Below are 71,502 nucleotides of genomic sequence, written 5' to 3' on the forward strand. Positions count from 1 at the left end.
CTGGTCCCCGAGTCCCTTGTACTTTGGAGTGCCTGTGCTTCCCAGGGAACCCAGTGCTGTTCCCAGAGCTGCGGGGAATTTCCCTCGTATTGCCTGGGCTCTTGGGGGTGTTTCCCATCATTGTGGGGGCAGCCAGGGCCCCTGCAGGGCTGTGTGAGGTCCCCAGACTGCTTCTGGATTTGCTTTCATCACTCCCCAGTGTCCCTTGTGGGTCTGGGGCCAGGGCCTGCGTGCCAGGAGTAGGGAGATAGAGTTTCCATGGGGATGGGGGGAGCCCGCAGGCACCATCCTGTCAGCTGCACTGAGCCCTGTGACATGCCTTATGACCCCTCTGGTGTGCACTAAGGCCCTTCATTTGTATTTTGCTTTGCCTCAGAGCCCTGCATTTGCCCTCTGATGCCCTCAGGACCCCTCAATTCACATTTTGTGCCCCCAAGGCCTCTGCGTGCCTTTTGGTGGGCCCTGTGGTTGTTTTGCAGCATGCCGCAAAGTTCTCTGTTTAGCTTTCTCTCCTGTCCCAGAGTTTTCTGGGTGCTTCTTGGTGGTGCCCCCAGAGTCACTCTGTTTGTCATTGCCTTTTTCTACTTTTGTTGCACCCAGAGCTCTCCATTTGTTCTCTTGTCCTCTGCATACTCCCCTTTCCTCTCTCTACACCCCAGGGCTCTCCCTTCAGCTTTCAGCAAGCTGCTCTCAGGAGTGGGGGTGCCTCTGCTGCCCTGGTAGCCCCACCTGTCCCTGATGGGGCTGATGGCCATTCCCTCTCCCCAGTTCCTGCAGGGCTGCAGCTGTGGACCCTGGGGCTGGGCTGAATGCCAGGTGGAGCTGGGTGACAGGACAGGCCCCAGGTGGGGCCCTGTGGCTGGGACAGGTGGGACAAGCCCCAGGTGGGGCTGATTGCAAGGGTGGGCACACACCAGGGCCGGGGCTGCATTTGGAGGAAGCTTGTCCTGGGGCTGGTTCCAGATGATGGAGCTGCTGCTGAGCACTGCTGGCTGGGACCGGCACGGCAGCTGCCCCGTGGAGAAGGTGAGTGGGGCCAGGGGAGGCGTGCTCCAAGCTGTGGGTCCCACGTGTGCTGGGGGTCTGGGTGGATGGGAGCATCCCAGGCAGCGCAATGCAACCGGGGTGCACCGGGGCCAGGGATGGTGGTGTACTGGGGCTGTGGGGGCCGAGGACGTGGTGGGGAAGAGGGGTACACTGGGACCATGGAGGCGGGGGGAGGTGGTGGTGGCATGGGCGGGGGGGGAAGTAAGGGGGTGCGTTGGGGTTTGGGTGGGGAGGAAGGAGGTGCAGTGGATCTGCAGTGGTGCTGGGGGGGAAGAAGGAGGGTGCGCCAGGACGGGGGAGGGGGGAAGGCAGGCGGTCCACTGGGGCTGTGGTGTGGTTTATTGCGCGGTCGGAGGAGCGCGGGGGGGTGTCCTATGTCTGCTCGGGACGTGTTGGGGAGGGGAAGGAGGGATCCCAGGGGAAGCCCCAAGGAGCGTCGTGGGGTGGCAGGGGCAACGTCAGAGTTGACCCGGAGCCGGCCGCGGCGGTGTCGGGGGAGCCCCGGGCCGGTGCTGGGGATCGCGGGGTCGCGCTCGGGGCTCTGCGGTGGTTTCCAGGGAGACAGGGCGGGAAGGGGAACGGGGGCGGGACGGAAAGGAACGGAATCTCCAGAGGGTCAAACCTCACCTAGCGCTGCGGGCGGGGGGGGGCGCCGCTGGCATGCCGGGAGCGGTAGTCTTCCGGCACTGGACTTCCGAGCGGCCATTTTTGTTTGCACGGCATGCCAGGAGATGTAGTTTTCCCGTATTGGGCTTCTGGGAGACTATGCTGTGCCTCTCGAGGTGGCCGGAGGGGCAGTTCTCTGCCAGCGGGGTTCCCACCAGCCAGCCGCGTCGTGCTCTATGGCAGGCCAGGAGCTGTAGTTCCAGATGCTGGTGCCTTCTCAGCCCTGCAGCAGTGGCCTGCTGTGTCTGTTCCTTACTGCGTATGTGCTGCTCACACAAGAGTCCCCATAGGTCACTGGGGATAGTGGAATTTCCCTGGTACAGGGCAGGAAGCATTTTCCATCTCTGGTGTGACCAGGCAGGCTTGTCCCCAGGGGCTGGGGCTGTCCCTCTTGGAAATGGGGAGGGCAGGGAGAGTAGGAGGGGCAGTGCGGGCTCCTGGGAGTTGTAGCTTTGCTCAGGATTGGGGCCAATTAGGCAGCAGCTATGAGGAGCAGCAGTGCTGGGAGGGCACGGTGCAGAGCTGTCCTGCTGTGCAGCACAAGGGAAAGTCCTCAGGGAAATGTGAACAGCACTGTTTCTGTCCAAGGATCCTAAAACAGCCTGAGAGACCCTGGAACAGCCACCCCACAGCAGTACCGGGGACACCATGCCTCCTAAAGGCACTGCATTCAGCTGCCTTTAACTGTGTGGAAAGAGCCTGCAGGAGACCTGGCCACAGGTACAGAGAATCCCCAGTTGCCTGGATCTATATCTCTTTTCTTTACAAAGATGCCATCTCTTTGATGCCTTGCTGCTGCTTCCATCTTGCTTGGTGCCCAAGCCTACTATGTTCAGATCCACCTTTCTTGCTGCCCTCTGCTCTGTCTGAGCTGCTTGCCAGATCAAAAGGTGTGTGCAGCAAAGAACTAGGCCAAGGTCTCTGCTGCTGCTTGCTATAGGACAAATGGGGATGAATTGGCAACAGGACAGGAAAGTACGTGTGGATGAGAAACAGCTGCTTTAGAGGTCTAAGATGCAGGGGCAACTGAGAGGAGTGAAAGGAGCAGGGGAAAATGGTGATGAGGAAGGTGTGCTGTTAGGGGCAGTACAGTGCAGAAGAGGGAAAAAATTGCTCCTACCATGAAATAAAAACTGACCTTAAGAGAGATTTGGTTTTTGCTCTTCAGGTTATGAGTATGCGTGACTTCCTGAGAACTGTTCTGAGCATGCAGTGTTGCAGGTCATGACTGCCTGGGCAGCAATCCTCAGCTTGTCTGCCAAGGCTACACAACAGCTGACAGCCGCCTGTGCAATGAAAGCAAAGGCCAGCTTCTCAGAGGGAAGAGGCAGGCTCCAAGCAGGAAGATTATGGCAGGTGAGCTAATGCCCCAGAACCTTCAGTTTTCCCCTGTGTCCCCTCAGGACTCCCCCCAGGACTCCCCCATTTGCTCCCTAGTTCCCTCAGGACCAATCCATTTGCTTTTAGGTGTGCTCCAAGGCACTCCATTTGTTCCCTTGTCCCTTCAAAATTCTTTGCTTCTTTCTAGTTCCTGTGAGATTACTCTGCCGTTTGGTGTCTGTAGGCCCTCTGGTAGCATCAAGACTCCTGTGTTTGTCCTCTTGTCCTATTAAGTCCCCCCTCTTTTCCCTCTAGTCTCCTCAAAACCTCTCTGTTTCCTATTGGTGCATCTCAGAGCCTTTGCTTTTCCCTCTAGTCCTCTCAGGATGCCTGTTTGCCCTCTGAGCCCGTTAAGGTCCATCCCACTGCCCTTTAGCCCCATCAGAACCCCTCTGAGTGCCACACACTCCCCTCAGGATGACTTGGGGGTACCCCAGAATCTGATACATTCATTGCACCCTTTCAGTGTGCCCTACAGCCCTTCTTTTCCATTGGTTGCACTGTAAAATCCTCTCTCTGCCCTATCCCTACGACCATTCCATGTGCCCTCTATCCCATCAGATCCCCTTTCCTTCCGCTCCCCTTTCCTTCTAGTCCCCTCAAGACTCCTCTATCTTCCTTTTGTTGTGCCTCGCATACCTCCATGTGTCCTCTAGTTGGCTCAAAATCGATTCCCTTCTGCCCCTCAGAGCACCTCCCAAGGTCTTCCTTGTTACCCAGGTCTTGTATTTTGGCCATCTAGGCCCCTTAGAAGCCCTCTGCTCTGCTCAGAACCCACCCTGTGGTGCTTGTACTGCCCCAGAGCTGGCCTCTGGCCCCTCAGCCCCCTTAGGGAACAGCTAGTCTCCTCAGAAACCTTCCAGATTGCTTCCTGGTTGGCCATAGTCAGGTTTCTGGCCATCTAGTACCCTTCGGACTCCTGGCCTGCTCAGAACAACTCTTCTGGGGTGCTTGCTGTGCCTCAGAGCTCTCTTCTGGCCCCCCGGACCCCTTAGGCACCATCTAGTCTCCTTGCAACCCCTCCAGATTTCTTCCTGCTTCCCCAGAGCCATTTCTTGACCATGCAGACACGTTAGCACCCCTCTAGTGCACTCTGGACCACTCTTTTCCACAGAATTGGGCCACCCAGCTCTCTTCTGCCTGCCCCCCCCCAGTCCCTTAGACACCCTCTGGTCTTCTCGCAATCCCTCCAGATTTCCTCCTGCTTCCCTAGAGGCATTTCTTGACCGTGTAGACGCCTTAGCACCCCTCTAGTGTGCTCTGGACCCCTCTTTCCCACAGAATGGGCCCCCCCAGCTGTCTTCTGCCCCCCCCAGACCCCTTAGACACCCTCTAGTCTCCTTGGAACCCCTCATTTCTTCCTTGTTCCCCAGAGTGTTATTTTGCCCACACAAACCACTCAGAAGCCCTCTGGTGTGCTCTGGACTACTTTTTCAGCTTTCCTTCTTTCCCAGAGCTGTCTTCTATCCCCGTTAGGAATCGTCTGGTTTCTTTGCAACTTCTCCAAATTTCTTTCTTTCCCAGAGTCATTTGTTGGCCTCGTAGACCCCTTAGCAGCCCTCTAGTGCACTCTGGAGTACTCTATCAGCCTTCTTTGTGCCCCAGAGCTGTGTTTTGGACATCTAGACCCCTTTAGGACCCTGGTAGAAGCCTCAGAATCCCTCTGGAGCCTTTCTTCATACTGTGGTGCCCTGTTTTGGCCCTGTACCACATTTAGCAGCCCTCTATTCTGCTTTGGCCTAATCTTTTGACCTTTTATTTTCCCCGCTACAGAGCTCTCTTGGCCCTCTAGACCACTCATCACCCCTCTAGTCCCCTCAGCACCCTTCTAAAAGCCTTTGTCGTGCTCCAAAGCTGTCTTTTGGATCTCGAGTTCCCTTAGGACACCTCTAGTGTACTCAGAACCCCTCTGGAGGCCTTCGTTGTGCCCAGAGTCCTCTTTTGGCCATCTGCATACCATAGGAGCCTTCCTGTCCCCTCAGAGCACCTCCTGAGGTCAGTCATGTTAGCCAGTTTTGGTTTTTTTGCCATTTAGTCCCCTTAGGAGCCCTCTGGTCTGCTCAGAACCTCTCCTGGGGTGGGGTGCTTGTTGTGCCCCAGAGCTGTCCTCTGGTTCCACAGCCCCCTTCAGAACCCTCTGGTCTCCTCAGAAGCCCTCCAGATTTCTTCCTTGTTCCCCAGAGTCATTCCTTGGCCATGCAGGCCCCTCAGCACCCCTCTAGTGCACTCTGGACCACTCTTTGGGCTTTCCTTGTTCCCTAGAGCTGTCTTTTGGCTCTCTAGCTCCTTTAGAACTTCTGCAGCATTCTCGGAACTCTTCCTGAGCCCTCTCTTATGCCCTGGAGTGCTCTTTTCATCGTTCAGCTGCCTGAGTACCCCTGTTTTCCTCTGAACCCCTTCGGAGGCTTTGCTTGTTCTCTTCTGGCTTCTTTTAGTTGCTCTCTAGTCTCTGTAAGAGATGTCTAATCTGCTCTGGGTTCCTCTTTAGAGCTTTGTTGTGCTGCATAGACCTCTGTTGGTCCTGTAGAGCCCTGAGGAACCCCTTTATTTTACTCTGGACTACTCTGTCAGCCTTCCTTGTTGTGCCCCCAGAGCCCTGCGTAGGTTCTCCAGCCCTCTTAGCATCCCTCTTCCCTCCTTGTGCCAGTCCTCCATTTAGAAATACAGAGCTAGTACTCCCCTGGGGAACTACCCATTCCACCTACTGACCCCTTTTTCTGAGCACTCTAGGTACTATACAGGAAGTACACCTCTTCAGAAGTACTCACATTACAGAAGCAGCCTTGTTCCAGGAGTTTATTCTGATATCTTGGTTTGCCCTAGAGGAAATGCTGTCCTGCTACAACAGCTGTATTATATGCAGGTCTGAACCAATTAGAGCACTGTGGTGTAGTGTTCCCTTAACAGGTTATGTTGAATCTTGTAGCTTTCTTTCTAAGCATAAGCAGAACTGATTTTTAGTTTTTAGTGCAAAGGCTAGTGCTAGTTTGGGTAAAAAAAGCTTAATAACATACCTCCTGATATTATGGATACAGTATATGAAGTCTTAGTAACAAAGAAGATGGTCCATTTTATCACAGGTCTGTTTAGCCTTTCTGTGCTCTGTTGCCCAGCTACTGAGTGGAAGCAAAAGCCTTGCTCTTACCTAGCCCTATGTATTTATGGCTGCCAGTGGTTTGCCCCTCCCCTTCCAAGGGCTTGTGGGTAGGGCAGTGGGTGAGGCTAGGGTTACATAAACCCAGGGCATTCATACAGTCTCTGCTCTCTTTGGGGGTAGTGCTCTGGAATTGCCTTGGGAAATAACAGCATTTGTTGGAAGTGAAACTATCCAGAAAGACTTACTGCTGCATTTAGAGAAGCAAAGGCCATTCCTTAATGTTAGAGCAATGAGATGGCTGAAGGTGGAGTTGTGAGCATGCCAGAAAATTGCTTATAGCAGGCAGTTTTGGTTTTGTGTTGGTATCTTGGTGTGAGGTGTTTAGAGGTGGATGAGGGTTTCTGAGTGTGCAGTTGTATCCTCTGTTAATTGTCAGTATTGCTTTCTGGTGTTTGTGTGTTGTGGAAGGGGCCTAACTTCATCACTGGGCTCTTTGAGCATGCTGATGCTTGAGGCATTGTTTGTGCCTCTGCTGGACTGCAGACAAGAGAAGAGAGCAGGGGTCCTGGGAAAACATTTCCTTCTACACTTACACCCTAGGTGGTGGCTGTGTGTTTTATCTCCAGTAAGGTGGATCTGTGTGAGGTATTGCTCTCATCAGCTAGTCTGGTTTCTAGCTTGCTGGATGTTTTGCTGCTCCTCAGAAATACTGTCAGCCCTGTTCAGGGAGAAACTGTGGGGTTTTTCTGTAGTATGCAGACTTGTAGAAGAGTCTAGATTTTGTATGAAGAGGGAAGGAAGCCTTCTCCCTTCCTGTAACTGCAGTAGGATGAGAAAGGAAGTCACCTCGTCGGAAAGCAAAGCGGACTGTGAGTAAGCCCATGTGCCTGAAGAGCTCAAAAACCAACCTCCCCTCAGCTAATGAACTCACCTCTCTTCTTGGCTAAGCCTCAGTGCTGAGAGAGAAGAAACGGTTGTACTTCTCGGAACCACCAGGAACCAATTTGCAGTCTTGCCTGGCAGCTCCTTTCTTATATCCATGCCTGTGAACCTAGTGCCACCTGCCCTTTTGTGGCTCTGCTTCTGATCCCTACCCTGGCTTCTGGGGCTGCCTACTTTGCTTCTTCAGGTACTATGTTGGCCTTTTGCAGGCATGGCTGAGGATTTCAGGTGAGGTAGAATGGGTGATCAGAATGGTGTTTCAGTTGTTGTAGGGCTGGTCAGCGCTACCTGGCAGCATAGTAACTTTGTCTTGGTTTTCCAGGTGCCATGGGTGTCCCCACAGCAATGATGTTGGAGTCTGGAGTTGGTGCGGCACAGGTGAGCACAACATCAGTGGCGCTTTGGTGGAGGGTGCTCTTCAGCTGGAGCTGGCTGGCATGGGGGTGATCTCCTGTGCTCTGGTTTGACAGGCAATGAAGGCGAATGTGGTGACCGAAGGAAGATCAGAGAGGATGTGGCTGCCATTGAGGATGCCTCTTGAGGACCAATGGTGTGACACACAGCACTGCAAAAGCTAAGGTGAGGAGCAAAGTGTTGATGTGTCTTGGGTGTGTGTGCTGACATACTGTGTAGTATGGAGGACTCCTCTGGATGAGTGCTGTGTGTGAGGCAGAGGCAGTGGGGTGTGCATGGCAGAAAGTGAGGGTGTGGTAGGCAGAGCAGCTCCAGCCTGTGTCTGTGTTGTTGAGTAGTCTATGGGGTGTGTGTTGTAGCTGTGCTATCTTTTGCTCAGGTCTTGATGTTGCTCTTGTTTGCGCTCAAGGAGTGTGGCCCATGCTCTGCAGCGCTAGTGCGGCAGGCATCCATTGTCTTTTGCCTGGCCTGACTCATCAGCATTGTGCTAATGGATAGCATCTTGTTCTGTGCAGGCAGCTAAAAGGGGTGGCGTGTCACTCTGGCTTTGCATCGTGGCCATTTGCAGCCATCATTGAGGCCTCCTTGGCTGTTCCTCTTCTGAGGCTGCTCTTGTTTTGCATCTTCCTGGCGCCCTTTCAGGATTTTCTTCCCTGCATCATCAGAGCCTCAGGTCTTCCTTGCTGGCCTCTTCTGCATCACTCTTCTCAGGTCTTCCTTGCTGGCCCCTTTCCATCACAGGCAGTAGCGTCTGACTCTTCCGTGGGCTCGTCCGGAGCATCAGAGCTGTGTGGTTGTGGCATTGTAGGGCTTTTTGGCTGGCAGCATCTTATGCATGGGAATAGTTCTTTTTGCATAGGGCTTTCCTTCATGTTTGTGTCTGTGTGTCTGTTCGGGGCTGGAGCTGCCTTGCCTGTGGGTGTTAGGAATGGTAGTGCGTGGAGTGTGGCAGTGATGGGCTGGAATAGTGATTGGTCAGCATCTGTGTGTTCCATTTTACATTGCTTTTTTGCAGATGCGGATTAGTGTTTGGATCTCTTGAGGGAGATGGAGGAAGGAAGGGGAATGCCGTAAGAAGGTGAGCTAGAGATTCCTTGTTGGAAGGAGTGTTGTGGTCAGTGGTTCCCTGGTTAATTTTTGCTTTGTGCTTGTAGGTGTGGAGCCTTGTGGAGAGCAAGTTGCTTGCGTCCGGGAGGAGCAGGGCAAGGTGAGTGTTGGTCTGAGAGAGGACGCAGAGCCCAGTGTAGGGCTGTTGTCTCGTTGGCGCTGTTCTGGTTTTACGGGTGCCTGGTGGGCCTTGGCGTGGCGGCCAATGGCCCAGCAGTCAAGATGGGTGAGCAGAGCAGGCAAAGGTGTTGTAGTGAGGTACTGTTGTGGTGGGGTGTGGTTTTGGCATCACCTCAAGGTGTGGTTGTCTCAGGTTTTGCAGGAAGTTGTGAAGAGGAGAAGTAGAGTGCTGAGAAGAGCCCGAGCAGGTAAGAGGGGGAGCTTGTTGGGTCAGAATCTGATGGCGTGGTAGGGTGATGCCGGGTTGCCTCTTGGTGATGTCTTTTGCTGTGCTTTTTCAGGTATGGTGTGGGCCTTTCCCAAGCATGGCTGAGGATTTCAGGTGAGCGGATTGGTGTTGGGCATTGTAGGGCTGGTGAGCGCTGCCTGCCAGAAGAGTCGCTTCATTATTTTGCTTTTTCCAGGTGCCATGGGCTTCCCTGCAGCCAGGATGCTGGTGTTTGGAATTGGCGCACTTCAGGTGAGTGGAGCACCCATGGTGCTTTGGTGGAGAGTGCTCTTGCAGGTGAGGCTGGAGCCAACTGGCATGGGGGTGACTTCTTGTGCTCTGGTTTGGCAGGTGAAGGCAAATGTGGCAAGCAAAGGAAGATCGGAGAGGACAGGTCTGCCATTGAGGATGGCTCTTGAGGACCGATGGTGATGCAGAGCACTGGAAGAGCTAAGTTGATGGGCAAAGGGTGTTGGGGTGTTTTGACTGTGTGTGTGTGTGTGTGCAGGTGTGTGCTGATGTTCAGTGTAGAGTGGATGGTTGTTCTGGATGTGTGTGTGAGGCAGTGGGGTGTGCATGGCAGAAAGTGAGGATATGCTAGGCAGAGCAGCTCCAGCCTGTGTCTGTGTTGTAGTGCAGTCTGTGGTGTGTGTTGTAGCTGTACTCTCTTTTGCTCAGGTCTTGATGTTGCTCTTGCTTGTTGTGCTCAAGGAGCACAGTCCATGCTCTGCAGCACTAGTGTGGCAGGCATCCACTGTCTTTTTGCCTGGCCTGACTCATCAGCATCGCTCCAATGGATTGTGTCTTGTTCTGTGCAGGCAGCTGAAGGGGGTGGTCTGTTGCTCTGACTTCACATCATGGCTGTTTGCAGTCAGTCATCTTTGCAGCCATCATCGAGGCCTCATCGGCCAGACCTCTTCTGAGCCTGCTCTTGTTTTGTGTCTTCCTGGCGCCCTTTCAGGGTTTTCTCCCCGGTGTTGTCACAGCCTCAGGTCTTTCTTGCTGGCCTCTTCTGCATTGCTTTTCCCAGCTTTGCTGGCCCTTTTCCGTCACGGGTGGTGGCATCTAACTCTTTCGTGGGCTCATCCAGAGCATCAGAGCTGCACGGTTGTGGCATCATAGGTCTTTCTGGCTGGCAGTGTCTTCTGTGCTGCCATTTTTGTGTGTGTGTTTGGGGGGAGAGGGAGGGTTGAGAGGTGTGTAGTAATGGCAGTGGCCAGAGCAGAATAACGTATCCATGAAACTTCTTGGGGGGGTTTCAGTAAGAAGTAAAAGTATTCTTTTCTTTAAACTCTTTTTTGATTGGGTGGCCATTTGGGGGGATTCTTATTTATGCCAGTACAGTGTTACCTTTAAGAAAGGATGGAAGGAGATGGTTCTATTAGTAGGGGTGATGAATGGCTGGGATGGGAGTGAGTGGGCAGTTGTTTGGTTGTTGGGTGGGGTTGTTAGTGTGTCTAATCTTGTATGCATGTTCTTTTCTTTTTCCAGGCTCTAGTTAAAATTTCTTAGATGTTGTTTTTTTTTTTTTTTTTAAACAAACAAAAAACACACAGCTGGGGTTGTGCCCCCAGCTGGGTTTCTTTTCCCCCCCGTCAGTCCCTGATGCTCTGCAAGGTGGTGATCAATCACTGCCTGCGTGAGTGTGGAGCTTTGGCTTGGAGCTGGGTGTTTTCTAGGCAGGGTGGTTTTTGGAGGCACTTGGTCACCCTGTTATTGGGTTAGAGGGTTAGGGTCTGCCATTTAGGGTTGTGGTTAGGGCTGGTTGAGGTTAGGTTAGGGCCAGTTGGGGGTGGGGTTGGGGATTAGTTAACAGGCAAAAATATATTGGTGACGGCAATACAGAAAGAAGGACTAGTGTTTCACAGTGCTGTTGTTGTCTTTTAAATAAACTATCTCATCTTTCTGGGCTTTCTTATCTGACCTGAAAAATAGGAACAGTACTCCCTTGTATCACAGGTCATTTCAATGCATAATTAAAGAAGTCTGGTCAGAAGCTATGATGAAAATGCCCCATACTTGTGACTACTGAGAAAATAAATTGTGTGTTGCCATTTTCCCATTACTTCTAGGTGTTGAATCAGTTTCTTGTTGGGAGATAACATGAGTGTGCTACCAACATGCCTGAGAGGAATCACTATGTGGCCATTGAGGCTTATTCCCTCTGGACTAACAAAGCCAAGAGGTGAAGGTAACTTGCTTTTTTTTTTAAGCACATTAATAGGGAATCTTGGAATGATCACGTAGATCAAGGTTGATTCCCCCGGCTTCATACACGGTGTACCTTTTCCTCAGTAGCTTGGCTTTTGTGGATTTCTGTTACTGCTCAGCTATCTCCCCAAGGTTGCTGGTGAACTCCTCAGCAGTGAGGAGAGCCATTTCAATCAGTGCCTGTGTGGCACAGCTATTCACTTTTCTCCTCGTGGCTCGTGTTAAGTGTCTCCTGCTGGCAGTAATGGCATATGACTGCGCGTGGCTGTCTGTAACCTTCTACTTTATGCAACTGTCATGTCCTCAAAAGCCTATACACAGATGGTAATCATTTCCTATTTCATTGGCTTTGTCCATGCACTTGCACAAACTATCTCCACCTTCACATCCTCTTTCTGTAACTCCAGTGTTATCAGTCATTACTTCAGTGACTTTCCCTCTATGATCTAGCTTTCATGCTCTGAAACCTATAGCAATGAGATGGTACTTCATATTTTTGGTATATTTCATAGCATCTTTGCATCTCTGGCAATTCTAATCTCCTGTATGTATCTCATCTCCACCATCTTGAGGATCCACTCCTCCAAGGGCAGACACAAAGCCTTCTCCACATGTGCCACCCATCTGAGAGCTGTCTTGTTGTTTTATGGGACTACTGTTTTTATGTATGTTAGGTCAATGTCCAGCTACTCACTGGACTGAGATAAATGGGCCTCTCTGTTCTATACAGTGGTGACTCTGGTGCTGAATCCTATAATCTACAGCCTAAGGAATAAGGAGGTGAAGGATGCTCTGAGGAGAGTTTTAGGTCATAGTAGAGAAAATTCAGAAGAACTGATAGAAAGAGAACTTTGGGGAAAATTTATCAAAACCTTGATACAAAGAGTAGGACTTCCAAGGAAGACTTGATCAGCTTCTAAGGGTGAGATTTGGAAAGGTACTTAATTGTTAGAAGTGATTTTAGATAGACTTTTAACTGGTTGTATATTCAATTTTTATCTTGAAAGATTGTGTTCCTCTGCTACTGAAACCTGGAGGAATCCTTACTTTTAACTTCCAAGTTCCAAGCACAAACGGGACTCCTGGCTGAGGAGTGTGTGGCACAGCATTTCAGTTCTCTGTTCTATTAGGAACGTTCGCCCTTATAGGAAAACCACCAGTCCATCAAGATGAGAAAAAGCTTTCAAAGATATTCAAGAGGAGAAAAATGTGATTTGAATTTTATGGCTGTTTCTGCTATGTTTTCAGTATATGAAAGGAGTATCCTCTTCCAGTGTAACACGAAGAACCTGAAGTTCTGGAAAGGAAATCTTAGAGAATAGACACCTGTGTTTTCACCCCCCAAACACTAGGGAAAGTAACTCTCCCTCTTCTGTCAAATCTCTCTCTTCTGTCAGTCATGACTACCTCCTTTTTTCCTATTCTGCCTGGAAACATGAAAAAATTACAGAAATTCAAAAAGGTTTACTTCTAATTTTGCTACTATTGTAAAGTAACAAGAACTTATTCCTGCTTTTCACCTCTACATATCATCAGTTAACTTGAGGCAACTGAGTGAACTGGTAGTTATTTTAAGGACATTGGACATAATTTGAAATTTAAGCAAGCTGAAGTGTTCTTTCACTTACAATCTTATTTCAGTATTTTTTTTTTTTGACTTACCAACTACACATCTGTCATCAATGTGGTTTTGAGAATAAATGCAAATCATTTCTGGAAGTTGAGAAAGTTGGGAAAGGCTTTGGAATCCTTTTATCAATTCAACTAAGCTAGCTCTAGGGATAGGTGTTGTGTCACTAATAGATGTTCCATCCCTTCTGGCTGAGTTTTTGAATATTGTCCCTCAGTTGGCAGAAGGAGTTTAAGTCTTTATTGAGCTGAAAGTGACAGAATTAATCTCAGACAGGTGAGAGGTCCCTGCTTCTGCATGAGGCTTACAGTCAAAGTGAGATGGAAAGAGGTCTTGCAGATTCCCTTTGCATTCCACTGCATGTCTGTTAGGGCTTTTATTTCCCCTGACTTTCTCTCCTTAAAGCTGTGCATACAGATGGCAAAGCTTGTGTCCCTGTGATCATCTGTGGCACACTAAAGAAGGATTTTACAAGTCTCTTTTTGTCAGACTGCTGCCAGCATATTTTACACTGAGAGGTAATGTGACTGAGAAACGTAATTATTTTTGCCCAAAGACACATGGCTAAGGAGAAAACTTATCTTCAGTATGTTATAGTCTGAATTTTGATCAAGTAGTGATGATTAAAGGTCATTGCTATCTCAGAAGCCATTTATTTCAATATTGCTAAAATTAGAATATGCACAGGGTAGTAAAAACATTTGGACTATGTGCACTATTATCCCACTGGCCTGACAGTCCTAAAAAGTAGGAAAAAGTGTGTGACAGTATAACCTTTTGGTCCTGCTATTTGTCATCTTTCTGTTGCTGCAGAGGCTGAAGCTCAAGGTTTATCTCTTGTTTCTGATTATTAAGTATCATCAGATATGTGAAGTTCACAGTTTTCATACTTCTCTGTTCAAGATAAGGACAGTGCAACATTGATATGTGAGATTTTTTTAAGCCAGATTTCTGAGTTGTCCAAAACTGTCTTTTTCAGTGGACTGCCAGCTCAAAGGAAGGAAATAGCTTGAAAAGAAATCACAGACATCATTTTATTTTACTGTGTATATTTAAAGGTCTCCGGGAAGAGCAATGTACAATACTACTCTTCTAGAAAAAGACAGGTAGATGGTCATCAGAGAGCTTACCTCCACAGCAGTGAGTCATATCTGCACACCTTCTCTCCCTGTGCTGGTGTTTAAGATATTCAAAGCCATCTAGCAGGTTCAGTTTCCTCCTCTGTGCTACTTTCATGGCCAAACCAGTGGCTTTTTGTTCTCTAAGAGCCAGCTCCCTGAGTCAGATGTGATGTGATCCAAAATCAGAACTCAGGGTAGGATTAAATTGCAGTAGTGTAGACTTGAAATAATTCCATAAATCTGAGCTGGTCACTCTACATTCTTACTGTAATTCATAGATATAAATATATACCTGATAATATATATCAGCAGCATTGGGGCAGTCATTGATATTTGTGGTGGAGGCTGATCTCCAAAGATCTCCCATCTTTGGGCAAATGATACTTCTATTCAGTGGTGAATTCCTACTTCTCTAACCTGCCTTCTGCATTAGAGAGAAATGTTGAAACACTGAAATGTCTTCCTGGTCAATTATGCTAAATTTCAATGGAGAAATCAAAATGCTTCATTTTGAATCATTAATTTCTTTATTGAAATTAAGATAATTTTCAATATGTATATCATAGACATTGTAATACAGTCATATAATATGTAATAATATAGTGTATTTTGAGTTAAATGAAACTAGACAAAGTTCATATGAAACATGCTTTTGAAACTGGAAGTGCTTCTCAATCTAAAATGTAACAGTGGATCAAAGTCAAACTATACCAGCTGACTAGCTGGGCAGTTGGTTTAAAAGGAAGTCCTAAAAACATGGGAATAGGAGCACTTACAGAGCTGGGTTTTTTTGTTTTTTTTTCCTCTCTCCTTGGAATATGTGCTGGAAGAGGGAAGGGAACCCATGGGAAAATGGAGGCACTGTGGGATGTGTGGAGGAATACTGGGGCTATTAAGGTAGTGGTAATTCTGCATGTGTGTGTCCATCGCATACATCTCTAAGCACACAAGATTTATCAACTGAAAATAATTGAGTATGTAATTACCTCCCAGGAACAGCTTTTGGGAAAGATGTCTTCAGATCTGCATGGGGGTGAGAGCAGACTGAAATTGCAGTGGTGGCTATGGCCTAAAACTGGGGGGGGCTCATCTAGACTTCAGGGAGAAATAACAGAATGGTGAAAACAGTGAATTTAGGAGCAGAGTTAGCCATCTACAAACCTGGGACATGTCTGCAGAGGATGTCTAAATGACTTTTTTGTAATTTCTGATCACCTCACAGCCTGTTATTGCTTGAAATAAGATAAAGCCTGGCCTCAGCTCAGTTCTGCCATTATGAGCATTCATTCATGTCATTACCTGTGGAGGCTAGGTTGAATGCCAGTCTGGACTTCCAGCTGTTTGAGTTTATCTAGGTAGCGCCCTAAACTGCACTTCTGATGCTCACTTTTGTCACTTGCTCCAATTATTCTTTTCTTCTCCTGCCACTAGGCTGAGTCACGTCTCCTTTTAGTCTCCTACTCCCTTTCTTTGCCTTCCCTCCATCCAGAGTCAGTGTTCTCATGCACAATCTAACCAGGCCACCACAGTGGGACTATTTTTTTTCTCCAAACAGCCTCTGGAGTCTTTCTCAGCTGAGTCCCTTGCTCCATGAGTTCAGCCAGATCTTGGCACTTACCTCACAGACCCCCTCGGTGTTGGCTGTAGCCTGTCTGGCCACCAGCACATACAAGTTCCCCCACCTCCTGGACTATGCCTTCAGCCATAGCCTTGCAACAGCAGCCAGCTTATCCTCAGTCCTGAGTTTTTTTCCAATCTGAAAGGCAGTGCATCATAATAAAGTTAGAGCTCATATTCACTGGTGGGGGCAAGTGGTATCTCTGCGTGGTCTAACATTGTGTGAAAATAGTCTGGGATGCCAAAGGTCTTTCCAGGACAGGGGACTGAGCTCTGTATTTCCAAGTCTGTAGGTAGCAGCCTTCACTTGGGTCTGTCAGTTGATGCATATGGGGGAACTGGGATGGAGGTATTCTTGATCTTTGATATAGTAGGGAACATGGCAGTGGAAAATAGAATTTGGCATCCTTAATGGAACTGTGGGGTGCTTGTCGGGCAGGGTTTGGGATAAGAGTTGCACTGGCAGAGCTGAAGGGTTGGCTGACAGGCTTCTCAGCAGTTGAATTTTGTTGCCAAACCTGAAAGTAGGCCACAGAGTTGTGCAGGGACAGCCCTGAAGAGCTGGAATTTATTGCTCGCTACTAAGGATACGGAAAAACAAGGACACAATTGCCAATTTTTGGGAGGGGGCTGTTCTTCCCTGTCCTACTCCTTCAGTAACCACCTCCATTTATCCCCCACTGAAATTTTCCAGGATTCTGCTGTGTTGGGGTCTTGGCAATTTTGCTGCCATTAGTAATCTGTTGCCCAAGGCAACCCCTCTGCTCTGCCTAATAACCTGAGAGAGGTGGCAGGAGAGAGAACAAATTGGGCTGGATTATGTATACTGTCAGATTTCAACTATTTTATTTTAGAAGTTCTTTTTTCCAGAAAGGGAAACCTGTTTCATAACCTGTGGCAGTGATGGACTTCAACACTGGATTTCTCAACTGCCAGTTTGATTTCTCTCAGCATGAAGATGTGTCCCTCTAAGAAGACATTTTGTGCTGGTGAGGCAAAATGGAGAGACTGTGGAAAGCAGGCACATCAGGCTGATACTTATTAACTGATGACTAGTAATATTTGATGGATTCTAACATAGCCATAAGACCAAAAGTGTGGAATTTCAGATTTTTTTAAATTGCTTGATCTGTAATTGTGAAACTCTAATTTCCTGGTTTCTTTTTTTAAGCTCTACCTTTCCTCCAGGGGAAATGTCTGTGACTTTTTTGCTTTTCTATGAGGAAACACTATGCAGATTATTGCATGTATTGAATTGAAATAATCACTCCGACTATGACAGGGAAGCCAAATACAAATTCCGAGTAGGTTACAGTTTTAAAAGGAGCCTGTGTCTACAGACTCACAGCAAGCATTTTAATATAATTGGTTTGTCTTTCCAGGAAATTACTTAGGATGACTTTAATAAGGTCTCAGTAGGTACAGTTAAAAAACTTGTGCCTGACAAGTTGCAATGATGCAACTTGGCAAATGAGTTTGCAAGTGTGTTTAAATTGGCTCCAGTGTGCATCATTAAAATCTCAAGTTCTTTCACTCCTCGAAATTCGCAGCTCTCTCATTTTACAGTCAGATTGATTATTGCTCTAATCTAGGGATGGTGAGAGACTGCCTTAAAGGAGAAGCATCCTGTGAAAACTGGCAGGATTTCTACAATGCTTTTGTTGTATCTCAAGAAAACCAGAGAGACCCTGGTCTAATCTATTTCATTTAAAGATGATGGGTCAAACAGAGCTGGCTGCATTGCACTATTGAGGGTGCAGTTTTAAAACTGCCTGGACTAAGCTGGTTTTGAACTATTCTGTTTTTTGCTGGGATGACACACAGCTGACTGAAGAATCTGGTCTACATAGCAAAGGGAGTAAACTCAGGAATGGTTCCTGGCAAAGATAAGGCCAAGTCACAAGTTTCACTGTTTTCTTCTGTTGTCCCAGGCATCCTACTCTGCAGATTTCTTCTTGCTACTCCATCTTCTTTGCAGAACCTGGAAAATATGGGACAAAGGTTTGATTAGAAACCTAATTTTTAATTTAATTTTAGAATAAGCAACATTTTGAGGGAGCCTAGCAGTGAGTATGGAGCCCACCTGCAATGTGAGTTGCAATGAGGGATTATTCCCTTCCAACAGAACTATCTCAGAGCATCTTATCTCTATGAAACGCAAATGGCCATGAAAGGGAAAAGGATTGTTTTCAGCCTCATGTCTAAAGTCAGCAGCTAAGTCTGTAATTGGCCTGGAGTATAAGGAGCATCCTTAGCTGGCAAGCTCAAGACCTGACAAAGCTCAGTAATCCCACTATTAGTCAATATCAGATTGCTTTGATTGCATTACACTAGGAACATAGTTCTGGTGTGGCATGAGGGGGGTGAACAAAGTCCTTCTCCAGGCAAACAGTTGCCCCTGCTGCCTGTGTAAACCCCATAGTGACAGATCCTCAGGTATAAGGCTAACGATCCTCAGTGGAAGCACCAGTCTGCAGGGTTACATAATGCAATAGCATTCACAGTGAGGAAAAAAAGAGGCCTAAATGAATCTTAACAGCAGTATTGCATGCATAAAAAGACTTTTCCTCTCCTTCTGAGCTTTCTATTTGCTTTGAGATCCAAAGCTAAGAATCAAAATCTAGGAAAAAAAAAAAACAGCCAGGAAATTGCGATAATAATGAATGTATAGATTTAAAAATGTGTGGCTGTGCACCAGGGGGGATGGCTGCTTATTTGTTCTGTCCTGCTTCCTGCACTGTGGATCAAGATGAAACTCCAGATTTCGGTTCCCCCAAACATCCTGAACTTTTGGACCCTTTTGGAGAGTAGGTGCCTTTGGCAGGGCAGGAGTTTGGTAGGGAATCTGCAACGTGAATGCAGATTAGACACAATTGAGAGCTGCAGGGTGCGCAGTCTTGGCCACAGCCAGGCCTCTGAACTGGCAGAGGGAGAGAGACTCTCCCGGTGGGCCAAGAGGGCCAGGGCTAAGTTTTTTGCAACCAAAAAAGCCCCAGAGAGGTGTTGACCTGGAAAGTAGGGCTCAAAGGAAGAACTATTTTTCCAAGGACTCACTGAATTCAGAGGTGTGTGTTTAAAAACTTTCGATTTAAATTGCTCCCCCAGCAGGCCTGGGATTATTTGGGCCCAGTATATCATCTACTAGTGCACGCATATATAGACTCCTAAGATTTTTTTTTTTAATTACCATTTCATCATAAAACAGAATGGAAGAACTGCAACTTTAAAGTGCACATCCTCAATTAGAAATTTCCTGTGGCGGCCATAACAAAATAAGCAGGTTGAGTAGTAGCAGATGGCTTTGGATGATAGAGCCCTTTGGATTAATAAGATCTGAAACAAGGAGTTTACACTGTACTACATATATCCAGCAAGTTAGGGGTCTGAAATAGTAACATTTGAAGGAGTTGCACCACCGAAGTACCTCTAAACTACTTTGAAGTACTCATAGGTGAAGAGCACTACTTGTGAAATTGGATTTTTACCCAGAGGCAGAATACCCTTTTTACAAGCAATATGTAACATCTACTTGCAATTGGGTTAAAGGCCTCATTTTTTTTCCTGAGTAATACTTCACAAGTATTGAAATTATTGCGTATGGACTGAATATTTCAGTACCTAGAATACATAGAGGCTAGTAATGCTATTCTTATGAAATATTTCTCTACTTATGTAAAATTCACTAGGCCTTGGTAACCATATGACAAAACTGATAAAAAGAACAGCATAATACAGACACAGCTGAGGGAGCTTTTGGTAATTGCCGATATTTTCCTGAGGGCTTGAAGACTGCACTTGCATTTGGTACATAATAGTGGCACAGAGTTCACAAGCATCTTGGGAGTCAGTAACATTGTATTCACAAACCTAGACCTTTTTAGTCTTGGGCTAACAACATCACAACCAGCCTGGTTAATTGGAAGGCCTGATTAGATTTGGCTAAGACCATATCTCAGATATTGTCCTGTGTTTCTACTTTTAATTAACCAATACAACTAAGAATATGCCTACAATGACACATCTGAAAACTAGATGTGGCATTGAGAGCCAGCAGCCCAAAACTCTCTATAGTCACGGGAGAATCTCACCTTGATGGAGCAATGTGTCCCAACCTAAAAGAGGTTCCTGAGATACATGACGTGAACCGCTCATTGAACTTGTTTATACTTTCACATATAACTACACCACTACCTTTTATAAGTGTACATTTTGATGAGATAGTTAGCTATACCACATACTTCATGCTGATGGCTAGCAATGTATGGTTTGGCAGAATGTCAGACATTGCATTGTAACAGGATTGGATTATCTGCACTGGGATCTAGCTGTAAGGTCTCCGATTAAAAGTAGCAGAAAGGGAATATCTCACAGGCAGGAGGTCCATTCGTTTGGCTAGTGTTAGCACATCATCGCTTGACTATCCGTACAGCAATGGATTTTGGAGCCTTGTATCACATAGAGATTTTCATGAAGTATCGCCCTCTTGTGGCTGTCCAACAAAAGATGGGTAACTCAGGAAGTTTTCAGTTAGTGGAGATCCCATTAAGCCAGTTTGGGAAGATGGAAGGGCACAGCCCTAGTTCTGCTCCTAGGTGTACATGAGATTTATCTGTTCACTGTCTATTTCTGGCATCTGTTGGGTTTATTGCATACTGATTACCTCCATTCTCTGTTTCGAAACTTCATGGGATATGTGATTTCTGATGGTCCTAGGGCTTACTGCAGTACACAGAAAGAGAACTGGACCTCATGAATTTATTCCAGCTGAAGGTCTATGCAAGCATTCCAGGGGAGACCTGTGTTTGGTAATCCCTAGAGAATCCCAGCATATCTTCTAACACATACGTGGGAGTCTTAATTTTATGAGTCACACACTGCAATCATAGAGAACAGACTTTAGGAGTGATTGATAAACAATATTATCCATGTTAACACTGCAAAAGTTATTGGTTGGTAGTGTTGGAACAGCAACATATACACCATCCTGTGCATCCAGTTCTGGAACAAGAGTGGGATTTTTTGATTGTTCTCCCAAGTAGTGCTGGTAATTTGTGTTCATTCTTATGCCTGGGTACACATCCACTTCAAGTAGTGCATAGATTTCACAAGTGGTTTACCTGTTGTCTTTTCAGGAGGAGCTGTACAAAATTAAAAGGTTGCTCCTGTGAAAGAATTGGATATTGTTCATAAAATCAACACAGAAGGAGTTTAGAGGATGCTGTGCTAGCTGTCCTTGCAAAGCCATTACAGCACTTCCACAGCAGTCATTCAGGATCTGTTCTTTAGTCTGCAAAGACTTGGAATGTATGTGTTACCACTGCCCTTTCCTAAGGTATGTTCTTTTGCTGGGGAGCTGTTGCCACATTTATTTTGGCCTAATCTGTGTAAGTGGTTGATTTCAAACTTCACACTAAGACAAACTGGCTTAAAAAACCATTTGTGAACAAGTCTTCTTAAGGCTGTAGTTTACTGTAAAGAAGTCACTTAAAACTGTGGACTCTCTTGAGATATAAAACTTCAGTAACCTGGAAGGGCCCATGAGGTAGAGTTGTAGGACCTAAAGAGAAAGACACCATCTATTTCCTTTTCCCGAGAGTAGACTTAAGTTCCAAACCACCTATAGAAAGGTCCTAGAACATGAAAGACATAGGAACGAAAGGATTCAGGATGATGAAATACTTCTATCGTATGTCTAGCTTCCCTTGACCTTTTGATAATATTCTGAAAAAGCCTCCCACACCCAATAAAGATAGCATCCAAGAAAGCCTCAGAGACAGTCCTCTCCAGATACTACCCTCAACACATATTTATGAAACCTCATTAAAAAAAAAAAGACATTTACTCTTGCAATGAAGCAGCGATTTTGCCAATGTTTGTGGATGTTTGCATAACTATTCCTATGTTGCCAAATTTGGTTTGATCACTTGCTTAACAGATTGGTGTTTCCTAAGTCAACAGTGAAATAATTTTTCTGTTATGTGAAGATATTCTTATTAGATATGGAAAGAGAAAAAAGGACAGTTAAATTTCCTGGAGATACAGATCAGTGTATATTACCAGCAATGAATTCCTTGTAGCAGTGAGTATTTCTGTGTTCATTTTCCATTGTATTTCACCTGAATGACTTCCCCATTTTAAGAATACATGATGCTGTGATTTAAACCACCATGTGTTCCTGCTGACTAAAACATTTCTTATGCTATTTTAAGGTCTGACCTTAGTCCTTTTCAAGCTGGAAATAAGCTTCTGTGAGAATGAGAGGCAAGAGATGATCCTGCTTTAAATTGGGTACCATAGTTACCTATTTTATGTTGTTTCTTTGTATCTCTTACAAGTGACAATATATTATGTTATTTACACCATGTCATCATTGTGATCCAGGTTTCAAAATAAGGATGTGAATAAGACTTTCTTTTTTCCCCTGTGTTCCTTGGCGTTGCCTGCAGAGTGCATACGACTTGGCTGATCATGGTAATGAATTGCTCTAAAGGTTATCAGTAAAGAATTTCCTGCATAAGATTCAGCTAGAACAGTCTTGCTGGCTCTCACTATAGAACCAGTGCATAAGTCATTCTTGCAAGTACTGATTTACTGTTTAATATAGTAATGCAAAGTATATGGAAAGATCCTTCAATGCCAAGTCTGCCTAGACTTCTATGCACTGGGAGAGGGGAAAAAATTAAATGTCCGAGTAGATCCTAAAAGTGATGATACTGTTGTTATGAAAGTCTACAGGGCAAAATTTGTAGAAAGAAGTGAAGTCTTTTATCAGATACTGGATTATATTCAGTTTTTTATCCCACTAGATAAAGCTGAAAGAACAAAATGCATTCCGAGTACACCATCCCTTTCAGTGATTACTGGGGGTGGGATTCCTCTGTGCTAGCATTACTTCACCTAAAAATTAGGTCTCTAGTTTCAGCTAGTCATCTAAACTCCTTTCATGATATTAGCATCATGACATAATTTAAGCTGAAAGGACTTCTAGAGGTCTGTATTCCGACCCCTCTGTTCAGAGTAGGGCTACCTTCAAAGCTATATTGGGTTGCTCAGGGTCTTGTCTAACTGAGTTTGGAACAGCTCCAAGGATGAAGAGGCCACCACCTCTCTGGGCGCTGCTTCCAATGTTGTAGCACTCTTGTGAATTTCTTGTTTCTTATTTCTAGCTGGAATTTCCCTTGCTGCAGTTTGTTCCTGTTGCCTCTTGTCCTTTCTCTATGCATCTCTAAGAGTCTGATTTCATCTTTATAACCTCCCATTGAGTAGCTGAAGTTTGCAAATAGGTCTCCCCTTCAATTTCTCTTCTAAAGGCTGAAGTTGAATCCTTTGATAAATTGACTTGACCTCTACCTTCATCATACCCACCTGAATTGAGGCAAGATTAACCCTGTCTCTGACTACTCCTAACATCCTTACTGGGCACCACTGGGCTAGGACAGACATTTGACACAAACAGAAAGAATGGCTCTCTGTAAATGCCTTAGAGAGAGATGGTGGATAGAGATGAACTTAAATTGTTATCTTTGTCTTCAGCTCTCCAGAGTCAGAGAAGATGAATTGCACACAATGAAGTAAACATTCTTGATTAATCACTGTATGCTTGATGCCTATTTTTTGCCTTTTACATTAGGTATATGGGAGTAAAGTTCAGATTTTTGAGTGAGGTGAGGCAAACTTGCAAGTGTTTTTGAACTGCTAAACAGACCAAAAAACCCCCCACTCTTTCAAAGAGGGATGCAATTTTGACAAAGTTCCTACTTCTTTGTTCCAGGTATATCTCTGAAATCATTTCCACAACGAAGGGTAAAATGGAGAGGGCCAACGTGTCAACAGTATCTGAATTTATTCTTGTAGGTCTTTCTGATGCTCCAGAGGTATGTTTTCTTCTCTTTGTGCTGTTTTTGTTCATCTATTTGGCCACGCTGGCAAGCAACATCACAACCCTTATTGCCATTAGCACAGATACTCACCTGCACAACCCCATGTACTTTTTTCTCTGCAGCCTATCTTTCCTGGATGTCTTGTGCCCCACTATAACTGTACCGAAGATGCTGGAGGCCTTGCTGTTTGAGAACAAGGTAATTTCATTCACTGGCTGCATGCTCCAGCTGTTCTTCTTCATTGATATTGTAGGCACAGAGATTTTCCTCCTGGCTGTGGTGGCATATGACCATTACATTGCAATATGTCATCCGCTGCAGTACATGAATATCTTGAATATGAAACTGTGTGCTCACCTAGCCATTGGCACCTGGATAGCAGGATTTTTGAATTCTCTGTTGCACACATCTTTCATTTTTACACTCTTTTTCTGTGATTCTAATAAAGTTGACCAATATTACTGTGATATTCCCCCGTGCTGGCCCTCTCCTGCTCTCCTACTTACACCAGGGAACTGGTAATTCTCACAGTTGCTGGCATCCTTGGAAGCAGTGCCTTTCTGGTCACGCTGATCTCATATGTCTATATCCTCTTGACTATCCTGTGCACAAACTCTGCTGAGGGCAGGCATAAAGCTTTCTCCACTCGTGGTTCTCACTTGACAGTAGTATGCCTTTTCTATGGAACCACCATTTACACATATGTACGGACTTCCTCCAGCTACTCACTCAATCAGGACAGGATCGTTTCCATGCTTTGTGGGATCTTCACCCCCCTGCTAAAGCCCCTAATCTACAGTCTGAGGAATAAAGAAGTTGAATGTACCCTAAGAGTGACCAGCCAGGTAAGAACTGCTTTAACAAGATGAGAACCTCTCTCCCAGGCCCTGGCCTCCTCTGGAGCCCAAGCAACTGGGTAGGTACTACAATTTATGATTTCTCTCAGTCAGGTGAAGGACTCATCTCCTCTAACTTCAGCCATCTAAAATTTAGATGCCAGGATCAAAACTCCTTGCCTGCACTTCCTTTACAGTTAAAAGGTGTACACCTCTAGAAGGTCAACTCGATAGCATGGCTTAGCCCATTATCATAGGAGGAGGTGACCTACAGTTTGCTGACAGGCTGATAGTTTTTTTTCTCCACTGAGCACAGAGGAAGCTTGGATACATAGACCTTATGGAGTGTGAATGGCAGGAAGGGATACTGTAGGCACACTTAAAGATACACATCCTTCTGTACTAAGGCAGTTTATATGGCTGGGGCACCTTTTTTGTCCATATTACTCCTGTGAAAGAGAACGTGAGCACATCTTTTGTGGAAAATTCACTGGAAGGAAAGCTCCTTTGCCATCACTTAAGGTCAGAAATCTGGGTGTGTTTTCACCAGGCATGCCAAGAATCCAGCTGCAATACCTGCGGTGTGAATAGGTACACCAGGCCACAGTTTGCACCATGCATCTCAAAATCGGTCTGCCAGGGTGGAAATCAGCTCCCCTAAACTGAGATGTGAACAGTGCTGAAGTCTACACACAAGCTAGTTTTCTAAGACTGCTTTTCTGGCCTGTGCAGAGGCAAGAAGGCCTTGCAATCACAAGGATTCTGTGAACATTCCACTGCTATGCCTGAGCCGTTCTCAGTGTTGGCAGTACTGAAGGTAGGTTTACAGAGTCTGTTTTAGGTCTGTGCGAGTCCCTGACGAGAAACAGTGTTTCCTTCCAGGCAGAAGTGAAAAATGTGGCTGACAAAAAAATGGAACTGGATGCACAAAGAATCACAGAATCATAGAACGGTTGAGGCTGGAAGGGACCCCCATCTGGTCCAACCTCCCTGCTCAAGTAGGGTCAGCTAGGGCAGGATGCCCAGGACCATGTCCAGTTGGGTTTTAAATATCTCCAAGGACAGAGACTCCACAACCTCTCTGGACAACCTGTTCTAGTGTTCAATCCCCTGTCAGAGAAGAAGTGTTTTCTTAAGTTCAAATGGAATTCCCTGAGTTTCAGTTTGTGTCTATTGCCTGTTTTCCTGTCACTGGGCACCACTGAGAAGAGCCTGGCTCCATCTTTCTTACACCTTCCCATCAGATATTTATAAACATCGATAAGATACACCGCCACGAGCCTTCTCTTCTCTAGGCTAAACAGTTCTCTGCCTCCCTTTGTAAGAGAGATGCTCCAGTGCCTTAATCATTTCATGGCCCTTTGCTGGAGTCGCTCCAGTAGAGGGAGGGTGCTGTGCAGACTCCTATGTGTGTGTGTTGTGGCTATAAATCTGGGTGCATCTTAACTACGCCTCTGTGCTGGGATGATAAACACTTATGGCTGGGGGTGGACCTCAGGCTTGTAAAAGCACTATGGCATGGCATTCCAGCTGTGGTGCCTGGTGCAAAATAATTCATATGACTTTGTTGTTTGCACACTGCTCTGTACTGAAACCAAATGTCAAGGATGTATTTCTTAGTGGGCTTTTAGTGTGGTTGCTGCCTTTGTGTAAAGGCTAAGCAAATGACTATTTCCTGCTGGAACTCAGCTCTCAGTGGTAATGAATCTTCATTCTTAATAGTAAATCAGTGAAAGTATGAAAGCATGTTAAGTTTTGTTCACCCTCAGCTGTGGTTTGTGCTGACAATGGGTTCATAATGCATTTTCTGATTTTTTTAAAATATATTTCAACAACTTTAAAAATAGCATGATTGTCTGTTACTATCCAAAACCATTTAAATTCCAAAGTCAAGCTTTAAGAAGTTGGTAAATGCCTCCATGAATTTTCCATGAAGCTTTTTTGGGGGGGGGAGGGGGGGTGCCTCTGTTCTCATGTTGACATCACAGCAGAGTTGTCATGGATGGGACTGATGTGAAGAGGTATCTGTACCAGGGCTTTCTGTGCAGTTCCCTGTGCAGCAGGTGAACAGAAATCAAGAAATCAGCATTCATCCCATCCCAAAGTAAGTATTTCTCATACGCCAGATGAACTGCACCATCATAGTGCCTTTTCTCTCAGCTGAAAAAGAGCCTTGGAACCATGCATGGATGTGTAATTTCAGTGTCCAAACTAGGCAATTCTTACATATACAGTTAAATAAAAACCAGCAGGGCATTGTCTTCAGAACTGGTTTGGTCTGACTACTACTATTTCAGTAATACAGAGCCTATCACAGTGTTGGCATGCACCAAATCTATGTCTGTCTATCTCTTTTTTTCTTCCCTTGTCTACCCCCAAGACAATTACAGGACACAGTTTGAGGTGACTCCTCATTAATAGTTTGCACATGGCTAACCCATTTTGAAGTGGTAAATGGGAGAAAAGAACTGATCCAGTTGGATGTGAGCCATGCTATACTCTCATAGTTTTTGGAAATGATAGTCTGTGTTGACAGCTGGAATACCCTTTCTTACCCTTTTCAGTAAGGTCATACCAATGTAGTATTCACTAACAAACTGAGGCAACTAGATCATTGCTTCTGGTACCATCAGACTGCGGTCATCAACAACGTTTACTACCTATATAAATGGAAGGAATCTCTTACTAATTGCGGACTAAACTATCACTGTCTGAATAATATGGAAATGTTTTCTGTAGTTACACCATCAAAAAACAGAGTTCAAGTCTTTCCAAAAGCTACAGGTAAGTTAATGACCATGAATTTCCAAACATTTGCTTCTGGTTTGAGAAACGAAGCAGACAGGTGGGGACTGGACAAACATATCTTTTCTCATTAATCAAGATTTTCAAAATGAGTATTAACCCAAGTGGATGACCAGCATAAGGCACTTCAAAAGAAAGAGAGTTTTAGGAAGTATAAAGAATATTCTGAAAAGAAGTTTCTTTAAAGCATCTAAGACTGAGCTTTTGTGAAAGGTCTGGAACTAGGTTTAATAATATTTTTAAATGATATGTGTGTCATTGTTTTGGCCACAAACTATTTCACAGCAAATAAAAGCTTCAGAAAACATTAGCTGTCTTTCTAATCAGCCTCTTTCTAATCAAAATGATATGCAAATGACTTTGAACTGCATATCAAACAGTTGTCTAAGAGTGGGAATGGGCAGCACTGTCAAGGAAATCCTGATGTCACGGGTTAAAAAAAAAAAGTGTGACAATAGTATAATGATCTCTGCTGGGAACAGAGGCCAAGGCTCTTAGAAGCTGTAGGGTTAGCTTCTTTCTGCTTGAGGTAGGTAGGGTGGTCATTGCTGCTTGTGTTGGATTTAGCATGGATATCTGTCTGTTTGAATGCTTGATCTGGAAGATTTTTCTTTTTTGAAGGAGATGATTATTTTCTGTAGAAATAATAGCCCAACTAAGAGCAGCATGCAGAGTTGCTACCAGACTGCAGGACCTTGAAAAACCTTGTGGGATTATACAGGAAAATGTGAAATACAGATGCAAGAAACTTTTCTTAGAACTCTTCCTCTCTGCCTCATATATAGTTGTTTAAAGAGTGAGTGGACTAAGGAAAGAAGTCTTTTCTTGAACCTTTTGCAACTAAATCATAGGTGGAAAAGACAAAAGGGGCATGTTCTAGAATGTGATGTAGTATACCACTGTTTTCTTCTCTTCTTTGCTGTAGGATATTAGACCAATCACTTGGAAATCCCTATGGATTTCCTATCTATGGAATGAAAGGTCAATGATACAAAGGACTTTGAAACTTTTTCTATTACATATATACTTTCTTGTAGTTCTACTCATTTTATTTGTATCCACCCTATTTAATAAATATTGTCTGCATATTAAGATAATTATCCAAGAATGAAATGACTCACCATCTAAAGGTACTTCTATCTCTCTAGTTTAGACTGAAACATCCAAATCAGAGTTGATGTATTCCACTCCTCAGGCTGACAGTGCAAACAAAATGCATAACTTGAAAAATACTGAAAATCTTCAATGGCAGCTAAGCACACTGTAGGGGGCTTTCAAAACATCCTGAGGATGCTATCAACCCACAGTAAAAAAGAAAAATTCCATTTGTGCCTCCCACCTGATAGCAGTCAGTGTGCTATATGCAAGTCAGTTGCATTTATGTTCTACCTCAGTGCAACAGCTCACAATGGCAAGGCACAAGTGGAGCAGTATTTTATATGATGGTGATCCCCGTGCTGAATGTCTTGATCTACAGCCTGAGAAACAAAGGTGTAAAGGATGCCCTGATATCAGCTATCGCTGTCCACCTATCTAGCATGTACTTCATCAGTTTGTCTAGGAGGATGTCATGAGAGACTGTGTCGGAAGCCTTGTTACAACTGAGATGAACAAGTACCTCTCCTCTCCCCTCACCTGCTAAGCCAATCATCTCATCATAGCAGGCTGTCAGGTTTGTTAGGCATAATTTTCCCTTCATAAAGCCATTCTGTCTACTCCCAACCTATCACCTATCCTTCACATGTCTGGAAACAGTGTCCAGGATTAGTTGCTCCATCACCTTCCTAGGTGAGGTGAGGCTGACCAGCTTGTAGTTCCCTGACTCCTCCTTCTTGCCCTTCTTGAAGGTAGGGGTGACATTTGCTCTCTTGCAGTCCTTGGGAATCTTTCCTGTACACTTCCTTTTTAGGTTTGAATTCAGTCAGGAGCTCCTTGTTCATCCACATAGGCTTCTTGCTACCTTTGCTTGATTTCCTGCTTGTTGGAATGGACCATTCTTGAGTTTGGAGGAGGTGATCCTTGAATACCAACCAGCTCTCTTGGACCCCTCTTTCCTCCAGGACCATATCACATGGGAGCCTTCCTGAGCAGGCCAAATTCTGCTGTCCTGAAGTCCAGGGTTATGATCCTGCTTTTTGCCCTGCTCCCTCCTCACAGGATCCTGAGCTCCACTGTTTTGTGGTCACTGCAGCCAAGATTGCCCCTGACTTCCACATTTCCAACCAGTCCTTCCTTGTTTGTATGTATGAGGTCCAGAGTACCGCTCCTCCTCAGCTCCTTGATCACCTGTGTTAGGAAGTTGTCATCAAGCACTCCAGCTCCCTGGATTTCTTGTGCTCTACTCTGTTGTCCATCCAACCAATATCAGGGTGGTCAAAGTTCATAGGACCAGGGCCTATGAACATAAAGTTTATTCCAGTTCTCTGAAGAATGCCTCATCTATTTCTTCTTCCTGAAGAGATGGCCTACAGCAGACACCCATTACATGGTCACCCATGCTGGTCTGCCCACCAGTCCCCACCCATGAGCGCTCAGCTGGTCCCTCACCTGTCCCCAGGCAGAGCTCCATGCATTCCAGCTGATCATTCAAGTATTCCTCTTCTCCTCACACTTGAAACAGATTGCATTTTAAACAAGAGCCTAAATTTTGTCAAATTTAACTTGATGGCTTTAAGGAAATACTTCAGCTGCTGCCTTTTAGATCATATCCATTTAATGTCATCTGCAACTAGAGAGTGGCACACTATTTCTGTGCTCATCCTGCACCACAGGTGTCTGCCTCCTGACAATATAGAGAAAGAAGATTGAAATCAATATTCAGTCATATTACATCCCTGCTGTTGAAGGGACCATGTCTGTACTTATCAACAGTTTGGGCCATTAGGGACAAATTCAGAAGACTATTTTATCCTTCCCATGAGTCTGAACAATAGTGAGTGTACTAAGCTGTCACAGCAGAAAAGTCTGGCAGGTGACTGTTCTACGTCAGTTGGTGACCACTGTTCAAATAACCTACATAAAACTTTCTGCAGGAAAGCAATGGTTCTTCCATGTCAAAACTATGATGCTACAGAGCCTCCCACAGAGTTCAGTGACCTACAGTAAGAGTGGGACTCAGTTCCCTAAATGCAAGTTTTAATGGCATATAAGATGACCCAAGGTATCTATTCTGGTCCCTAGCTTCTGCTCCAGAAAAGGTATAGACAACTCATGTTAAACTCAACATGTTTAATTTCTGGCAACTGGCCAAAAAGACCAGACATCTTATACTGCTAAATAGGAAAAGAATTGTCCATTAAGAGCAGAACAGGTAGATGTTTCCATAGTACTTCCTGTGATTCTTCAACTATGACAGCAGAAACTACTTTCCAAAAACAGTCATTTATTTCAAAGTCATCTGAAAAATCAGAAGATATACATCAACATAGACAAAGTGCCAGTTAGTCTGGATTGTAAAAATGCACACACAAACAACAACATAGACTGGAGCACCCTTCTAGGGTTTGTTAACTGCTTTACAAGGTTCCAGTGAATACTAGAGATTATGGGGGACTGTGGAGGTCTAACATGGGGAGAAGCAGGCATACCTAGTTTCCTTGTAAATCCAGGGATTCTGGTTGCTGAAAATGGGACTCTAAGACCAGAGGCTTGCTCAGGAAGCATTTCCCTTTTGACACCCCATCAGCTTTTTGTATATTGGATATTGTATCTGTTACCAGAGTAGCAATAAACCAGTACCAGTCTGAGGGCTGACATATACTCTGTCGTGGCCTGAAAGGAGTTGTTTAGGATGACCTCCCTCCCCTTGGGACCAACGACCAAGTTCGTGATGCTCTTGGACTGAATTAAGGTGAAACGACACCAGCCAACCAGTTTTATGATTTATTAATACAAAAGACAAGGCATGTGGCTAAATACAATAACTCGATGGCGATTACTTTAATTAGATAAACAAGCCTGTGCCGTACGATTTGAACAGATCTTATAAACATAAACTCAAAAGGGCGGGGGGGGGGGGGGGGGGGAGAGAGAAAGAGATATCACCACCCGTGGATCCAGCAGCGTCCCGTTGGTCCTCTTCACCCTGGGTGTCTTGGAAAAGTTTGGAGCCAAATCAAAGCAAATTAAACAAATAGATTGTAATGACGCACATGCAGTAATTACGACTCGAGCAGGGTGCCTCCGAAGAGGGACCCCAAACAAAGAAACCCCTGGGCAATTATAGCTTTCCAATCTAAGCTGTCCACCCCTCACGCGGTAATTCAGACCAATAGTAATATTCAGGTCTGGGGTCTCCTGCTCCCTGTTGGGTCTCATCGCTGTCCCTAGGCAGGCTGTTTATCTTTACTGTTGCGGTTTCTGCTGACAGATGTGTCTTCATTCCTCGGGTCCAACTGTTGTCTCTTTACTGTTGCGGTTTCTGCTGACAGATGTGTCTTCATTCCTTGGGTCCAACTGTTGTCTCTCAAGGTCCTGACAAGGAGGTGGTAATTCCTGCAATTAACAATTAGCACTGCCCCAGCAGTGACAGTGGGTGTTATCTGCCAAGGTCCAGACAAAGGGGATATAGTCCAGACACCCCCCCACACACACCAATTAACACTGTTTCAGCAGCGAGAGGAGGCCCTGCTCCCCAGGGTCCCGGTGCCCAAGCAGGCCTCACTTCAATGCCTTGACATCCTTCCTCCCAGAGTGTGAAGCATGGGAATGCAAACTGCTGGTAACCCCCTTGTCTTTCCCACCTGCACCAGCTCTGGGGCCCTTTCTGACTGAACTAGGAGTGTGGCCTAAGGCTTCAGCAAATTTAGCTACTCATGCTAAGCAAGTTTTATAGAAGTTGTGCTAAGCGGCAATAATTTACAGTCCAGGTCCAAAAGTGTCCGCCCAATTGTGGTCTGGTTTGGCGCAGGCTCAGTGTGTCCCGAGTGGTTGCAGGGAGAGCGTTTCAGGGGTCACAGCAGCTCCGTCCTGTTTCCACTGGGAACAGATGGCTTGTTCGGGGTTATGGTTTCCTGCAAAATCTGCAACGTGCGCAGCAAGGCTCGCACCTTATGTACCAAGAAATGTTTAAGGCAAAAGTTCACTCATCTTGTCTGCCACATACTCAGTGGGTCAACATTAATATGACCCATGCATATGCCTGGATAGAAGAAGGGACAGACAGACTCAGCTAAGATGACATGAAAAGTGTAGATATGAGAATGTTTAGTCATGTTATAAAAGGAGACTTTTCCAGCTTCATAGTCAAAGAAGACCCCAACCCACTTGGGTTTGACACTAAGCAGCAGTGGGGTGGAAGGGGTGGTCGTGGCCACATATTTTTCATTACATAGATGCATCCTCCAATAGCCCCTCTCCTAACTGGGCTCATTCATCATGAGCGTGCAGGTAGCTGCAGTCTGACCTCTTGACATGGATGGCACCGCCATGACCTTTTAGAGGCAGTACAGTATGTACGTGCTAAAGCACCATCAATTATGCTTCGTTAAGAGTAATGGTGTGTGCAGAAAGTTCTAGTTCTTTGGCTCTGATGTGCATTCAGTATCTCCCCAGCCACAGAGTCATGGGATACTGACAGCTGGGTGCAATGCTTTTGTTATCCCATGGGATCATGCGGCTAGAGTGAGTCCTCATTTTGCCTATAGGCTCAGGTCCCTGAGATGTTGCAGATCTGATCTGGCTCCTGCAGGCCTGGGTAGTGCTCTTTGGTAGTCCTTTCTGCAACAGGTCTATGTTGATTGTCAAGTGACACTGCAATGTAGAAAGCCAGACCAAGGCCACTTCTTGATTATCAAAGGTCAGTTTCAGTTCAATGCAGTGTCATGTCAGCTGGTGTTAAGTATTTATTTCTAAGTCCTCGGGCAATTAGTGTTCTATTTTTTCAGACAATGCCTGTTCCCAGAACACCAAACCATTTAGAGTAAATCACTGTCTGGGCCTGACTCTGACGTTCTATGCTGAAGTGAGGTATATATTTTCCCTCCATAAGTTTCCTAAACTTCCTCTCCTCTTTTCCTCCTTTAATTAATTCCAGACCAGAGATAGGGATCTGATATGCACTCGCGCTCACCCAGATGGGCTGGATGCAATTTGGGTAAACAGATCAACACAACCACTAGGTGAATCTAAGCGTGATTCTGAAATCTACTGAGGTGGCATTCAGTACCACTGAGGCCTCTGAGTGTGTTTGCCACCGCCATTTCACTTTTTCCCATTTTTTTTCTGTTTGCTACCTGATAACGTTCTCCAAAGGTATCTATGGTGAAGATGAATGATTTCCCCTGGTGATGCCCACACCATTACAATTGAAAATTAGTTGACCTGGGTCTGCTCCTTTGTATTCCCAGTGGCTGCCACTAGACTTTGCACCTCCCAGGTTTGTAGGACCCCTTTTATGGTATCATTAAGAAGTATGCAGAGTCTAGATATTGCTATGGCAGTGATGTTGAGTAAAAGCCAATCATCTTTTCTGTACCAAACCCAGTTGTTTTGGTCTTCTGCTGCTAGGTACTTTCCCCAGTTTGTTGTAAGGCTTCTATTTTAAACCAGGCTATTGTTGAAACCTGTATTTCATTATCTATTGTTTCCCACACTACCCCCTGAATTTGCCCGGGGGGAGGGGGGGGTGGGGGTGGGGGTGGGGAGAGCAGCATAGGAATCTCTTCCTAGAATTGGACTATCCTAATGAGATCTGTGGGGAGCTTGGTAGCGGTTGGGTGGGGCCCAGTTGCCATTCCCGGTTGGCTTGTTGGGGAGCCCTGAGCACAGGGATGTGCAGTGATCCAATCTCCCCAGGTACACATCCTCTTACATAAAGGATAAAGCCTGAAAAAAGACTCATTCTCACCCACCAGCTAACCATGAACCCCCCATGCCACCAAGCTACTAATCTCTGTTTTTATCATGGCCTGTTCTTGACTACTTGGTTCCATATGCTGGGTCTGTTGCCTTGTTTGGTTTTCTTCTTCCTGAGGTTCATCCTGCAGGACTCCCTATGCCATGTCATTAATGAGGCAGATTCCCACCACAAGAACAGCAAGCACCTCCTTTGCTACATGTCCTGCTGTAAATAAGGATTTACTTCCCACATCATAATTATGCATTCAGCTGATTTCTTTGGGTAAGATTTTATTCGAGAGAAGTGCTCGGCAAGTGGTCTGACCATCAGTCACAATGTAGATTGGCCCAGTTTCACCCACTACCATGAAGGACCTTCTCATCATATCTGGGAGAAGGACCAATACCCCAGGGCATAGCTTTTGTGTTGGTCTCTTACATTAAACTTAGTATCAGGATTTCACTTTATGAAATCCTAGTGGGAAGAGATGAAAGGATGGGAGGTGATCTGCTCTTTCCTGGCAGCTGATCTCTTCCTTCACCCACCACTGCAGGTATTACCTGGGCGTATGTAGAAATCAGCAGCACATAACCATCACATAGGGTCATCCTGCATGGAAGTGTGGTATGATCTAACATAAGAGCTTGGTGGAGCTGCCACTAAAACTTAGACTCAACTGGCACCCAGAAAGGGTGCCACCTCAACAAGGAACCCAGAAAGCCTAACTCATTTTTAGACTTCTATACAGCAAATATCTTAAGATACATCCTAATATCTTTGGCTTCCAAATAAATAAACAAGCAAACAAGAATGCATATAATTATTCCCAGTGAATTTGTCTGACAGCGTCTGTAGTTGCAGAGGTCACAGCATGAGATCAGGCATGAGGCACTGCTACATTATGGAGTAATGCTACATCACATCTGAAAAGTTAGTTCCTGAGGACTGCTGACGACACATCCCTCTCTTAGGGGTGAGGGAAAAGAGGGAGCCCTGCAATAGGAAGGGTGTTTGCTTAGCAACGCTCTTTCACAAAAAACAGATGTGGCAACAGGCAGTCTTGGATATTGCTCCCTTTTCCTTTCTCTTTGGCAGGGGGGAACCCACCTTCCTGCGTATTTAATTCACCTGTTTCAACAATAAGGACACATCATTGTCTCTCAGTTCTGCTTGGAGTCCTGAATCTGTTGTTTTCTTGGAGAACAATACAGCCTTGCTATTGTCCTTTGAAGGGCTTCTTTGACCTCCTTGTTCCTCAGGTCAGGCTGTAAATCATAGGGTTCAGCATGGGAATTACCAGGGTATAAAATACAGAGATGATCTTGTCATGCTCCACAGTGTATTTTGAACTGGACCTTAAGTACATGAAGGAGCCTGTCCCATAGAACATGGTAACACCAGTCATATGGGAAGCACAGGTGGAGAAAGCTTTGCATCTGCCTTTGGCAGATTTAATCTTGTAGATGGTGACCCCGATGCATATGTAGGAGATGACAATGAGGAGAACAGTGGCGGTGATAAGCATAGTATCACAGACAAAATGGACAAGATCAGTGATGTGTCAGAGCAAGAGTTTCAGGATGTGGGGGCCAGGTCACAGAAGAAATGGTTGATGATGTTGGACTTGCAGAAGGACAAGCGGAATATAAATGTCGTCTGAACAGTTGCATTCACACAGCTCATGAAGCAGGAGCCGCACACAAGGAGCATGCAGAACTTCCTGGACATAATGACAGGGTAAAGCAAGGGGTTGCAGATGGCTATGAACCAGTCATATGCCATCACGGCCAGGAGGTAGAATTCTCCCGTCACTGCAATGCAGAACAGGAAGAGCTGAGATGCACATGCTGTGTACGATATGACTTTTGTCTCTGCCACAAAGGTCATCAGAGTGCTGGGTATAATGATGGTGGAGTAGCTGACATCTAAGAAGGAAAGGCTGCTGATGAAGAAGTACATGGGGGTGTGGAGCCTTGAGCTGATCCAGATGAGCACAATCATCCCTAGATTTCCCACTAGGGTGAACAGATAGATCAGTAGAAACACCATGAAGAGGAGGACCTGCAACCTCAGCTTGTCTGTGAAGCCCAACAAGATAAATTCTGTCACCACAGAGTGATTCCCTTCTGCCATCTATCATGGGTGAGAAAGCCAGGGTTACACTGAAGAAAACAAGACAAATGCAAGGTGACTGTCAGGTTGCCAACATGGCTCTAGTCAAGCTGACTGAGGATGAAGGCTTAATTTTGCATATATCTTCCTATTCATATTTTTCAAGTTTTGAACTTAGATTATCTCAGAGACATTTCCTGCCTTTTAAAAATGTATTTTCTTTCTGTGTACTTTGAAGGAGCACAGGTTAACAAATTGCACCTGTTCCTGCAAACTTCACTACTTTTCCCTCCCCAAATGCTTAATTTAACTTCTACAGCAGTCATCTGCACTGCAGGCATTAGCTCCATAGTATTTGTTTTACCCCACCTATATTAGATGTTCACTCAAAGATAACTTGGATCATACTCTAGAAATGCTTTTTTCACATGTTTTGATAGACATAGTCTAGGTAATTAACATTGTACATTGCTGAGATATAAACACATGCTAAACTAGGAAAATCTCTCAAACCAAAAAAAAGGGGCCAAAGAAGTCTGTAGCTTACCACTATGCCAAAAATGGTATTTTGGAGCAACTATGGTAAGCAGCAGGCAAAAGCTGGTTGCTTGGAAAAGCTGACCTATAAGCATTAATGGCATTTCAGCTTGAAAAAAGCAGAGCTTATGGTCTGCTGTTGCTTCTGTAAATCTGAAACTAATGTGAAAATTATAATCAGCTGACTTCTCAAGCATGTTCTGTTTTAGCAGTCTGGAGATAAGCTTTCTGTGCCCAGGAATACAAAATTATGAAGAGACTTTGGAAGAACTGATCTTGTCCATTTTTATTTTTCCAAGGAAGAATGCACTCCACCAATGTGATTCCCAGAAACCCTTGCCTACTTTGTTCTTTAAACTCTCTAGTAGCATAGTTTTCACACAATCCCTAGCCATTTATGTTTGTTCTTAAAAAGTTAGTGATTATTAAGTTTTCTCCTAAATTTTAACTCAAATTTTCCCATTGCAATTTAACTGAAAAACCTTCTGTCCCACTCTTTGTGGCATAAGAAACAATTTTTCCCCTTTCACTTTTCAGACATTTTTCCACCACCAGTTTTAACACAGTTTTAATGCTTTTTTGAGCTCATAGATTTTCCTAGACTGTGTCCAGTAAGGTGTTAGCTCATTTGGAAATTATTACCTTCAATCAAAGAGTTTGTTCTCATGGTAATTATGCCAAATGGAATCCCAGCAAAATGAGAAAGTTACTGCTTTGAAAGCTCCTAAAGCAAGCTCTCACAGTCTGAAAAAAAAATCAGAGATTATTCTCAAGAATACCTGTATTGATAGATGGGGGGGAGGAGGAAGAAGGAAATTCCCACTTCCCTCATGATATAAAGCAAAGGTATGAAATAGCTCATCTTCTGCATTCAGGCTTGTCAAAAGAATTTGTATTTGCAACTCACTATTCTTACCTTACCACTCACGTCTTAGCATTCTGGGTGTGTCAGTGTTGCTTCTCTTGTCAATGAACTCTCCTGTAAAAGAAGCAGAGGAAGAGGAAGAAAATAACGCAGCTCTGACTGCAAGGTGCATATTCTCTATTGTCTCCAAATAAGAAGGAATTTCTGTTCTCTAAAACCAGAAGGGAAGACACAGTGCATCTTTAGCTGAATCAGGGACACAGCTTATTTGTGGGAGAGGAAAATCTCCTGCTCCTTGTCAGAAAGGAGATATTTTAGCAAGTAACATGTTTTTCAAATACTTGTGCTCCATTTGGGTGTAGAATTCCTGGTTGGCCACAGCATCTGAACACAAGGCAAGACACAGCGGGACAATTAAAATGTCCTTTGTGCTCCCTGTGGAGATAATCTGTCCTCTCTTCTTGTGCAGTTATACAAATGGACTTTCTTCCTCACATTTTTAAAGAGATTTTTCTTCTTCTTTTTTTCCCTCTGTGTTATTTTTCTTGTTTTCTTCTGCTACATAGTAACTTAGGTCATCATGGACCAAAAAAAAATCATTTTCCACACTGGGGAGGGAAACACAGGGAATGAGAAAAAGATGCTTCTGTTCAGTAGAGAAGGCCTTTTCCCCAGACTGCTCTGAAGCAGACGGGTAATTTCAGCCATATCAACCTGTCTTGGTTTTCTGAGCCTCTAGGATATGTAGGCGGTGAATTAAACCCCTGGAGAAGAGTGAAACTTAGGCCTTGTTTTGCATTCTGGGAAGCTGTCCTGATCCAATATCGGGGGGGTTTTGTTACAATCCCAAGGATGAGATTAAGACGCTAAAACTGGTCAAATATCATACAACCTTTTAACTTTATTTTCCACGGAGTGAGGAGAAAAGGTGGGGAAAGGTGAAGGGGAGGAGAGAGAGAAAGAGGGAGAGAGAGGGGAAAAAAAAGGGGGAGAGAGAAAGAGGTATCACCACCCGTGGATCCAGCGGCGTCCTGTTGGTCCTCTTCACCCTGGGTGTAAATTTTAGCGAAGCGCGTGCAGTAATTACAACTCGAGCAGGGTCCGACCCTAGGTTCCCGCTGAAAAGTTCGGAGCCAAATCAAGGCAAATTAAATAAATAAATTGTAATGACACACGTGCAGTAGTTACAGCTCGAGTTGGGTGCCTCCGAAGAGGGACCCCGAACAAAGAAATCCCTGGGCAATTATACTTTCCAATCTTAAGCTCTCCGCCCTTCACGCAGTAGTTTGGACCAATAGTAATATTTAGGTCTGGGGTCTCCTGCTCCTTATTGGGTCCCTAGGTAGGTTGTTTACTGTTGTGGTTTCTGCTGACAGATGTGTTTTCATTCTTCGGGTCCTGCCCTTATCTCTCAAGGCCCTGACAATTTATTACTTCCCCAGCAGTGACAGTAGGTGTTATTTCCAAGGTCCAGACAAAGGGATTATGATCTGGACCCCGAGATAGCCCAGAACCCCCCCTAATCAGCATTATTTCAGCAGCGAGAGGAGGCCCTGCTCCCCAGGGTCCCGGCGCCCAAGCAGGCCTCACTTCAAAGCCTTGACATCCTCCCTCCCGGAGTGTGAAGCATGGGAATGCAAACGGCTGGTAACCCCCTTGTCTTTCCAGGCTGCACCACCTCTGGGGCCCTTTCTCACTGAACTAGGGAGTGCGGCCTAAGGCTTCAGCAAATTTAGCTACTCATGCTAAGCAAGTTTTATAGAAGTTGTGCTAAGCAGCAGTAATTTACAGTCCAGGTCCCAAAGTCTCTGCCCGATCGTGGTCTGGTTTGGCGCAGGCTCGGTGTGTCCTGAACGGTCGCAGGGAGACCATTTTGGGGGTCGCAGCAGCTCAGTCCTGTTCCTGCCGGGAACAGATGGCTTGTTCGGGGTTATGGTTTGCTTGCACCTTATGTACCAAGAAATGTTTAAGGCAAAAGTTCACTCATCTGTCCGCCACAGAAGCCCCTTTCTCAAGCTGTGTGTTGACATCAGACGTGCTTCAGCCTATTCTGAAACATGTTACAGACATAAGAAGCACAGATATGAGTTGCTCCTTCAAACGCTTTCTCTACACTTCTAACCTCTACACTGGGACTCCCAACATGTGACATATGGCAGTAAGTTAATTCAAGGCACAAACTAATGTTCTTCTAAGATGCTTCAGTTAAAACAACTATATATTTGCCAAGGTCTTTTCTTATTCACCAAGGGATATGTTTATGTGTAACCAAATCAAACACCTTGGCTAGAAAAGTCAGTGTTCAAGAAATGATATTCATACACTCGGTCCAAGAGAAATAAGTCCCCAGCTCTTTCTGTTTTTTAATTTCTCTGGGTCATTCAAATTAATGGAACATTCGCCCAGCTAAAGCTGTTCAAACTTTGAAAGGAGGAGAAATTATTGACACTTGAGATGAAAAGATCAAGTTTCTCATGGTTAAATAGGTTCGTAGATTCTGTGAGGGGAAAATTAATCAACATAGATGACAAAAAGGAACAAAGAGTGTATTTCTCTGAAACACAAAGTCTGTAGACTACACAGTGAACCTACATAGTCTACTGTGACGGTCACAGGATTAATATGCTGTCATCATATATATAAGGACTAATGGCATAGGGGAAAGCAGGAGTGAAGTTCTGGAGGAAAAGTTTAGGTTCATGGAAAGGCAGATAAAGACCTGGAATTGTTTAGTGACATTTTCTGAAATGCTCTTAGCATTGTATGGCATATTAAGGAGAGAGTGGAGAAACATCTATTTAAACAGCTAAGATTATTGTGTGAGGAAAGCTTTAGCTTCATTAAGGACTCAGGACAATTCTGTAATAAAGGTATACTATGCAAGAGGAGGAGACTCCATCTGAACTAGTAGGAAATCAAGCTGCTGGCAAATGAAAAAGATGTTAAATGAGCTTTAAAAGTAAGGGAAAAACTAACAAATATGGAATGTTACATGGCTCCAAGGTAATGTTTCTAAGACCGAATACATGAAAATTCTGTATCATGAAGTGAAGGCTAAGTCAGAAAATGGAAAATGAATGGAAAGCACTGAAGAAGGTTCCAACTAATACAAGAGATTTAAGAAATAAAGTTTCCCCAGACTTGAATTTTGGGCCTAAAATGATGGCATTGTTATACAAGGTGTATTGGAAACTTGGTGGAAGGAGGACAGCCAGCAGGTCATTTTAATGCCAGGATACAGAATAGTTAAGTAGTTAGGGGAAACTCTGCTGGTGGCAGAGCAGTGTTGTGTGTTAAAGCGGAAGACAAATGTCATAAACTATCCATCTCAACAAGTAGCACAGAACCTGCATGGACTGAAATCCCAGGCCCAAGTGTGAAGAGCACAATATTGAAGCTTTTCTTTTGCTACTGGGTAATGTCTGCCGCAACTGTTCAAAACTGCACCATAGAAGCACCACTCTGACAGTGACTCTAATATCCTTAGCTTAGCTATGCCCCTGCAGGAACAATAAAAATGAAAATAATCTCTGATACTTGTGCTAAAATTAATGAGGGGACCTTTGGAAACTGATCTCTTTTGGCTTGTGCTTGTACAGCAGTGATTACTGTAGTGCCTGCTGCACAAGAGTAGGATCTGAATGTATCTCATTAAAATTAGGGTGTGTTTCCAGAAGAGATGATCTAATAGCTTCCCACCGCCGTGTATACCTCTTTCTTCCCAGATGCATACTTTTGCCACTTACTTGCAGGAGATGAGGAGTGGCGGAGGTTGTGACAGGGAATGAGATAGTTGGGGATAACCCTTAAAAGGCCCCTAAAATTAAGAGAGGAATTTTAAGTTTGAAACTGGGCAGGAGGAAAAGGGCAGGGAGAGGTAATGAAAGAGGAAAAGTGTCCTGTTGCCAAGATTATATAGTGCTTTATTTTATATCCTTTTGAAAGCTTTTGACTGGCCATCTACCCAAAACAAGCAGTCCCCAGATACCTTTCCCCAGCTATTTCCTTGTTCATTCTTTGCATTCTCTCCCAGCCACTATTGTCACATGTCACTTCTAGAGGCATCTTCTTTTGGCATGTGTATTTTCCAGGCTATGGAAGGGTTGGTGGCCTCTTGTGAGGCGGATTTCTTCAGCTTCCTGTTCATTAAGACTTGGAAATTCCAGATGAATTCCAGAGTTCCAAAACCATGATTATTTCTTATATTGAAAAAAAGCATGAGCACCAAAGAGACAAAAGCTTAGAGGTAACCTAGAAATGTCTGAAAAAAGGAAGGCAAATGAGTGTTTGAGTTAGCCTGCTGTTTCAAATACCAGAAGACCTCCTTGTTGGAGAAAATGGATACAGACACTGTATTTACTGAGAAAGCTCTTGCAAACGAGAGAAAAAAAAAAAGGCATATCACTTCACACAGTTTAAACCAAAATCAGGATTGAAAATATTTATTAATTTCTTAACAACATGTCATTAACTGGTAATCATTGAACTCTATGTTCAGCATCCATATCAGCAATACAACAGATAAACTGCAATAATAAATTTTTACAAAGCATTTGTAAATGCCTACCATACCTAATCCCAAGATGTTCTAACCCTGTGCACACTCATGTACGCATGTAGCTGAATGTATATACCAGTTTGCGAAGGACGTGTGGGTTACAAGCCCGCCAACTCTTCTTGAAGTGTGGATGCCCCTACTTGTCCCCCCCTTCTGTGGAGAGCTGGGTGCTCTTGTTTTATGTGGACCTAATATCACATGGAAGCCCAACAGAAGTTTTACACAATGCAGGAGAAAAAAAAAAAAAAAAAAAAAAGGTAATTTTCTGTTGTTCTGCTGGAACAGCTCGGAGAACTGTTGATGTGTGAGAGTTTGCTCTAATGGATGGGAAGGGATGCATCTGGAAGCCAAGGATGGGAGGCAAAAGAAAAGATAGGGGAAAAACAAAATCTCTTTCTTCGGGCAGTGAGCTGATGTAATTACAAACTTGGGAGATGTGGCTCAGTGCCTAATAGCAGGTGAAATGGGTCCAACATGGGACGTTACTTCTAGCATATTAGCAATGGTACTAGCAGTAGGAGGGGGTGGTACTTACTAGTCTACGGTATATATACCAACATAAACTAAATAAAAGTTGTTTTGATTAGTTTACTGTGACTCGGAATGCTTAAATGAAATACTGAGGAATTCTTTAAAATATAAATATTTATATATTTTAATTAAATACAACAATCTTTTAATTTTTTTTGTGTTGTCCTGATACAGTAAAATAATTGAAACTTTTGAAATAATGGAATTTCCTTTGAGGTCAAATTTTGCAGCCATATTTTTCACTTGCTACGATGGACATTACAAAAGTTTACCTCTCTTAACAGAATATTACTATTATTTCTACTGGTGAGGAGATATATGGGGAACACACAAAGGTGAAATGATCATATGGACACAAGTGAAACTGGTTAAGCATAAAATGGAAATGATGAGGAAAATGAATGTTGCCTTATTTTTGTTTGGAAACCTAGAGTTAGGGGACATGAATCGTACCCCAGATTTATTAATTTACAAAGCCACCCACATTCTGTGGTCAATGGATGCAGGTAGAAAATGCCGGAGAGGCATATGTCCTGTCCTAAGAGAGGTGGCTAAGGAAAGAGGAATGAATTACCTTCTCAGGATGCCTCTTCCTCTTTCCATTTCCTACCAGGAAAGCTAGACAGTCTGACCTGGGCATCCAACTGGATGTAGTAGTATAGATCAGAAGACAATTTCGCCTATGAAAGTTAGGTAGGCATTAATTTATTTAAACCAGTGGTGCAACTTCTTGATGATAATTCGGTGTACCATCCTTCTTACATTGTTAGTCTTCAGAGTTCGTATTCCTAACAGGGCAAGTCATGACGGTTGGGGTTACACTCTCATGTTAAGACCAGGCTCCTGCCTCACCCCTGCAGCTGGCTGGCAATTTTTTGTGGAACAGTTCCCCACAAAAATATCCTATACACAAGACTGACTCTTTCAGCACAAAATTCTCTGTTAGTTTGACATTTCCTTTTCCAGCTTGGGTGACCTCAGAAAGATGTAAAGTTTCCAGCCCTTAACCTCAAAGACACTTAGTAATATCAGCTATCACTTCATCTAGTTTGAACTGAGCTAACAGCAAGGTGTTCACCTAGGGTCTTTATTTCTCCTGCTGTATATTTCCTCCACAGCATAGCTGGATGTTCAGCAGCTGGTTAGAAGGTTAGCTGGGGCCATAGAGATCTGGGACAACTCTGCGGGAAGCAACCTGGAAACCATTTCTCACTTCACTGACTGGTATCTTTTGTAAAAGGCAAGTGGCATGTGAAAATAATCTGTTCTGATTTTCCCTCTACTGACTTCCAAAAAAGTTATATCCCAAGAAAAATAAAAAAAGCAGCATCCCATCTTATTGAGGTTCCTAGCTGCTGACTCAGAAACATGGATATCTTCCACAGGAGACAAATTATACTCTCTGAATTTTTCTCCCACTTTTAGACACTTCCAGATTTGTCCCATAAGATGATTTTACTTAGTAATAGTTGTGTTTGCTATTGTCCTCCTCAGAACATCCTTCATCTCCTTGTTCCTCGGGCTGTAGATCGGGGGTTCACCGTACAGACTATCAGTGTGTAAAACACAGACACCACTTTGTATTGATCGTCTGAGCTGCTGGACATGGGTCTTAAGCAGATAAAGAAGAGTCTCACAGAATAGGGTGAGAGCTGATAGATGGGAGGCACAGGTGGAAAAGATTTTCCACCCGTCTCAGGCACGATGAATCTGTAGAATGGAAACGATGATATACAGCTAAGAGATGGGGACGACTAAAATGGTGCTCAACCCTGCTACTGCAGAAAAGGCCACATGCACCATGTGAGCAAAGTGTGTATCAGAGCAGGAGAGTTTCTGAGTGAGGAATGTCACAAAAGAAGTGATTGATGACATTGGGGGCCACAGAAGGACAGGCTTAACAAAGAAGCCGTGTGGGCAACAGCATTAATGCAACTGCGTAAGTATGATGCAGAAACCAACTGAACACAGAGTTTTCTGGATATAAGGGCTGTGTACTGCATAAGGGTACACTGAAGTTTGAGTCTGTTAATTATTCCCATGTTTTTGGGGTGGAATTCATGTGACCAAATAAAGATATCTACAGCTGAATAGTCCTCTACATTTACTCTGTTATCAAGGGAAATGAATGAGCACTTTCAGAAAGCAGTTAATTTCATCCAATAAAAGAGGTCAGAAGACTCCTATTGTTAATTGCCTAAGACTTTTATAAGGTTTTATAAGACGTCTTTATAAGATGTTTATAAAGTATGCATATGGTGAGAGCTCAGAATGAAATGATTATAAAGTAGGTACTTAAATCTGGAAAGAAAGATTATCTGACATAATCAAGTATAAACCAGAAGATCAGTTCTTAACAGCCTCTACAGGTTTGTTTTCATGAAGGAATCTCACAAGCACAATTGAGAATTACTGAGGAGTCAGGTTATAGTAACAACTGTTTCTTGTCCCGATCCAATATCGGGAGGTTTCGTTACAATCCCAAGGATGAGATTAAGACCCTAAAACCGGTCAAATACCGCACAACCTTTTAACTTTATTTTCAACGGAGTGGGGAGAAAAGGTGGGGAAAGATGAAGGGGAGAGGGAAAAAGGGTAAGGGGAAAAGATAGAGAAAGTTGGAAAAGGAGGAAAGAAACTAGCTACCGCCACTCCAAGTCCGATGATGTTCCGCTGACTCCACTCAAGATCTCCAGTCATCGTAAACAAGCACCCCCCCGCCATTCACACAGTCTGCAGTTTTTATAGGTTCTTGCCCTGCCTCTGGGCGGTGCTTCCTCACTTCCCGTGCAGATTAGCTGTCATGCGCAGTCCGCCCTCTCGGAACCTTCCAGAAACAGGATAGGGGCATCTGGGGGGGGGGGGAGGGTCTCCTGCTCATGCGCGTATGGCAAATGTGTACGTGCGGTTCGTGCCAGACGTGCTGTTCCCCTAGAAGCCACCTTCTGCCCTTTTTGTGCCTTTTTTCCCCTGTGCAGGTGCATGAGGTTGCTTACCTGGCAGACAGCTCCTGGGGGTGGAGCAATGGCAAGACAAAACCGCATTTAGTACCGGTTCTCTACATTTCTAAATAAAAATGGCTATCTACAGAGGACAGGAAAAAAGATATGCAGATCAGCAAATTGAAATGACTGCAAATTTAGAAGATGATGACCTTGTAAAAACAGGATGATTAATAAACGGTGATATTTTAGGGCATTATCACAACCTTGTTCAGAGCTGGAAGCTATATGGCCTTGCTGAAATTCTCCCAGAACTCTAGCGCTTTCCTAAGCAGTATTTTTCTTAAGAACTGGGCATATTTATAATTAAAACTCCACTCAAATATCACCTTTGATTACAATTTCTAGTTTAACCAAACAACAACATTCTCATTTCTGAAGAACCATAAACACGAATTTGTTTACATAACTAGGGGCTCTGTACCAAAAATACATTATTCAGAAGAAAGCAGCCCTGAAGGTATGGTTGAGAAGGTCAAGGTTGATGTGGGCCTTTCCACAATCAAAAGATAGCATTCATACTGTGTTTGGGGTTTTTTTAGATTTACTGACTACTATCTCATTTATTTCACTTTTTTCATTTCATCTGAGAACGATCGAGCAAAAATTAAAGTGAAATCACCACTTTCTTGTTACATGATTTTCACCTCAGAAATAGCTAGGTGTTTTAGTTCTCCTTGCTCTGTTAATTCCTCATGCTTACCTTCCCTAAGTGGTGAAAGTAGAGGAAATTATTTGCTCATCAGAGACAAACCATTGCAGGAATGTTCCTGTAGAGGTGGCAACAAGCAAATTCCCGCTAACCGTTTATGGTCAGCAATGAAATGCTTTGATAGTAGCAAGTGTAGCTCCAACATGACTGGTAAGTCATTTCCTTGGAACCAGGTGGCTCTTCCACTTCAAACTGCAGGCATGTTCTCAAATATGAGTGGCATTTATCTGTATCACATTGCCAATGCATATTGGCACTGGACTCCTGAGACCTTCCATAAAGCTGACTGTGGTGTATTGTTGAAAATTACATCCTACCTTCTTTCTGCATAAGCAAGCCTTTTCTCTCCAGGGCTTTATACTGGGAATAGCTCTCTAATACAAAATCTGCTTTTTAATATTTAAAATAAATTACACTGAAATGAAGGTACTGTCTTCATGCATAATAAGCCTTCATGTTTGTAAACAGTGTTACTGCTTAATTTCTTCTCCTTCTTGCTCTTTTTCCTCTTCACATTATAAGAAAACATACAGTAGTCTAGGTTATTGATGAACAGTGAGCCAAATTCTCTGTCAGTGTCATCTTGCATATTTCGGCTGGTTTGGTGGACCTGTTCTAAATGACAGTTCCTATGGATGTAATCTGGTAGCCTTCACAGTGACTTGAACCCTGGGAAGCTGTGGTTTGGCTTTGGTCTTTAGTAGTTTCTCTCTTTTCTGTGTAAAATAACTTTACAAGGATATGAACCAAACAAATAAAAGAAGAGGGGAAATTGTGGATGTCACTAAATACACATTTTGAAACAGATTTGTTTCTTCTGGTAGAGGGATTTGGGAACCTTTATTTCAAGGATTAGTGCTGAATGAGATGCTTCACTCATTTCAGTCTTTGCTGCATGGTGGGAAACTTGGCCATAGTAAGAGTTCTCTATTTTGAAATGAGTTAATGTGAGATTAAAAATCAAAGATGAGTGTGTACATTTTTGTCTGACGGTGCTTTGGAGAAGATTCTTTATGAACTCCGAATTCAAGGACTACTGAGGCATGAATGGAAGCTGTGTTTTGGGGCCCTTGCAGTGGTGTTCCCCTTAGCAAGCTAGGCTTTTAGATGGGACTGCCTTCTATTTTTCTAATCCATGATGGCACTTCCGTATGTTTCTGTGCACAGCATTTTTCAAGGTAACCAAGAACATGCTCAGTGGTATAAGTGAAGAGATAACAAATGAATGGACTGTATGGCCAAAAAAAGCCATTGTTCTCATACAGACCCTGGTCTGGAAACCAAAAGGATGACCAGGCTTTCTGTTTAAGATGAAGTTTTGAAAGTTTTGCTTGGAAAGTTTTGAAAATGGTTATCCACCTTGGGGCGTTCCCAGGCAGACACTTCCTGGACCTTATGGAGTTCATGATCAAGGTAGCTGTCAAAATTTGAGCAAGAGATTCCTGGAATATATTTGGTAGGAAAAAAGGAAGTGTGTGTAATAAGATCACTGAGTCTTATAAAAGGGTTTGCTTCTCTGCTCTGCTACATAACTGAAGCTTAGAATTTGGTTCTGATCATTCTCCGGGAAATCTTGGGTAACTTAACGCACATCTCGGTGGCATGTCACACCTTGTGCTTCTGGAGAAGGAAAAAGAAAAAAAAGGGGTTTGTATTTGGGATTAATCTAACTAAATTTTAGGAGAGTCAAATTCAGCTTCTTTAAATTCAGAGGTGGGATTCAGCTCCAGATTCATACACATAATTCCCTGTATCAGCAATATAAATGCCTGTATGTGTTTCGGGTATCAAGGTTCCCATTGTATTTCATGGACATTCAGCCAACAGTATTACTGAATTCAATAGCACAAATTATCTCACCCTAAAGTAGACATTTACATGTGCTCATCAGAACATCCTGAACTCCATAGACTGTTCTTCTTAGGTTCCCACAGGATCTAGATGTCATAATCCCTAAGCCCCAGGTCAGATATCTACATGTGGAATTGTGTGCCACTGCAGGTGTCTATGTCACAGAGAGCCACACATCAACCAGTTGTCTGGGATTCATTTGGGTAACGTTTCATCTTACTCTAGAGGAGACACTCATTTTTTTTAGATGAATTACTATATTTTCTTGACTACACCTCTACTGACTACACCTTGGAATTGGCATTCTAGTCTCTCTTTAGATGCCTGTGAAGTTCAGAGGGATGAATCCTACACCACATGTGTTTCTAATGGGGTCAGTAGTCACTTAAAATGGAGGTGTATTCAGATGATTCATTCTCATGAGAAAACGTGTGTGGGATAGGTAATACAACTTGTCCTCTGGCAGTGTCTATTTTTACTGTTGACTCCAAGAGGACCCCCAACTTTTTTTTTTTTTTTTTTAATAGTTACATGCCTTTGCCTGTAGCCTTCCTCTTTGCTGCAAAAGTCAGCAACATCCTTGGGGCAATAACAGCAGAGTAGCTGACATCTAAGATGGGCAGGTTACTAAGAAGGAAATACATGGGAGCATGCAGCTGAGACTCAGTCTTGATTAACATCACCATCTCAAAGTTTCCCACCAGAATCAGTAAGTAAATGAAAGAAAACCCCACAATTAGCATAACCAGTGTGTTAAAGGATGTTATAGAGTCACTGTCCTGGCAGGCTCTGGGAACCAGGGATCCCTCCTACCTGGCCACTGGAGCCCAGCCTAGTGAGGCTGGGGATCTGGAAGGCTTTCTGTCCCAGGCTGATGGAGGCAGCTGCTGCTCTTCCATTTGCAGGTTCAGTCAATAGCAAGGCTGAGCCCTCTGTCCCTCTAATATCCCTACCCAGACTCTGGGCCTCTTGCTCAACGGCTAGTCCAGCCTGGAGTTTGCTGGAGAATCCCACCCCAACGCACACCAGGTTAGGGAAAAACACCGTGGCCCCCTCAGCAGCTGGTGCCCAAGCACATGGGTGCTATGAAATGCGGTCCAGCACCAGCCACTAACACTGAGACCCTCACTCTACTCACCCCCCCTCCACCCCCAGCTGGCCTGCACAATACATGGGCAATATGAGTCCTGAGCACCTGAGACCCTCTCTCACCTCAGTTACTGGCATCACAATCATGGGGGCCACTGCTGTCTCAGCTCTGACTCCAGTTGCTGGCCCCAAATTTGCTCACTCAGATCTCTCCAGTTGCTGGCACCTAGACCTTACAGCACTCACACACAGGGGCAGAGTGAAGTTACATGGAAAGATAGTTGAGAGGATTTAACAGGAAGATAGGATAGACTGCGGTGATGAGCCGCAGGGCTCTGTCACACAAGCATAATGACTGGCAACTGCTTACATATGACCAGTCCCTTTTACACACCACTTCCCTATTCCCCTTCTGTGTTCCTCCCTCATCCCCTGCCCTACATATTGCTTTGTCAGTTCTGCATGTTTCCAGAACACTCCATGAACAACTTGAAATCCTCAATTACAAAGTCCAGGTTATCCCTCTCCAAAACTATGCCTATGGTTTCTTAATGGCCAATTCATTAGAGACTGGAGACTTTTGGTCTTTGTCATTGTCTGTTATTCCTTGCCTATCAGGTTCAGCTCTGTGGGGTTTTTTTATCACTTCCCCCTTTGTCCTTGATCAGATATCCTTAATGAAGCAGATGCTCTGAAAATTCACAAACCCTTACATTGTCTACTGTGAGCTGCTGCCTATTCCATTGTCTATTAGGCAAGGGCTTTCAAAGAGATCAGATTTGGATACAGGCAAAGGAACTCCTTCAGAAACCTTGCAATGCAGCTCAGAGGGTATTTTATTCTTGGGATCTCCTGGCCTTGCTCGTGTCACGCTGCACACTCTCTGCCCGGGCTCTTCACAGAGGCCGGGGTGGCAATGCAATAGACAATGTGGGCATGTCTGAAAATCAAGGGGTGCCTCTCCTTTCACTTCCCACCCCCGGGCTGGAGCCTGCCATTCCCCAGCGAGGATGAAACCTGAGCACTGTGCCATAGCATCCAACCCCGCCAGGTGACGTGTCACCACGACTCACCAGCAAGTGTCAACACACATGCTGGTGGGCCAGAGGAGGATGAGGGAATCTTGCTTTTGGTGCACAATTCCTCCTCTGCCATCTTCTTCATGCCCAGGCCCCTTCTTGCCACTGCAGAGCATCTGCAGCTCACAGGGCCCCAGCCAGTGCTTCAGGCAGAAGGTCCTGCCTCCTCTGCAGAGAGGAACAGCAGGGGCTGACTTGGAGGCTGCTTCCTTGGGCCATGCTGGGAATCCCCCTGGCAGAGTCTCGGGAACGGAGGCCAGAGTCCACAGTGGTAGAAATCTGCCACAGTCACTGCCCCCACGGGCACCTGCTGTGGAGGTCGGAGCTGGGGCCATGGGGCAGGAGGTCAGAGTTGGGCTCTGTGGGGCACTGGGACAGAGCTGTGGCCTTGGGGCAGTGAGTGGCAGCTGGGTCTGTGGAGCAGGAGGTCCGGGCCGGGGCTGTGGGGCAGGGGGAAAGAGCTGTCTGGGGCCCCATAGAGGGCAGGGGCCGAGTCTGCCCGAGCTGAGCCTCAGTACCCCACACACTCCCACCGGCCCAGGCCTGGTGTGGCAGTGCCGAGGTGCCGGTGCCTTGAGGGAGCTGCCTTCCTGGAATCTTAAAGCCATGGGCTCAGTGTGCCCTTCGTGTATCTGTCTGCTTTCCCGGGGGGTGCAGTCGTGTGCCTTGCAACTGCCTTGATTGCTCCCTTGGCATACTCCAGGCTCCTTTGCACAACCTTAGATCCCTTCTCCATGCATGCTCTGGTCCCCTCATGCATGCTAAAGTCTCCTCCACTCCTCTCCCTGCATCCTCAGGTACCTTCCATTTCCCTCCGTGAGCACCCTGAGTCCCCTGCTTCCCCCTCCCTCAGCAGTCTTCTCCCTTCCATCTCCCCCGAGGCATGCTCTGATCCCCACCGTTGCTCACCACGCACACTCTCAGCCCCTCCGTTCCCTTCCCTCTGTGCTCCCATTCCCTCCATTCACCTCCCAGCATGCTCACATCCCCTCCCTTTTCCCCCACTCACACTCCCCTCTGCAGCTTCTCTCCTCTGCAGTCAGTGAATGAAAATAGGTTTTGGGGTTCCAGTGATAATCCCAGCCTGGCCCCACCCTTCACTTTGTTTTGCTCTGTTAGGATCACATCTTTAAACCCCCTCCAAATTAGAACCCACCCCAAGACCAGGATTCCCAGAGGCTGCCTCTAACGCAGAGAGAATTTAGTGCCGAGGGGAAGAAATAACCTTTCCGATAAGCTTTTTTTTTTTTTTTTCTTCCTGATTTTCCCAGGCTCTTACACTGTTGGGAGCCATTCATGGTGGATTTGCCTTAACACAGTTTTCAGGGTGAGAGAGCAAACCCCTCTGCTCCTCCACTAGGCCATGGCATCTCCATTCCTGAGGCCTAGTGAAGCAACAGCTGGGACTTTGCCCTTCCTCCGCAGAGGCTGAGTGAGTGCAATCACAGTCTTCCTCTTTATTCATTCAGGTGCTTATTTAGGCCTTCCTTCCTCAGCAGAGCCTCTCCTTGCCAGCAGTTACAGCCCCGCAACCCTGATTTGGGGACATCTCAGGAGCGGCATGCCTGAGATGAGCCCCAGCCTGGGGAACCCCTCCTGTTGCTCCCTGTGCCCCCTGGCATCCTTGGGGAGTGGGCAGTGAGGTGGGGGCAGCTCCCTAAAGTGCCCCAGGCAGCTCCCCTTACCCTTGCAGGGCCAACCTTGGCAGCGCCTTGGGGGGTAAAGGGGTCCCTGCAGCCCCTCTGTGACATGGGCTGGGGCATCACGCAGTGCATCGCAGCAACGGCTGCCCCCTCCCCATATGGCCCCGGGAGCCTGAGCTGGGCCCAGGCACTTGGGGGCTGCTCTCACCACGGCTCTGCCCTGCCCTGCTGTGCTCTGCGCTGTTCTGGAGGAGCTGCTGTGCTGTGAGCAGGAGAAGGCGAGAGGAGGTGGTGAGACAGCAAAAGACGCTGTTTGGTTACCTTCCCAGGAGGATGTTGGAGAGGAGCGGTTTGTCCTGGCTGCAAGAGCTATTTGGACTAAGTCGGTAGGCTGGTTATTCCCTCTGTGCCCCTAAGGAAGTCCGCAGTGCTGCTGGGAATTGCTGCCTGTGGAAGACCTCCATAATATGGCACTGTCAGGGCTGCAGAACTTGTGCATTTAGAATCTTTGTTCCCCAGCAGCATGTCCAGCCCTGTGTCACTATTCCCTTGTCGGCTGCGGCCACAGGACCTTTGGTCCTCGCTCCAATAACTGTCCCCTCCTTTGCTGCTGTCACACTTGTGGTCCTTGGTATTGTGGAACCAACCTGGTTTGACAGGAGTGTTTTGGAGGTAGACGGTCATGGCTACTGAAGTCTCTGAGGACTGAGAAGGTGCGTGAGAGGAGGAACTGTAAAGGTGCTTCATGTCTAAAGAATTTGCAGACAGCTCCTGTGTAATTCCCTGTTGCTGCTGTCTTTGGTTTTGGATTATCATTCCACCCAGACCTTCGGACTACTGGCACTCGTGTCTATGGGCTCAGTAATTTCCGTATTGTCTTGTGGACCAAACGCTTGCTTCACTCTCAGGACGTTTACCTTGTCCTCTTCAGCAATTTTCTTTGCCTGAGAAACTTCTTCAAAAGTAAAGAACTTTTCTTCCATGCTTACAAAAGTTGATATGGGCTTCATATTGCTGTTTGAGTTCAGATTCTGAGGAAGAATGGACCTCAGGCAGACTGAGGGAGTCCTTACAGAAGTCAAAATGTCTTTACCTTGCTCCTTTTCGGTAAGTAATGTATTTCACACAGCACAATGATGCCACTGCTGAAAGAACTTCCTCCAAAGTGTACCCCAGTCTAAAAGAGCCTGTACCTTTGCTCCCTATAGGCATGCTATAGTGTGAGAGAAAGGAAACTTGTTGAATGCTATCAAGCTCCGCTGGAAAGCAGGTTATAGGCAGTTTCTCGGAAGGGCTAATTTCTCATGTATAAGGGGGATAGAAGATGTTAAATGAAAACATAGGTATGCACAGTGCAATCAGAAATTATAGCTAGGCTCTGTAATTTTAGGGCCATCAAAGGCTGGTGGACACCGAGAAGGGGAAGATGGCCAAGATGCTCACAAGGAGTATAACCTTCAGCCCAGGAGTAGTTGTCCAGTATGAAGAGTCTTTGGAAGGTGGGTTATGTGCACAGTTTGTCAGAAGGGCTGATTCCTTGTGCTTAAGGGTGGGAGGAATAAGTCCTTGAATGACAATGTGCATATGCAGAGACAAACAAGAAATTATGTCTTGGTACTATAATTACAGGGTCCTCAGAAGACGATGAAGAGCAGGAAGAGGCTGATGGCGAAGATACTCCAAAGCCATCTAACCTTAGGCAAACTGCTGAAGAGGCTCAAGCCCCGCTGAAAGGTAGGCTATATGCGGAGCCTCTCTGAAGGGCTAATTTCTTGTGTATAAGTGGGATACAGGTTGTTGAATGAAACTCTATACGTGTACAGACAAATAAGAAGTTCTCTCTAGGTTCTACAGTCACAGGGGCAACACAAGAAGGTGAAGGCCGAGAAGGGGAAGATGGCAAAGATCCCTGCAAGGAGTATAACCTTCGACCCAGGAAGACTGTCCTGTACTTCCAGGATCCATTGGAAAGTAGGTTACATGCACAGTTTCTCAGAAGAGCTGATTTCTTGTGTACAGTGGGCTAGAAGTTGCTAGATGAAAAGACGTATACCTCCCCCCCCACACACAACTTTCATTTCAATTCCTTGCCTTCATTCTGCAGGTAAAACTCTCTCTTTGTGATTGAGAGGCATGTATCCTGTGCACATTGCAGTTCTTGGCCAGTGCGCATGCTCACTGCTGCTTTCCATTTCTTCAGGCCCATCTTCTCCTGTCAGGCAAAGGGCTGCATCTGCCCATGCTCGGTCACGAAGCCCATGCTGCAAAAGAACAAACAGGTTGGCGTATGGATAGTGATAGTTCTCAGGGATCCATAGTGGTGCCACTCCCATCACTGAGTAATGCTTGAAAAGATTTTTCCGATTGATGGTCATGATGGGAAAAGCGCAGCACTGTAGCTGTGGCAGCTGGAGGGTCTAGAGGAAGCAAGGCTTTTTCTTTGGGAAAGAAGACAACTTTCATTAGCTAACAGCTTTTAAAAAGGCAGGATTTGGGGGCCAGCGATGAGATGATTGCGGATGTCCTGGCTGAGAATGGGTATCTGCAATTCTTCTGTTCTACACTTGAAGCTAGAATCCCCTTCCATACATTGTCATTCAGCGATTTCATCGTGTTGTATAAAAATGTCCACCTGCTTTTCTTCATGCTTGGATAGTGAATGCCAATCAATTCTAGGGAATTTTTAACAGTTTGGGAAGTTTATGTCAGTGTATAAGTGCTTCTACACTCACTTTCAATTATGAAAACCACAGCAATCTCGCTAACTGCATGTTCAGTTAGAGAGACCCTTTCCCTTTCTCTTTCATTCACATCAGGTGCCTACCCCTAAACTCTGGGAAAGACGAATTCAAGGGAAAGCATGTGGACGGAAGGAAAACCGGAACCACCTTGCCGGAAGTTGATCCAGTGCAAACTGAGAGTTCGGTAAGGAGCGGTAACTCATTGTGTCAGTGGGGACTTTTCTAGGGGTCATGAAAAACCTTCCCTACTGTGCTGTTGACAGCTCCCAGGCTTTACAGTTTTCTCTCAGGGAACTTCAAGATCGTCCTGAACCTTGCCTTTGTGCTGGCATAGGAAGCACTAAGGAAGTTTGGAGGAAGCCTTTTTTTCTAGGATGCAGCTTTCTCTGACCTCTGACATGTCTTCTGTTGCATGTCTCTTTAGGTATGCTTTGATGGTGTGGGCAGTCTCTCTCACCACATTTCAGCCTTAAAGGAGATGGTCCTGTTCCCACTGCTTTACCCAGAATTCTTTGAGAGATTCCAAATCCAACCCCCCAGGTAACAGGCGATGCATTAGAACTACAGAGCTAAATGTTGTGATATGCTTTTTAACATGAAAAGTATTCTTCTTCTTTTTTTTTTTTTTTTGGAGGGGCAATATCTCAAGACTTAAAGGCTAGCTTTATATATTCTTGGCCAACAAAGCTTAACTCACTGGATGTTGAAACATGACTTTAAATCCTCCCCTTTCTATACCTTTAAAAGTATTGCAGATCTTCAGATGTTTTGCTGCTTTGTTCATAGGAATTCTTTTTTCCAGTTGATGTTTTAAGTAGGGTGTGGAAACAGGGAAGACCTTTTTCAGTCTCCCAGCTTAAGGCTTCCTCCCCAGCAGTTGCCAACAAATTCTGGAAGGCACAGTCCAAGAGCTTTGAATTTTGCAGGGAGAAAGACAGTCTTTGCTCTCAAATCTTGCCTCTTAGCAACACTTGCACCTCTTTGGACTTTCCTCGCACTGCAGCTCTGCCTGCTTTCAAATATTGGAAATGTTTTGATTAGGAGGGAAGGCTGCTTTGCTTTCACAATGGGGGTTGTCGTAGGCACTTTTCCATGTTTTTGCTGAAGCTACATAAATCTCTCTTTTTCATGTTGCAGAGGCTGTCTGTTTTATGGCCCACCAGGCACTGGAAAGACACTGGTGGCTCGAGCGCTCGCGAATGAATGTAGGCAGGGAGACAGGAGAATAGCGTTCTTCATGAGAAAAGGTGCCGACTGCCTCAGCCAGTGGGTGGGAGAATCCGAGCGACAGCTGCGCTCATTATTTCAGCAGGTAAGGAGGGAATGAGCTACAGGTTCGGTCAGAGTTGGACCTCTACTTTTTCATGGTGGATGTCTTCCAGGAGAATTTGGCCTCATGGGCAGCTGGGCAGTGTCTCCTGTTGAAAAATGAACACCAGTGTTTCCTTTTTCCCTGCTGTCCTGCTTTGCCTGAGGGGCTGGAAATCTTGCAGAAGTTGGGTCCAGCACAGTGTCAGTGCCTTTGCAGCCATAATGTTTCTCCTGCATGGTCTTGCTGAGTAGTGCTTTGTTCTATATACATCAATATGACTGCCTCTGTACTTCCTTTCCAGGCCTATGAGATGCAGCCTTCGATTATTTTCTTTGATGAGATCGATGGTCTTGCTCCTGTGTGCTCCAGTTGCCAAGACCAGATTCATAGGTACTTCCTTTTTCTTCCATTTCCATGTAATCTGCTTCACCTCTAGGAAAAGAAGACCCACCTGCTTCCCTTTATACGACACACACGCTTATTCTGAACTCCTCGAGTACAATGACACAGCGCTTCATAGGATTTTGAAGACAAGAGTTGAAATTAGGTCACTAAGCTTGGTGTCCAGACAAGGTCGCTCTCGAGACCTTGCCTCATTTTTTCTGTCTTACAATGAGGCCTTTTGCTAATCAACAGCTCATCCACAAAAGCTTGTCCTTTTTGAGTGACGTGACTTTGGAGAAAGTCATGCTGGAGGTAACAACAGCTACTAAACCAGGGAATCCAAATAACTTTTTTTTGTCAGTTTTATTGTCACAACGCTCCTGGCACTTATGGATGGCTGACACAGCAGAGGAGAGATCATAGTCATTGGAGCCACCAACAGGCCAGACTCCCTGGATCCTGCTTTACGAAGGCCTGGACGCTTTGACAGGGAGTTCCTTTTCACCTTGCCAAACAAGGAGGTAAGGCTGTTCAGTCAACCTTCCTGCTACTGGGGCAAAGCCTTGCTTGGCAAGAAAACCAGGCTGCCGCACAGCATCTCCGAGAGTGAGGAAGGAAAGAAGTGGTGTATGTGCTGCACACCTCCCTGTTCCCCAAACAGAACCAGCAGGAAGGCTGCAAGCAGGAGTTTCACTCCGGCTGGAGCACATGGACAATCTTCCTTCCCCACGTGCTTTCTCTTTGCTTAGTTAGTGAGTCCACCTAGGCACTTGCCTTCTGAAGTTGCCGCCTTGCTCTCAGTTTGCCATTTGGGAAAGCCTCGGAGGAAAAGTTGGGCTGGAGTGTGGCCGGGGGGGCAGGGGTTGTGCACTGTTTATTTTGTTTTGAGAAAAAGGTTTAAGACAAACCAAAATGTAACCATCTGGTTTGTAGGCTCGAAAAGAGATTTTCAAGATCCACACGAGAGACTGGAGCCCCAAGCCACTGGACGCATTGCTTGACGAGCTTGCTGAAAAATGCGTCGGTAAGATGAAAAAGCACCCCCAGTTCCTGCCTGTGCCTGGGGCGTGACAGCGTCTGAGCTTGTGCCAGGCAGTCCCCAAGCTCCCATGCCTTCCCTCAGAATTCCACGCCCACGAGCCAGGTGGCATGACTTGGTTGCTGTCAGAGTGGGATGCTTCTGTCTACTTCCCTTCCCTCCCCCCTCAGAACATGGAAGGGTCTGCGGGGCATCTTCCTCAGGAGCTAAGTTTGGCTCAGAGGGCTACTTCCAAAGCACAGGCTATAGGGTGCTGTGCCTCCCATAATGCAAGTTCCCCATCATGGAACTCCTCTGCAGTGCAGGAACTCTTTTTCCATTGTCCGTGAAACTCTTCTCCCATTGGGCCACGTGCAAAGACTGAGAATGTCCCTTTGCAAAGCCCATCCTTGACTCCTTTGTGGTGCCTGAGGCTGACATACCTTTTGATTCTGCTCTTGCTGGTTAGGATACTGTGGGGCTGCTATCCAATCCCTCTGTGCTGAAGCTGCCCTCTGTGCTTTGCATCGATGCTATCCCCAGATCTACACAAGCAGTCAGAAGCTGCAGATCGATGTTGCTGCCATTGAAATCACAGCAACAGATTTTCTTGTGGCTATGCAGAAGACTGCACCAGCTTCACAGAGGGCTGTGGCTTCCTCTGGACAACCACTGTCACCAGTTTCCAAGCCATTGCTTCAGAACACGCTAGAGAGACTCCTCAAAGGCGTGCAGAGGGTATTTCCCCACGCAGCACTTGCACTTAAGAAGGACCAACAGCCAGGTAAGGCCATAGCATTCACTGTCATAAAACTCTCCCAAAGCGAACACTGCTAGTTTGTGCAATGCACAGAAACAAAGCTTTCAGTCAGGATGAGGTGAAGTTGAATGGTAGAGAGGGAAGAGCTGGGAACTCCTCCCACTTCACAGTAGAGAACAGTAGTGTGTTCTCCACTCAAGCATCCAGTTTCTGAAGGCTGTCAGCATCATCTTTGCTGTTTCCAAGGAGAAAAGGAGCTTTCGCCGCTAGCAACACATAGCTCGCACAAATCCAGACACTTGGGAGAGCTTTGTAGAGACTGAGGGCTTTGGAAATGGCATTCAGTGTATGCCCCTCAGGTGAAGAAATGCAAGGCCCTGGGTTTCAGCTCTCAGTTAGAAGCTGTCTTAGTGCAAGAGAAGGTTGCAGACTCTGTGGGAAAGTTAACAAGCCTCTCTTGCCTTCTCATGGTACCACTCCTCTCTTAGAAAACGACTGCGTGCACAGTGATGAGGAGTCACCTTCTGGTCCTGAAGATAAGCCGTTTCATCCCAGGCCTGGCCAGCAAAAGCAAACCTTCCTTAACTGTAACAGGTAACTGTCCATGTCCTTTGATTGAAATTCTGATTGCTGGGGCTTTCCAAACTGTCTTGGCTGTTGCAAGTGGGAGGGGTGTTAGATGAGGGAGGAAGGAAGAGTTAGTCCAGGGTGTTTTGGCATCAAAAACTGCAAGAAGGAAGCACGGAGATATAAACAGGTGATACAGTTGTAAGAAAGCAAGTAGCTCCAGCCAATCATACTGAAGGAGCCAGCCTCCTTTTCTTCCACCTGAGGCATCCACAGACAATCAGGGCACATGGATTTCATGCATGCTATTCTTTAAGGATTCAAGACCAAAGAAATGCATTGTCTCTCCTCTTAGCTAAAAAAAATGCAATGTGGGTTTGTGGAGTCATCTAGCTTCCCAGATTGGGAATGCAGTATTGACTCACATCATAGGAAGAAAACTGAGGAATGGTCCGCTAAAAGAGCTTAATAAAAACCCTGCAAAGAATGTCTTCATTTGCTATCTTTAAGCCACTATGCTTACATTCGTATTTTGCCATTGCAATGTGAAAGTAATTCACTCCCACAGTGGAGCTATTAGCTTATGAGGTCCCAGCTGGGTCAATAATTTTTATCAGTTTCTCTTACTGTGCTGCTCAGGAAAGCGTCTGACCCACAGAACTTGGTTCAGTCTCTAGGCTCCTTGACCCGAGCCAGAAAAGGTCCTGCAGTACTGGGATGGCAAAAAAAAAAAAGGTGCTATTCACAGATGTATTCCATGATAACAGTGAAAAAATCACAAGAAAGTTGTATTTGCAATCTAGGAGACAGCACACAAGGAAAGATGAAACCATTTCAATGAAGGAATCAAATAAATATCCTCCAGTTCTGTGGACTCACAGGAATGTTTTGCACTTCCTTAGATACAGCTAAGGCCTTTCAGAGCCCACGGCATTTGTTTTCTCAGAAGGGTTGTTCTGCTCCTTCCTGACCACCTTCTGCATTTCCAGTTGACCACCTGCACCTAAACCTGACCAGTGCAGAGACCTCAAGGCTGCTCAGTCAGGACATCCTGAACATAAGTGCATCATGTTGGGGGAGGGGGGGGAGGGGAGGAAGAGAGCCTGGCTGGTGTGTGCTGGACAAAGAAAGACACTTTTAACATCTGTGTCTTGATTGATCGTTTTCTTTGTAAACTTCTTGTTTTGCAGTTACGCTCCTAGCAGTGCTTGTTGCCAGCCACCATGTCACAGGCCCAGGTTCTTAATCACTGGAGAGCCTGGATACGGGCAAAGTTCTCACTTGGCACCTGCGCTAATACACGCGCTGGAGAGGTTTGCAGTTCATGTGCTGGACCTGCCAGCTCTCTTTGCTAGCAGCACCTCACCCAAAGAAAGATGTGCACAGGTACTTCTTCTCTCTGCAATCTCACAGGATGAAGAGACTCAGGGGAAGTAGGCAGACTTCACGGTGTTAATGGCCATGGCCTGGCTTTCCTCTGCTTTCTGTGGTGTTTATTTCACACCAAAAGAACACTTTTCTTGTACACTGAACAATGGAGAAGAAGGATGTGCACAAGCATCTTTTCCATTCCAAGTTAAACAGTAAGGATGTTGCTAGCAGCTCAGGGAGCTCCAAGATGCTCTTGATAAACCCCTCTTCATGGCAAGAGCTGCTGCTGATGACAGTGGGCTCTCCAGAGTTGTTTCCTTTGCCTCTTCAGACTCTGTTGCTCCCAGGAGGCACCTCTGCATCAGCCTGACTGCATGTCATGCCCTTTCTCTAGCCTCCTCCTTTGTAATACTGAAATGCAACCCAGGTTTGGGGGGAAAGAAAAGCGATTCTTTTCTCTCATCATACCACAGGGAAGAGGCAAGAATACACTTGTTGATAATTATGAGCATTCTTTGTAGCTGGGTAATTACTGACAGTACAGCGCAAGTAATCTTCTCTGAAGGATCCTCTGGAAATGAGATGGTCAGCTGTGAGCGAGAGAGCCTTTCAGACTGGCTGAAGGTTGTTCACCTCTTATGCACTGAACCTTGAAATTTGGAATGATAGGCAGGCTTCTTTCTCGGGCTCTGCTCTCACCCTCTCACCTAGGCCTGTGTTTGTTCAGCCTCTGCTCCACACCCACTTGCATACAAGCCCTCCCTCAGCTGGAAACTGAGTGGTGTAGCAGTGGCCCCAGGCTCATGTGGGACCCTGCTGAAGGGCTGGGCCTGCTTTTCAAGCACACTGCTACTTGCACCCAGGGGCGAAGCTCTGGGGGAGTTAGCTGACATCTAAGCAATTTGGAAATCAGGCAGAGATTCAGGTCTGCCTCTCTCTGTGTAGCTATGTCCAAGGAGCTGGGTCCAAGCAGAAATGTTACCTTATTCTTGGTGGTTTGTTTGGACACTTGGTCTTTGTGCCATCTGGTTTTGGAGGCAACTTTGATTGATACATTGTTGCTCATTAGCAGCTTCTGCTCCCCGGTTCAATAGTCTTCTCCCAACTTCCTTTTTACTAGTTGATCCGAGAAGCCCAGAGGACAGCACCGAGCATCATTTGTATTCCATGTATCCATGCCTGGTGGGAGGCTGCTGGAGTCACCTTGAGAGCTACGCTCACAACATTACTCGAGCGCATTCCGGCATATGCTCCAGTGCTGTTGCTCGCTACGTCGGATGTTTGCCATGCAGATCTCCCGCAATAGGTATTTCTCTCACTGCTTTTCTGGCTTTTTTCAGTCTCATGTTAATTCATCACTCCATTCAACACCAGTATCACTAGGGCACCCTGCTGGCATCTCTTCCCTCTGCAGTTGCCACAAGGCTTCAAACTGAAGGGCAGCAAGGCAAGTAAATCCAAAACAGGCAACCTAGGAGATGGCCAGTGTCCTCCCTGGGAGCACTGGAACCTAGGGTCGCTTCACGGAGCTTTAATCCTAGAGGGGTTCCTTCAAGAAGATGCCCTAAATTGCTGGGCTGACCCACTATAATCTTGCCTTTAAGGCCAGGAAGCAAATTTGTTCTAGTCTCTCCCTTATTCAAAGCATTCCTCAGCTTCATGGAAAAAGGTATTCATCTTTTTGGAGTAGAACACAAATTTGGTGGGGGGCCTTATGGCTGCACTGTCTTTTCTCCTCCCACCCCAGGTACAAGTGTTGTTTTCTGAGCTTTATGGAGAAGTTTTCAATGTCCAGTCACCTGGCAAGGAGGAAGGGAGAAAGTTTTTTGAGGACTTGCTTGTTCACCAAGCTGCTAAACCTGCTGCACCACAAAAAAAAGCAGGTGAGGCTATTCTACAAACACAGCTTTGCTATCTGTAGCTTAGCAGCCATTCGGCATTTGCTTTGGTAATAGATTTCCTGGCATGAATGTTTACTCTGCTGGTATCTGAGTACCATCACTTGGCTAACCTTTTCTGGTTGACTGAAGCTTGTCAGGCACTGGAAGTCCTGCCTGTGGCATCACCACCTGAGCCTCGACTGCTGACAGGAGGAAGAGAGGCAGCTTGAGGAGCAAGGGAATGAGACATGGCCAGTGGTGCCTGGAGCTTCCAGTACACCCCTCTCTAGTGGCAAGTTCCTTTTCTTTTCTCTTTCCCTTCCCTTCCCTTCCCTTCCCTTCCCTTTCCCTTTCCCTTTCCCTTTCCTTTCTTTTCTTCTTTCTCCTTCTTTGGATAAGGTGACAATGACGTTGATATCTTCCCCCTTGTCATGGCATACCTGGTTTTGGTGATGCCAGTGGCTTTACACCAAAGGCATTCCATCTCTGAATTAGGTTCAGCATGTGAGGTCAGTCCCCAGGACATTCACTCAACATGCTTATGAAATAAAGCCCAGTGACAGAGCTTGGTTCACACTGTAAAACACTGGCCTCAATGGCCCCAGAACAGCTAACTCCTCAAATGTAACATGTTGTTTAGAGTGGTTGCTGGACACTCCACAAGTTCTTACTGTAATAGGAAACAGTCAGGATGTTTCCTTTGCTTTTGGTTCCCTTTTCTCTTCCTCTCCCTCTTGCCTTCCTGCCTGCCAGCCCCATGCCAAGTAATTGCCATCTGTCTGTGAGGCTTTGGTAACCTCTGCTTTTGGAACAGAAAGGAAGGCGAGCTTGTCTCCAAAGGCTTTTCTGCTTCCCATCTCTTTTAGTTCCTGTGATAAGAGAGGAAGCCACCTGAGCTTATGACCTTGCTTTGTGCTCATGCCTTTGATCTACAGTCTGCTCTGTGCACAAAAACTTGAGGAGGATTCTTTTGTGCTTGATATCACCTAACCAGTTCTTGTGCTTTTCAATTCTAATAACAAATTGACCCCCTTCACTTGCTGCCCTCTCTCCCTCAACACATCTATATAGTGAGCCAGCACAATGGTACTCCAGTCCCTCTCACAATGCTAGATTTTGCAGACAGAACTGCTTAGGTAATGCTTTGACTTGCTTTTTCTCCTACCTCTGTGCAGCTGTCTGCAGATGAAAGCGAAGGAGGAACACGTCACCCTCAGAGAGCCTAGCAGAGAAGAGGAGGAAATGTTCACCCCGTGCTGAGAAGGAAACCAGCATGTGTCTCAGGGTGGGTTGGAGCTCATTGATCTACCTTTGCTTGCTGCTCTGCTGTCGACTCTTGAGCTATCCATTCTGCCAGCGGAGCTGCAGGCATGGGCAATGTCCAGCTAACAGGGAGACAGAAACACCTGAGGAGGCTCCCATTACCAGCCGGCAGCCCTCTTTCTAGAGGCTCTGTGGCCTCTCTTCAAAAGGTGCATTTCACAGAGCCCTGCATTGCAACCACAGAAACTCATCCAAGGCAAGAGGGGTTTTGCTGTGGCAGCCGCTGTCCTTTACTGCAAAATGGGCCATGGCAGTTCCCGCTGTCCTCAGAGGAGTTCACCTGCAGTTAGGATTGTGGAGGTGATGGCCTGAGAAGCAACACAATGCTAGCTGAAACTGAAGCCTTGCTTTTTCTTGCAAGTAGGACAAAGGAGCTCATTTCCTCCATGGAAATATGCGATATTTGGTCTGTTCTTGGACGTTTCACTCCTTTTTTATTTGGTGATAGAAGAAAAGAGGATGCGAGTTGTGTTGGACTGTTTTCTTTTGTGTCTGAACACATCGAGAGCCTATTCAAAAGATCTCATGCTATTGTAAACTTGTACTGTCTCCCTTTTTCTTCAGCAACTGCTGAATGTCATTGGTGAGGCAATGAAGGACTGCAACATCCACCACCTCGAAAAACTACATCTGGTGCTCAGCCAGTGTGTTTACCGCCATTGGCAAGATGATGACAAAACACAGTTAATAGAGGTACTTTGTTTACACAGCACTTCCTGTCACTGTTCTGCACTTCTTCCATGTGCACTGTAGATATTCTGCTTAGTCACTATCCATCCCTTTCCTGCTTAGTAGTCTGTGTTACATATGAGTTGCTGACTTGCATCTGGAAGGCATTGGGCCAGACTGCAAAGCCCTCGTTCAGTTTGGAATGACTCCTGGCACTTTCAGGGGGGCAAAAGGGAGCTTGACAATGACAAGACAAGACAATGGTGCCACCCACACAGCCCTTTCAAAGCTGTGAACCTTCGAGTCTGTGAATAGCTTTCCTTGGGAACCTCTTTTGCAACAGCAGGGGGATGCCAAAGAAGGGGGCTGGTTTCAGTGTTTTCCCTTTCCCTTCCCCTTCTCCCCCCACAGGCACTCCAACATGGTAAGGCTTAGTGGTCCTGCCCTTTTGGAACACTTCTAAAGGAAGGGCACAGCCTAACAGGAGCGGAAGAGGTCTCTCTAGTGCCACCACAATCTCTTGTAGACAAGCATGCTTGAGCAGCTTCAGTTTCATGCGGAGGGAGACTGCTGCCTCGGCAGGCTTTCCCCTGATTCTTCAGAGTCTCAGATGCCTTCTTGTCAAAGAGGATGTATGAGCTACTAGAATTCAGCAGAAATCTTGCAGAGGCTACCATGGCCCAAGTCAGGCATGCCCAGCCTTGAGGCAGCTGAGATAGGCCACACATTCAGTCTTGAGATTCAAGAGCCACAACCCCATTTCTTTTTGAGATGCTTGTGCATGGGAGGAGGCAAACTTCTTTGTCCCTCTGTGGTTTGCCTTCAAAAGAGGAGGTCTCTTCTCCCAAGCCTGGCTCGTCTTGATCTCTTCTTCCACACTGCAAAAAGAGCGAGAACAGGTGCTCTGTTCTGACTGTGCATTCTGTGTCCTACTCTGTTTTGCACACCTAAGGGTAACTTTAAAGCTAGAGCTGATAAAAGACATTGCAACGGATGGAGCATGTGTACTTTCTAAATAGCGCCAGCCAACACTTGTATGCACTTTTGTTTTATATAAAGCAGCTGACTACAGGATTTTTATGTTTCTATTCCAGCTTATATCAAGTTTGCCTTTGTTTAGTTGGTGATTATTCCCTTTTATCTTTTTTAGGAAATGAAGGAAGAAATTGAAAACTTCTCCCATGCTCAGTAACAGGGAACGTGCTTCTACTCCCCCATTCTTTTTCTTTATTTGCTGTTTTGTCATCAGTGCATAATTCAGTAAAGAGAGCTTGTAGATAGAATATAAATAGAGCTGTGCATATATGCATACATATATATCTAGAATAGATTCATAAATCTCATATAAATCCTTTTAAGCTTTCTTACTGGCTATCTGTTGTTGTTGTTGTTCCATACATATTGTGTATACATACATAATCTGTTGAGATCAGTGTGTTCGGCCTTCCTTTCCCATGTGCATTGCCTGAAAGTCTCGTGCCTGGCATTTTTAGGAGACCAATGGTTGTCAGTGCCTTTGGACCTACACACATCTGGACGTCTTCCAAGTAACCTCAGTGCCTCTCTCAAAAGAAAATAATGGAAAACTTGACCATCTTTGGCCAAATGGTGACAGGCGGTTTTTCTGGCGTCACCTGTGCTACTGCCTATTCCATGGTCTATTAGGCAACAGAGGTTATTATTCTTCGGCTCTGCTTGTGCCTCTAGGGATTCTCAGAGAATGAAAACAAACCTCCAGGAAGTGTTGGGGAGGAAAACTGTTTCCCCAGACAGCGGCATTTTTGCTGTGCTTGGGGCGCCCTGTGCCCGGGAACATCTCAGCCCGCAGTGCTGCCCGCTGCCCGCCACCCCCAGCAGCTCTCTTCCGCCCACAAGACGGCAACTGGTGCTCACGCTCTCTTGGCTCCTCACCTTGGCCCTGGCTCCCCTTCTTGGCCAGCAGTGCCACGAGCAGCCCCTCCGCCACTGGCCACGGCTCTCCTGGCACAGCTTTCCTCCCAGGCGGCCGAGCCAAGCCGAACTGCGCCAGCCCTGGCTCCCCCGGCGCTCACTCCTGCCTGCCCGCCCGCTCGCAGCACCCACCTGGTCCTGACCCTCCCCAACCTGCTCCGACACAACCTGCACTGTCGCTGGCAGCCATGCTCTGCACTGGGAGCCACCCTCGTGGTGGGAAGCACCCCCAAGCCCCGTCGAGGCTGCGAGCCTGCCTGGGGCTGTAGTGCCCACGGTGCCGGCTGCCCCCGCACCCTCACCCCCGCCACGCCTGCTAGTGCTCTCGGCTCTGCGCAGCAGCCCTGCGCCCCGACATCTCACCACCCAGCGCCAGCGCTCTCCCCCGCCACTGCCCTGGCCCCCCTCGCCCAGCCGCAGCCTGTGCTAACGCACCCGGCAGCCGTGACACTCCAGCAGGGGGGGCTGCTGTTCCCCAGTGCCCTCCTGCTCGCCCCCCCCCCCCACCACCGAGGCTCAGCACCTTTGCCACAAATTCACCTCTATGCACGTGCACATGAGCAGCGCACACACCCCATCGCTATCCTGAACTGCTCACACCCCTGCAGGTCCTGTGCACCCACCACAGCACTTGCAACCCACAGTCCCGGTGCCCTGCCTGCCCCCAGTGCCCCCGTTCTTCTTGTTCCACACATATTGTGTATATGTACATATGTAGATAATCTCTTGAGCTCAGTGTGTTCGTTGCATTGCTTTAAAGTCTTGTATCTGGCATTGTAACACAAGAAATTAGCTTGCAGCAATGGTAACTCCCTTGCCAGGCTTGCTCACCTGGATGGGCAGCGGTAACGTGCCTTCTTCCCAAATGGAGAGCTGCCAGAGGTTGGTCACAGCCTGCCTTTCTGAGCCCAGATCCAAAAGCTGCCCTGCTAGATGGCCATTGGCAGATGGTGATCGCAGAGCAGACGGCCATGGTATCATCACCTTTCTTTTCCTGGTTCCGCCCACCGCAAACAGAAATCAAGCAAAAGTAGGCAAGAAAATCAGGAGGAGGCAGCACTCCTGCCCTTCCCCTTCGTGCAGTGCAGTGGTGTGCGATGCAGCAGGAAGAGCTGAGAGCGAACAGCTGAAGCCGCCACGCAGACTTTACCTCAGACTTTGAAGAAACTCCAAGACAGCTAAGCACTTACGAAGGCAATGGCCACCTGAGCTGTAAAACTGTGAGCATCCCTCAAGGGGCACAACCTTTGCTGATTTGGTTTTACATCCCACTCACTGTGTCCTGTCAGAGAGGGCTGCTGCCCAGGTGCTCCTGCTCCTCTGCATCTTCTACCCTTTCATTTGAAAACCCCTCCCTCCTGCACTCTCACCTTGCTGATAGCACTGGTGTCTAATGGTAGTGCTCCGGGCAGGGCTGCTGCTTGCCCAGCACCCCCTGGCTGGGTAGCACTACCCAATGCAACGCACTTGCCCCAGATGATGGGAGCATCATTGCAGCCCTCTTTGGCTTCAAGAGGTTTGGAAACCTCTTAGCCTGGGATTTGCACCTTCATTGTAGGGAGAAGAGTGTGCTGGGAACTGACAAGTATCGACTTGATGGTGTGGCTGCCTGTTTCCTTCCCCTTCAGAATGAGCAACAGATGAATATTCTTGCTGGAAGGCCTTCAAAAGCAGCTGCCTCCTCCACAGAAAGCATCCACGACCACCCCAGAATGAAATTGTCCCACACCAAGAAGAAGCTCTTGGGACCTCTATTTGTGGCTCAGCACAGGTCCTTGAGAGAGAAGGGTTCCAACCCATGTCTCTGGAAAATAATTTTTCTTTTCCTGCTTCTGATGCTCTGGAAGTGAGTATGCCACTCCAGCTTTTTCCACATCTGGTCCTGCCTTGCTGACTGTCTCCTCCAAGTTGCCAGCTGTAGCAGAGACTTGGCACGTCCAGAGAAGAAAAGCCTTGCTGCTGCTGCTGCTGCTGCTGCTGCTGCTGCGAGAGTTTCCTTGCTCTGGGTTCCATCTTCACTGCGCAGAGGGACCAAGGGAAGGCATTTCCACCTGCCAGACTGCAAGAAACCTGGCATGCTTACAGTGCAGCCTCTCAGGAGTAAGGGCTACCAGCAAGTGGCATCAGCAACTCAGAAATCTGGGAGGGGCTCCAGGAAATAAACAGAGAGAGACAAACATGCTGGAGAGACTCTTGGGTCCAGGAAGGAAGATGTGGCCCTATATCCTGCAGGGAGGTTTGTCCCAAGGGGTTGTGCTTCATCCAGCAACCTGGCACCTGCCCAGCAGGCCATCACTCCAGGGCTGTCTTAGGCTGCTGCTCTGATCCAGTGAAGCAACAGCCAGGCACAAGCAATCTGACCGAGGAAGAGGTGGGACATGCTGCCTGCCTGGCCTCTCTGCCTCTGCACATGGGATTTCCTCCCAGGCTCCTCCAGGGAGCAAGTGGCATCTGTCTCCATGCATTCAGATCCCTTCTTCCATCTTCCCTAGCAAAACTGCCCTGCAGCTTTGGGATGTGTTTGCTACTCACACAAAGTCCACCTCATTTTCGACTTGGCTGTCCAGATCCCCCTTTGATGGGCGCTATCCATTGCAGTGCTCCTGCAGGCAGTGGGCAGTGCCACGGGTCCTGCGCTGTTGCCCACCAGCTGGCTCCACTGAGCTCCCCCAGGCAAGGCCAAGTTACTCTCCCACAGGAGCTGACTGCAATTTGCTAAGATCCTGCGCAGCAGTACACTGCAGGAATCTGCTGGAACACATGGACTGCTCACCTTTGCCTGGCACGCAGGCAAAGTCTCCGTGGTCCTGGCATTTCCTATCATTGACTAGGCAAGAGAACAAAGACTGCATGTGGGAAACGCATGCGATGCTTCATTTTAGAAATCACTGCTTTCCAAAGTCACTCTGCTGGTGCAGAGGGAACTGTAAAGGCACACCATTCTAGTGGCTTACCTCCAACACAAGGAGCTTAACTGAGGGAAGTCCTGTCACTCTGGTTGCTGCAGCTCCTTTTGTGTGCCTAGGCACAGGCAATGAACAAAGCAGGAACTGCAGTACCAAGCCCTTCTTTTCCCTCTCTCCTGCAAGTCACAGAGACAGGACAAAGTACCATGGGGCAGGACAGAGATGCTGCACAAGGTGGGCTCCCTCTTTCCCTCTAGGCAAGTGCCTTTTTTCTCTCTCTCATGCCCTGGAGAAAAAAAAGCCCCTGGAGCACTTACGTGTGGAAAAGATGAGGCATCTACCAGGTGATGTTTCCAGATGGAGACAAGTACAAGGAATACTGCAGTGTGGGATGTTTCCAAGTGAAAAAAAAAAAAAAATCTCTGTTCTGAGTAGTTCTTCCTGCTTTCACTGAGGACACCAATTTCCACTCTGCCAACCAGAGAGAGTTTGGAATCTCAGAGCCTTTCCCCTGGTTTGGTACAGCTTTGCACCACACACACCCAAGCAAGCTCTTCTTTGGCCCACTTCAGTGGCACTTGGGTGAGCAGAGGTACAGGTATAGGATAGCAACAGAAGGCTTGCATAAACATGGACCTGTCTTTGCAGGACATTCTCCTCCTGAACTATGTAAATGTGCTCTCCTTCTGAGACATGAGCATGCTTACACAAATCCCGGGGGCTGGAAGAGGGTGTGGGCTTAGGCAGATCTTGTGGGACCAGCTCTCCATTGCTCTTGGGACTTCCTAACAAGAGGCTGCCGTTGCCCCGAGGAGCTTATGGCCTGAAAGAGGCAAATGAGGTGGGGTGGAAGAAAGCAAGAGTTCCACTTCTCATTTGACAGGTGAAGAACTGAGGAGCATCAAACGAGGCAGGGGCTGCCTGACACAAAGTTTCATTAAGCCAAGAGGCACCCTCCCAGGACTCCCTTTGGCTCCTTCATCTCCAGAGGTTTGGGGATACTCATGAATGGACAAGCTCTGCTGTGAACACTGGGGCTCTCCAGATTTCATATGGGCAGCCTCCTTCACCCACAACAGTCCTTGCCTGCCATTCAGGAGCAATGCACTGCTAACAGGAACAGTGCTGGCTGGTGCTGAAATGGGTGCAAAGGCCACCTGGTGAAAGACAATCTGCTGCTTTTGGAGACCAGAAGTCATTACTTTGACCCAGGGCTGAAGGACACAGAAGTGCCCCCCTGCACACCAGTGCCATCTGGTCCCAGCTGTCTACACGCTCACCTCTCAGCCCCACTCCCCCCCCTGCAAACCTGGCCTTGCTTGTGTCACGCTGCACACTCTCTGCCCAGGCTCTTCACAGAGGCCGGGGTGGCAATGCAATAGACAATGTGAGCATGTCTGAATATCAAGGGGTGTCTCTCCTTTCACTTCCCACCCCCGGGCTGGAGCCTGCCATTCTCCGGTGAGGATGAAGCCTGAGCACTGTACCATAGCATCCAACCCCGCCAAGTGACGTGTCACCACGACTCACCAGCAAGTGTCAACACACGTGCTGGTGGGCCAGAGGAGGATGAGGCAATCCTGCTTTTGGTGCACAGTTCCTCCTCTGCCATCTTCTTCATGCCCAGGCACCTCCTTCCCACCGCAGAGCAGTAGGTGCCTCCGAGTGCCCTTTGGAGTAGGCCGGGCATCTCCAAGTGCCTTTTGAGTTGGGCCCAGATCCTCGGAGTTCCTTTTAGAGTGTCCCATGGGCCTGAGTGCCTTATGGAGCAGTGTAGGCACCTCCAAGTGCCTTTTGAAGCAGGCTGGGCGCCTTTTGGTGCAGTGCGGGAGCCTCCGAGTGCATTTTGGAGTGGTGGAGGGGCCTCCACACACCTTTTGGAGTGGTGTAGGGGCCACCAAGTGTGTTTTAGAGTGGTGCAGGAACCTCTGAGTGCATTTTGTTGAGGTGTAGGGGCCTCCGAGTGGATTTTGGAGTGGTGTAGGGGCATCTGAGTGTCCTTTGGTGTGGTGCAGGGGCCTTCAAGCGCCTTTTGTAGTGATGGAGGTGCCTCTGAGTGCCTTTTGGAGTGGTGGTGGGTGCCTCTGAGTGCCTTTGGGAGTGTGCCAGATGCCTCCGAGTGCCTTCTGGAGCAGTACAGGGTCTTCCAAATGCATTTTAGAGCAGTGTAGGGGACTCTGAGAGCCTTTTTAAGTGGGCCGGTGCCTCTGAGTGCCTTTTGGAACAGTACAGGTACCTCCAAGTGCCTTTTGGAGCAGCCCAGGTGTCTCCGAGCGCTTTTTGGTGTGGTCTAGGTGCCTCTGAGTGTCTTTTGGAGTGGTGTTGGGGCCTCTGAGTACCTTTTGGAGCAATGTAGGGTCCTCCAAGGGCCTCTTGGAATTGGCCAGGGGCCTCCAAGTGCATTTTTGAATGGTGTAAGGGTCCCAGAGTGCCTTTTGGAGTGGTGTAGGGGCCACCAAGTGCCTTTTGGAGTGGGCTGGTGGCCTCCAAGTGCCGTTTGGAGCAGTGTAGGGGCCTCCAAGGGCCTCTTGGAATTGGCCAGGGGCCTCCAAGTGCATTTTTGAATGGTGTAAGGGTCCCAGAGTGCCTTTTGGAGTGGTGTAGGGGCCACCAAGTGCCTTTTGGAGTGGGCTGGTGGCCTCCAAGTGCCGTTTGGAGCAGTG

At 46.3% G+C, this 71,502-nt stretch overlaps 1 long non-coding RNA gene and 1 pseudogene across 1 annotated transcript; one reads left to right on the forward strand and one right to left on the reverse strand.

The window, feature by feature from the left end:
• Positions 1–7,185: 7,185 nt before the first annotated feature.
• On the forward strand, positions 7,186–8,839 carry LOC135329236 (uncharacterized). Its single transcript, XR_010390603.1, has 4 exons — positions 7,186–7,510; positions 7,603–7,711; positions 8,562–8,624; positions 8,701–8,839. It is a non-coding gene; the product is annotated as an uncharacterized LOC135329236 (long non-coding RNA).
• A 26,300-nt stretch (positions 8,840–35,139) lies between these two features.
• LOC135329233 (olfactory receptor 5J3-like) lies at positions 35,140–36,112 on the reverse strand (annotated as a pseudogene).
• Positions 36,113–71,502: the final 35,390 nt, after the last annotated feature.

Source organism: Dromaius novaehollandiae, chromosome 9 (assembly GCF_036370855.1).
Source record: "Dromaius novaehollandiae isolate bDroNov1 chromosome 9, bDroNov1.hap1, whole genome shotgun sequence".
NCBI classification, from domain to species: Eukaryota; Metazoa; Chordata; class Aves; order Casuariiformes; family Dromaiidae; genus Dromaius; species Dromaius novaehollandiae.